This window comes from Haliotis cracherodii, unplaced genomic scaffold, assembly GCF_022045235.1.
Source record: "Haliotis cracherodii isolate W230 unplaced genomic scaffold, xgHalCrac1.p SCAF_3, whole genome shotgun sequence".
NCBI classification, from domain to species: domain Eukaryota; kingdom Metazoa; phylum Mollusca; class Gastropoda; order Lepetellida; family Haliotidae; genus Haliotis; species Haliotis cracherodii.
This window is the reverse complement of record NW_027266286.1, coordinates 9,549,274-9,612,652: the sequence shown is the minus strand read 5'-3', so window position 1 is coordinate 9,612,652 and position 63,379 is coordinate 9,549,274. Positions and strand designations below refer to the sequence as shown.

The window sequence follows — 63,379 nt, the reverse complement described above, 5'->3', positions numbered from 1 at the left end:
TCTGCATGCGGCGCACTGCACTACAGCATCCGGAATACCACTTAACAGGGTTCTGCATGCGGCGCACTGCACTACAGCATCCGGAATACCACTTAACAGGGTTCTGCATGCGGCGCACTGCACTGCGGCATCCGGAATACCACTTAACAGGGTTCTGCATGCGGCGCACTGCACTACAGCATCCGGAATACCACTTAACAGGGTTCTGCATGCGGCGCACTGCACTACAGCATCCGGAATACCACTTAACAGGGTTCTGCATCCGGCGCACTGCACTGCGGCATCCGGAATACCACTTAACAGGGTTCTGCATCCGGCGTAATGCACTACGGCAGCCGGAACACCACTTAACAGGGTTTTGCATCCGGCGTAATGCACTGCGGCATCCGGAACACCACATAACAGGGTTCTGCATCCGGCGTACTGCACTACGGCAGTCGGAACACCCTTTAACAGGGTTCTGCATCATGCGTACTGCTCTACGACATCCGGAATACCACTTAACAGGGTCCGGCGTACCAAAAGGGGATGGCACCCTCTATAATATGACTGGAATAATTCGGCGTTAAACCATACCAACTCGTTCGCTCGTTGAGTGTGGAACGGTATTCATGGAGTACGTATTCCTCTCTATTATTATATTTAGCTAGGTACTCTGTACAAGATGCTGACCCCTCGATCCAACGTGGTGGTTCTATCGCACGGTATTCTACATCGTAATAGACCCGTGAAGATTCCGGGGTAGAATAGGTCTTCAGCAACCCATGCTTGTTGTAAAAGGTGACTTGGTTGATGCATGTCACCGATCCCAATTGTGTGGATCGATGCTCATGATATCAATCACTGGATGGTCTGGTCCAGACTCGATTATTTACAGACCGCCGTCATATAGCTGGCATATTGCTGAGTGCGGCGTTAAACAACAAACCAACCAACCAACTACATCGTAATAACACTATCGGGATCGAGTTATCCTCCTTCGTCGGGCAGTAATGGAAGACCTCGGGCTTCTGCAAATGATAATGCCCTGAAAAATAGCGTTACCGTTATTATAGCTAAAATGGATGGAATTTGTTATCAAATAAAAAGAAACAACAATGTCGATTTTGAAACATTTACTGCAATCAACACGAATGTCACTGGCCCACTTTTACAAATATGGAAACGTCATAGAACAAACCAGATGACGTCACTATTGAACGTTACGTCACCTATCCCTATCCTATGACGTCACCTAACAACGGGCGTGATAATGGCCCGTCGTCAAGTAATATGAGGGCATTATCAAGTTACAGTGGCCCGCTCATTTCTGATAACATGCGGGCGTTTTAATGATAATTCTATCCATTTTAGCTATAAATCGTAATAACACTATCGGGATCGAGTTCAAGCATTGATGCCAGGGCTTATGTTATCATCAAGCTGTGCCTTGTGAATTCTCTCTGTGACTTAAAATAAATTTGGCAAAGTTGAATATGTATTGCAAAGTTCGAACGTACCTTCTGAAATGCAAAAACTAGGGAATCACGAAAACGATTTTACGGCCGCTTTACCAAGTTTTGACATCATGTTGCATTCCAACTCATTTGTAGACAAGCTATGACATTTATTTATTTATTTTTTTTTAACACCGAGCTCAGCAATGTTCCAGATATAGACGGCGGTCTGCAAATGAAAAGTGTCTTAATGACTGTAATTATGTGTATTGTTTTCCTCGGGGAGAAACCGAATGGATGCTTTTCTGCATTGAACTAACTATTTCTGTCAATGAATCAAACACAAATGCTATCTGTGAATATTTTAATCTCACTTTTCAGTTGTATAACTAGTATGCTGATCACAGGTACAATATTGCGTAACGTGAAAGTATTATGAATTTGTGTCACCATTTACACCTCTCTCTCTCTCTCTCTCTCGGGAATCTTATGAGAACTCGTTGCTCATCAAACACCCCAGTGAGACCAGCTCGTGCTGAATAAGGGGTAAGTGAGTCGGCTTGATGCCGCTTGGGAGGACACCCGAAGTGATTATTTGTATTTTAACCTCTTTGTGAAACCTACGATCATTGGTATGGTGCTGACAGACCACGGGTCATGATCGAGTCGAGTCCGGATTCGAACACACGATCAGCGGATCTTGTATCCTAAGGGAACCAACAGTTCACAGCTGCGCAGGAGGCCAATGGTTCACCGGTGTCCATTCCTTAGTGAGGTAATGCACAGCATATCCGAGTTTGTAACGCCGCTTTAAACAGTATTCCAGTCATATCACGACGCGTCAGCTTGATGTGGGACAGAAACTCTTATTGATCTAAACAGGTCTAAACAGTTCAATCTTTCCCCACGAGCACAGGTAAGACGACTCTGGGATCAGCACCGACAAGGTTTAGTTTTTGGACCCTCTAAGGGATACAACTCTGCAAAGCAAATTGCAAGACCGTAGACGACCAGATTGCCGGTGTCCCTCTGTGAGTGAAATTGACCACGAGATCTCCGAAAACATATGCATATAATTTTGCATTACATAACATGGATTTTTACATATTTCGAACACAAAGAAAGTTGGATCATTTCGAATGGAGGCATGACTGACAACTATATTCATATTCAAATTTATATGAATGCCACACCTTCAGAGAAGATCAAGGACTAGCTTCATATGCATGATCTGGGCCCGTTGCAAAGAGCTGCATGTTAACGTGATAACCCACAAAAATGCACTGCATTGTCGGGATTCAAGCTCTGTCGCAAACGCACATGCGTTGAATAACAATTGTGCATGCGTAATTTTAAAGACTTCTCCTGGATTTAATATATAGAATCAATGTTTCCAGTGTATGTCAAGTACATCTGTGGTCAATTGCAGTTATTGTTAATGTATTGCTTAGATGATTGACAATCATAGAAGGTTGCGTCACAGCCATATTTATATTCACATCATTCCAATCATCACATCAGTATACTTACATCGTTTTATGAAACCAACGCAAAATAGCACTGAGAATCATATAGAACGGAACTCAAAGATTCGAAAATTAGGTAACATAAAAAGCAATTTATTGTCGGTACCATAACTGTTTTCACATTTATACCACTGCTATGCATTCTTTGCGACTGCCTTACGCTCTACATGTATAAACCCTTGAACCCAACATCTTTAAACCCTCACACTCTACATCTATAAACCCTTACACTCTACATCTATAAACCCTTACACTGTACATATATAAACCCTTACACTCTACTCATATATACCCTTACATTCTACATCTATAAACCCTTACACTCTACATCTATAAACCCTTACACTTTACATATATAAACCCTTACACTCTACTCATATATACCCTTACATTCTACATCTATAAACCCTTACACTCTACATATATAAACCCTTACACTCTACATCTATAAACCCTTACACTCTACGTCTATAAACCCTTACACTCCACATATATAAACGCCTACGCTCTACGTCTATAAACCCTTACATTCTACATCTATTAACCATCACACTCTACTTATATAAACCTTTACACTCTACATATATAAACCCTTACACTCTACATCTATAAACCCTTACACTCTACATCTATAAACCCTTACACTCTACATCTATAAACCCTTACACTCTACATCTATAAACCCTTACACTCTACATCTTTAAAACCTTACACCCAACATCTTTAAAACCATACACCTTACATATATAATCCTTTACATTCTACATCTATAAACCCTTACACTCTACATTTTTAAACCCTTACTCTCTACATCTATAAACCCTTACACTCTACATCTATAAACCCTTACACCTACATCTATAAACCCTTACACTCCACATCTTTACACCCTTAAACTCTACATCTATAAACCCTTACACCCTACATCTATAAACCCTTACACCCTACATCTATAAACCCTTACACCCTACATCTATAAACCCTTACACTCTACATCTTTAAAACCTTACACCCTACATATATAATCCTTACACCCTACATCTATGAACCCCTGCACTCTTTACCTATAACCTCGTATGCTCCACATCGAAAATATCCTTACACCTAATATCTAAAAACCCTTACGCTCTACATCAGTAAACCCGTACACCCTATGTTTATAAACCCTAACACCAAACGTCTGTAAACCCTTACACCCTACATATGTAGCCCTTGCTCTCGACATCTATAAACCCGTACACTCTACATCTATAAACACTTACACCCTACATAAATCAACCCTCATATATAAATATCAATAATTCACATAATATAAAACCCCTACATCCTATGTAAATACACGCTAACGCATGTTAAACCCTATCTTTACTAATATAACATATCCGCAAAATACTGAAACTATACATATTCTATTTTTTTTTATCTATGAACCCTTCTACCATACATGTATATCGAATATAAAACCCCTTACATCCTAACGTAAATAAAGAAAACCTCACACCCTACATATATTACTCTTACACTCCTACATGATTACTCAGTATATCACCCTTACTCTTTACATATATTACCATCACACCAAAATTATATTACACAGCACACCCTACATCTATAAACCCTTACATCCTACATATGCTACTCCTATTACCCTTAGATACGCATGTCACCCTTACACTTTACATATAATACCATCCCACCAAATATATATTACACAGCACATCCTACACTTTTCAACCCTTACATCCCACATATATTACTCCTTTTACCCTTAGATACTCATGTCACCCTTACTCTTTACATATAATACCATCCCACCAAATATATATTACACAGCACACCCTACAGCTATGAACCCTTACATCCCACATATATTACTCCTTTTACCCTTAGATACTCATGTCACCCTTACTCTTTACATATAATACCATCCCACCAAATATATATTACACAGCACACCCTACATCTATAAACCCTTACATCCCACATATATTACGCCTATTACCCTTAGATAAGCATGTCACCCTTATTCTTTACATATAATACCACCCCACCAAATATATATTACACAGCACACCCTACATCTATAAACCCTTACATCCCACATATATTACGCCTATTACCCTTAGATACGCATGTCACCCTTACTCTTTACATATAATACCATCCCACCAAATATATATTACACAGCACACCCTACAGCTATACACCCTTACATCCCACGTATATTACTCCTATTACCCCTAGATACTCATGTCACCCTTACTCTTTACATATAATATCATCACACCAAATATATATTACACAGCACACCCTACATCTATAAACCCTTACATCCCACATATATTACTCCTTTTACCCTTAGATACTCATGTCACCCTTACACTGTACATATAATACCATCCCACCAAATATATATTACACGGCACACCCTACAGCTATTAATCTTTATACTATACATATATTACTCCTATTACCCCTACATACGTATATTCCCATTTCGCTTTACATATATTACCATCACACCAAACATGATATATTACACGGAACACCCTGCATCTATAAACCCTTACATCCCACAAATATTACTCCTTTTACCCTTAGATACTCATGTCACCCTTACTCTTTACATATAATACCATCCCACCAAATATATATTACACAGCACACCCTACATCTATAAACCCTTACATCCTAAATATATTACTCCTATTACCCTTAGATACGCATGTCACCCTTACACTTTACATATAATACCATCCCACCAAATATATATTACACAGCACACCCTACAGCTATGAACCCTTACATCCCACATATATTACTCCTTTTACCCTTAGATACTCATGTCACCCTTACTCTTTACATATAATACCATCCCACCAAATATATATTACACAGCACACCCTACATCTATAAACCCTTACATCCCACATATATTACGCCTATTACCCTTAGATACGCATGTCTCCCTTACACTTTACATATAATACCACCCCACCAAATATATATTACACAGCACACCCTACAGCTATACACCCTTACATCCCACGTATATTACTCCTATTACCCCTAGATACTCATGTCACCCTTACACTTTACATATAATATCATCACACCAAATATATATTACACAGCACACCCTACAGCTATAAACCCTTACATCCCACATATATTACTCCTTTTACCCTTAGATACTCATGTCACCCTTACACTGTACATATAATACCATCCCACCAAATATATATTACACGGCACACCCTACATCTATAAACCCTTACATCCCACATATATTACTCCTTTTACCCTTAGATACTCATGTCACCCTTACACTGTACATATAATACCATCCCACCAAATATATATTACACGGCACACCCTACAGCTATTAATCTTTATACTCTACATATATTACTCCTATTACCCCTACACACGTATATTCCCATTTCGCTTTACATATATTACCATCACACCAAACATGATATATTACACGGAACACCCTGCATCTATGAACCCTTACATCCCACATATATTACTCCCATTATCCCTAGACACTCATGTCACCCTTACTCTTTACATATAATACCATCCCACCAAATATACATTACACAGCACACCCTACAGCTATGAACCCTTACATCCCACATATATTACTCCTTTTACCCCTAGATACTCATGTCACCCTTACTCTTTCCATATAATACCATCCCACCAAATATATATTACACAGCACACCCTACAGCTATGAACCCTTACATCCCACATATATTACTCCAATTACCCCTAGATACTCATGTCACCCTTACACTGTACATATGATACCATCCCACCAAATATGTATTACACAGCACACCCTACATCTATAAACCCTTACATCCCACATATATTACTCCTATTACCCCTACACACGTATATTCCCCTTTCACTTTACATATATTCCCATCACACCAAACATACTATATTACACAGCACACCCTGAAGCTATTAACCCTTATACCTTACATATATTACTCCTATACCACTACATACGTATATCACTCTTACTGGTATATTTATTACCATCACACCAAACATGATATATTAAACAGCACATCCTACATCTATTAACCCTTATGCCCTACATATATTACTCCTAGAACCCTAAATACGTATAGCACCCTTACACTTTACATATATTACCATAACACCAAACATGACATATTAAACAGCACACCCAACAGCTATTAACCCTTATACCCTACATATATTACTCCTATACCCCTAAATACGTATAGCACCCTAACACATTACATATATTAACATCACACCAAAAAAGATATATTACACAGCACACCCTACAGCTATTAACCCTTATACTCTACATATATTACTCCTATACCCCTAAATTCGTATAGCATCCTTACATTTTACATATATTAACATCACACCAAACATGATATATTACACAGCACATCCTACATCTATTAACCCTTATGCCCTACATATATTACTCCTAGACTCCTAAATACGTATAGCACCCTTACACATTACATATGTTAACATCACACTAAACATGATATATTAAATAGCACATCCTACAGCTATTAACCCTTATACCCTACATATATTACTCCTATACCCCTAAATTCGTATAGCATCCTTACACTTTACATATATTACCATCACACCAAACATATATTACACAGCACATCCTACAGCTATTAACCCTTATACCCTACATATATTACTCCTATACCCTACATACGTATATCACTCTTACACATTACATATGTTAACATCACACCAAACATGATATATTACATAGCACACCCTATAGCTATTAACCCTTATACTCTACATATACTACTCCTATTGTCCTAAATACGTATAGAACCCTTACACATTACATAATGAATGAATGAATGAATGATCTTTATTTCCTCCATTAATTTCGGAGAGTGATAAATACTCTACATATATTAATCATATTACCCCTGTTCAGCCTCTTTTAATCTACAAGCTGCAGCCTTAGTGTGTTTTTTCTCCCTGTGGTGTTTGAATGTACGATAAACAACGATCACGAGTCGTTTCTTTCATAAATATAAACCGTTACACCTTACGTTGATGAACCCTGTACCCTCTAGATATATATTTACCACAGCGGCATACAATCAATAATGAAATTGCGATAGGAATTGCCATATGGTTGCAGTTGTCAATTCTATGAATCAAATATGTCTGTGTGGCGGCCATATTGGATGGCAGACCAACGTCTGGGCTCACTTGCACAAACTGACGTTGGCGTTCGGACAGTTGTACCTCCGTTATGGACAACGAACCTACAATAGTCGATGTGCAACAATAGCTTTGTGCAAGTGGGCCCAGACAAAATCACAATCAGAGGGACGAACGGCCTTGACATAGATTCTCTCCAAAGCCCAGGCTTCACAAGTAGCTCCAAATCGTTCCGAAAAAAATCGAAAATATGAAATGATTAGGTTCGACGGCGGAGGAAGGACTACTTGTGACGTCATTCACATTCACAGCTGTTACACACACTGCTGTCAAACAGTGATCCCCACCCGTTCAGGTGAAATCTGACCCTCCCTTGTGTGAAAAAAAACCCCTTCCCCCTATCCCTCTTCTCTGTCTCTTTCACAACCACGGGGCATCCATCCGTCCCTTCATCTGACTGAGAGTGTTCGGCGGTCTGACAGTGCCACAGGCTGGTTGTCACAGAAGGAGTCCTGTCAACACACCAACAACGTGAATAGAGAAATGTAAAACATACAGACATTTTCCACAGGCTGATTGTCACAGACAGAACTCCGTCAACACACCAACAACGTGAATAGAGAAATGTAAAACATACACACATATTCCACAGGCTGATTGTCACAGACAGAACTCCGTCAACACACCAACAACGTGAATAGAGAAATGTAAAACATACAGACATATTCAACAGGCTGATTGTCACAGACAGAACTCAACACACCAAACAGAGAAATGTAAAATACAAATGTATACCGACAAAGCAAACCCTCCTTACGATGAATCACGAAACATATAATGCCATACTTTAGAGTGAGTGAGTGAGTTTGGTATAACAGTATTTCAGTTATATCACGGCGTGTCAGCTAACTGTGGGAGGAAATCCGAAGTGATGCAACTCTGAAACGTTTACCACCATTAACCATACTTTTAGAACTCGTGTCTATACCAGTACTTAATCATTTGATGTTGTGTTTTGTGTGTACATGTATATTGAAAGGACGTATTGACATACATTACAGTCATATAGCTCGAGGTTACTTTAACTTTATGTAACTTTTTACACTGGGACTGGCTGCAAAATGTTTTAGTCTCCCACTCAAGACTGATTAGTGAAGATAACTGTAGCAACGTGCGTAGCCCACATTCGGTCAATACAGGTCGCTATGATACAAAGGAATTAGCCGTTGATAAAATAAAATTAAAATCATAGATCATGTCATTCGTGACCACTCGTGTAATTCCGTGCTGGTAACGGAAACGGACGAGAGGTGACAAATGAGCCCATGAGAGACATAAAATAAAAAAGATCATAAACGATATGTAGGGCTCATAGGATACATGGGCTATGAACACTTATATTTTATGACCAGCTACGAATTCCTGTGTGTGGTATTTTCAACTTGGACAACATTAACACATCGGTGTATTACGTTATACAGTAAACTACGGTTATAACGAACTCAAAGGGACTACTATTTTTAGTTCGTTATAACCGTAGTTCGTTATAAGCATATATACAGCATAACTACAGCAAATAGTCGGGACTAAAAAGTTAGTTCGTTATATCCGTCAGTTCGTTATAAGCGTGTTCGTTATAACCATAGTTTACTGTACAACATATTAAGTGATAGTTGCCTCACTTGCCTCGTTGTAACCGGTTGTCCTAACTTCCAACTTGTTGAATGACCGGAATGACGCTCTGGTGGGACACGTACAACACCGGATGTCCTCTGAATGACTACGAGCTTCGGTGGTTGAACAAGCCAAGGTTACACTGCAAGAAGGACTAGCCAGATGGAATTAAATCAGATGATTTAATAACGTATTGCGGGTACCTAATAACATTCTAGCATGTCAAGGTTTGTTTCAAATTTCTTCATACTGTATTGGCACGAATAGATTGTTCTTTTAAACTGTCCTAAATATTCTCTTAAAAACGTGTAAAAATAATTTCCTATCAATACCAGTATTGATAAAATCTTAAAAATAATATATAGACTGCCATAATAGCATATAGACTGGCAGGAATGCAGTATACCGGACACCTTCCGCCATTGGTAAGAGATGTGCACGAGCTCATTCCTCAGTAACGTTGGTTTGGTTTGTTGTTTAACACCGCACTCAGCAATATTACAGCTATATGACGGCGGTCTGTAAATAATCGAGTCTAGACCAGAGAATCCAGTGATTAGTATCATGAGCATCGATCCACGCAATTGGGACCGATGACATGTATCAACCAAGTCAGCGAGCCTGACCACCCGATCCCGTTAGTCGCCTTTTACGACAAGCATAGTCGCCTTTTACGGCAAGCATGGGTTGCTGAAGACCTATTCTACCCCGGATCTTCACGGGTCCCCTCAGTTACGTAGTTACGTAGAAACATATTGAACGTTTAGAAAAAGAAAGTACATAAAATGAAAGATATTGAACCGTCTCGCACTTATACAGACTCACGTGTATGTACATGTATTCTTTTCTCTTCAACCATTACCCTGTACGAATGGAACCCCTCGCTAGTGTACGTTAAGGCACAAGACCTCTTCCCTTGGATATGGCTGCCAAACAGTCGGATGGACCAGGGTAGCTCTGCACACCTGGACAATGATAATATCAGGCATTACTGGTAGTTTTAGCTATGTCGGCGACTGGCCGTAAGTGGTCGTCCAACTCTGCTGTCTGGGCCACTACAGCAGTCACGAGGATGTATTTTCCAAGCGTTTTGATAAACATGACTTGGTAAATGTCACAAGTTAAATAATGACATTTTTGTCTTCACAAACCCTTAGAAACAATAAAAAATATGACAAAGGACCTGTGATACATCACTGCTAATATTCCCGTATTCATCTGGTTCTGTGTGTAAATTTCAGTTATTTCGTGAAACTCTGAATTTTGGACACAGTGCGCGCATACATGCACGCACGCATGCATGCACACTTTACCATTTAAATGATAATCTTTTTTTGGTTTTCTTTTAACCATTACTATGTATAAGCTCTATAATACATATACGATAACACTGAAATATCATAGGTTTTAAGATATAATCAATATCTTTACCCTTGAGCTCAACATTCCAACTGTACGAGTAACAATAGAAAGCGGAGTAATATTTAAGTGCATTGAGAGTTACCCCCCTTTTCACTGACCTCGAGGGTCAACCGTGGCGAGTCTTGCTTACATTCCTAAAATATTCGGGGTGTATATATCTGGTATTGATTTCTCATACCTTTATTGGGTGGCCACTTTTGCGTGATGTTGGGCTCTCGGAGCCTAAGAGCCCCTGAAAGAAAGGTGGGTTACGCATGAGATCTACATACATGTAAACCTATAGATATTATGTTACTACGAATATTCAGCGACTTTTCGTAAGTAATCGAACTTCCATGACACGAAGATATTAGTCTAATCCGACAATTTCGTAATCGTAGTCCATAATAGGCCCCATGATGCCTAATTGAGAATAATAAAAAGTGCTAATCTCTAAAAATTGTAATAGGTGTCTCCATTTTTCGGGTAGATCTATCAAATTACTTAATTTGGTGGAATTAAAGATCTACTTCACACATAAAATATTTATATTATTTGGATAAAGTGGCTTAATACAATTATTCGCACAAGGCTAAACATGTTACTCTAAGAATGTTGCTATTTTGACGAGGAACAAATCATTAGAATGTTCAAGTCCAAAATTTACCTTGCGCTTGCAGCTCCCACCAAGCCCAGAGTATCTTTTGATGACGTCACTGATTTCAGTTGTAATGCAGGATGACGTTTTAATCACGTGCTTATGATGTTCCATAATACGACAGATTGGATTCGAAACTGGACGTGTCTTCCTTTGAGCACATTTTTAGATTCGTTTCCACTCTCCTACCCAGAGTTCCATGCGGCCGACAGCCAGCCAGCATAGTACATGCTTATCCGTCGCAAGAGCTGACTGAAATAAGGATCACGTGGCTAACATGTGTGACATATAGCCTAAAGCTGGACTGGTTGCTCATGCTATTGACCAGCGGTTTGGGGAGCCCAAGTTATAGATGGAGAAATCATAACTGTGTCATGAACAATATTCACTCACTCACTCGTGTGAAACCATGTTGTCATAGGTCACAGTTAAGTGTCATGAATCAATCGTATGCTGTGTTTTGTTTGGTTAATATAACATTAACAATCGTCATGAATCGTATAGTCGGTTTAGTTTTGTTAATATATCATTACTAGGGTTAAAGAAAAACATAATGACGTCTTGAATTAATTTTAAATTGCAACAAAGCAATATATCTTCTACTAACTATGCTCAATTTCTCTCCCAAATATTACGAAACTAAAACAAATATCACTTTTTTTATCACTTATATCATACGAAAAAATATGTCTCATACACGAAATGTGAAAACGATAAATTAATGACCTTCTGGTCGTCATGCCGCAACGTTTTTGCATAATCATGCTGAATTGACAAATTTGCCTAATCTATTATACATGTATTAATATGTATCACAAAAGATTAACTTCATATACTAATATTGACCAACGTAATGCAATTTTGTATTGGAATAACATGTTCTATCTGTACCAGGGAAGTGATAAAAAAATAATATAACATTGTCATTCAGATGTGCTGTGTAATTTATGCTTCTACGCGTTTTCGGTTCCAGCCGCTCGTTGCTTGGGCTGATCAGAACATCGGAAGCATTCGGGTGGTTTTCCAACCACAGTCGGCTATTTCACGGACACATGCGGAGATCGGCGATCACTCTGTTGTCTGCTCCGAAGTTGTTGGTGTTTAGAAAGGCACATCTGTCAAACTTTGCGAAAATGAGCTCAGGTGGAAGTGGCAACAACGGGACTGGCTCGTGGAAGTCGTCAATAAGCGAGAAGGGAGCTTTTGTCAGGAAACAGTCTGCTTTCAGGAATGCTGTAACCGGTGAGACAAACTGCATGTCATTGTTGTGCCTAGACTTGCCGCGGCGTCATTCATTAGAAATAATCTTGAGCGTTACGTTTGATGTTCATCGACTTTATTACATCGTTTTAGCGACGGATTTGAAATAACTCTTACACACCTAGAAACATGACTCTATCTAACTTAGTATATATTACATTCACCCGTGAAGATACGGTTTAGATTTGTTTAGAAAGAGGCGACTAATCTGATCTGGTACGTGGTCACGGCTGCTGACTTCAGAGGTTGCACAGGACCACATAACTAAAATTCTATATTAAAGGGCAAGTTCACACGGAAATAAACAATTTTTTCTTGTACTTTTTCCACATTAAAAGTGTTAACCTAGAAGTGTCATAGACAAAAATATAAAAATATCACTAATAATTGACATATTTTTTGCATTAAAATGATTTACATTTTTCACATTTACCAAGTGTTCTATTTCCATAACAAAAACACCATGGCTTATGCTCCTTACAATATGACGTCATTGGTGCCAATTGATAAACATTATGAAGTCATCATGCTTTGTTAGAGCCGCTTCACGTGGTGTAGGTACAGGTGTGTGATTCTAGCGTCTCAGATGCCAGCCAGCATAGTGTTATGCTGAGTCACCACTGCGCCGGAGTGTGTCGTAGGCCATGTTGTTTTACCACAAACTGGTACTTGATATCTTTTGCGTTGAGAATAGACAGGGACCCAGCTGAACTGGCACCAAGTACGTCATAATCTAAGGGGGATAACTCAGGCCTGTTTAGCTAAAAAAACGAAGGCCTTATAACGGCATATCATTTTTACACTATTGTGAGCTTCCTACTTTCACTGTGAAAAAAATGAGTATATTTTCAAACACAGATACTAACTAATTCTAAAATTGCATTTTGTTTAGAAAAAGATAGAAAGTGATTTTTGTGTGTACACTTCCCCTTTAACAAAGTCCATGCCCAAATATCACACGAGGCATTTCGTGAGATTTCGGCATTGAGTTCAGTATTATAGATTTGTATTTACCTGGTCTTTTGCACAGGAACTCGATATTGCTCTATGTAAAAATATATGCCCCCTATGTAGTATAGAGGGCGTATATTTGTACATAGAGCAATATCTAGTTCCTGTGGTCCTGTGATAAGTGTCATAGTATCGGAATTGCATTGATCGATGCTGTTAATGTTAATCACTAGATTGTCAGGTCCAGACTCGATTATTTACATTCTGCCGTCATCTGGATGTAGTGCAGGTTTAACAACACACAATCAATATTTTATAGAATATTACTGACATGGACCTCTGATTACATTAAAGTTACAGGGAAAGCAAGTAGCATCAATATTATGAAAGCATTTTATATGGTCTGTGATGTATCTAAAGTTGATTAAAACATGTATTACAAAGGGAATATCTCATCTTTTTAGACTGCTGTATTCAGCGTACTTCTAGTTTGACATATTCAGGGCACATCCATTAAACATTGTGGCAGTACCAGACAAGCATAAAACAGATACCATTATGACAATGACAACTGTGTTGCTAACTAAACATTTCTGATAATATTAACAACGCATGTCGGTCTGACGTTGATTAATGAACAATTTGCATACTCGTATATGCAAGGGACCGACGTATGGTTCTCAGTAGGAAGTGTAAACTTGGAGACGATGGCTTGTGGTATATACAGTTCTACTTTATACATGTTGATATATACATACAAAAGACACTATGTGCCTGGTCAGCACATAGTGGTAGTGGTTGTTGTCTAGGTGCCCCGGAGCACCCAGTCTAACCCTAGCTAGGCTAAGGGTAAGACCTTTCTTTTCTCCTTCTCTCCTCCTCTCTGGACCAAGGCTTATATAGCCAAGGTAACCTGACATTTAGTGAGTAACAAATATAAATGTAAACAGTAAATCATCAGTGACATACTTGCACATCCTGTTCAGGATGGCAGACGGTCGATGTACACAAAAATGGGGATTAACAAATAGGATTAGCATCTAATAAATAACAACAATTAAGTGTTTCAAGGCATATAGATGTCATGGCTCCAGGGTAATGAGCCTTTGCAATCAAATGTTCTTCAGACAATGGATGTCGTAAATCAGTCGCTATGACAATATTGCCATAGTTGTACTGGTTGTTATCCCACCCCACACCACACTAACAATATACACCGCAGTAGCATACACCACTCCACACCACACTAACAACATACACCACCCCACACCACACTAGCATACACCACTCCACACCACACTAGCATACACCACTCCACACCACCCCACACCACACTAGCATACACCACCCAACACCACACTAGCATACACCACCCCACACCACACTAGCATACACCACCCCACACCACACTAGCATACACCACCCCACACCACACTAGCATACACCACTCCACACCTCACTAGCATACACCACTCCACACCTCACTAGCATACACCACCCCACACCACACTAGCAACATACACCACCCCACACCACACTATCATACACCACCCCACACCACACTAGCATACACCACCCCACACCACACTAGCATACACCACACTAGCATACACCACCCCACACCACACTAACAACATACACCACCCACACCACACTAGCAACATACACCACTCCACACCACACTAGCATACACCACTCACACCACACTAGCAACATACACCACACTAGCATACACCACTCCACACCACACTAGCAACATACACCACCCCACACCACACTAACATACACCACTCACACCACACTAGCAACATACACCACTCCACACCACACTAGCAACATACACCACTCCACACCACACTAGCATACACCACTCACACCACACTAGCAACATACACCACACTAACATACACCACCCACACCACACTAGCAACATACACCACACTAGTAACATACACCACCCCACATCACACAACATACACCACACCAGCATACACCACCCCATAATACACCAGCATACACCACTCCACACTAACAATATACACCACCCGACACCTTCCACCCTACCAACATCACCCAAACCATCTCTTTCCACCCCACCCTATTCCACACCATACCAAACCATTTCATTCAATCCGATACCACCTCATTCCATCCCACCCCATGCCAAACCACCTCATTCCATCCCACCCCGTACCAAACCACCTTATTCCATCCCACCCCATACCAAACCATCTCATTCCATCCCACACTATTCCTCCCCATACCAAACCATCTCATTCCACCCCATACCAAACCATCTCATTCCACCCCATACCACACCATCTCATTCCACCCCATACCAAACCATCTCATTCCACCCCACACTATTCCACCCCATACCAAACCATCTCATTCCATCCCACACTATTCCTCCCCATACCAAACCATCTCATTCCACCCCATACCAAACCATCTCATTCGACCCCACCCTATACCACCCCATACCAAACCATCTCATTCCACCCCATACCAAACCATCTCATTCGACCCCACACTATTCCACCCCATACCAAACCATCTCATTCCACCCCATACCAAACCATCTCATTCCATCCCACACTATTCCTCCCCATACCAAACCATCTCATTCCACCCCATACCAAACCATCTCATTCGACCCCACACTATTCCTCCCCATACCAAACCATCTCATTCCACCCCATACCAAACCATCTCATTCCATCCCACACTATTCCTCCCCATACCAAACCATCTCATTCCACCCCATACCAAACCATCTCATTCCATCCCACACTATTCCTCCCCATACCAAACCATCTCATTCCACCCCATACCAAACCATCTCATTCGACCCCACACTATTCCTCCCCATACCAAACCATCTCATTCCACCCCATACCAAACCATCTCATTCGACCCCACACTATTCCTCCCCATACCAAACCATCTCATTCCACCCCATACCAAACCATCTCATTCGACCCCACACTATTCCTCCCCATACCAAACCATCTCATTCCACCCCATACCAAACCATCTCATTCCATCCCACACTATTCCTCCCCATACCAAACCATCTCATTCCACCCCATACCAAACCATCTCATTCGACCCCACACTATTCCTCCCCATACCAAACCATCTCATTCCACCCCATACCAAACCATCTCATTCGACCCCACACTATTCCTCCCCATACCAAACCATCTCATTCCACCCCATACCAAACCATTTCATTCCATCCCACACTATTCCACCCCATACAAAACCATCTCATTCCACCCCATACAAAACCATCTCATTTGACCCCACCCTATTCCACCCCATACCAAACCATTTCATTCCACCCCACACTATTCCACCCCATACCAAACCATCTCATTCCACCCCATACCAAACCATCTCATTCGACCCCACACTATTCCTCCCCATACCAAACCATCTCATTCCACCCCATACCAAACCATCTCATTCGACCCCACACTATTCCTCCCCATACCAAACCATCTCATTCCACCCCATACCAAACCATCTCATTCGACCCCACACTATTCCTCCCCGTACCAAACCATCTCATTCCACCCCATACCAAACCATTTCATTCCATCCCACACTATTCCACCCCATACAAAACCATCTCATTCCACCCCATACCAAACCATCTCATTTGACCCCACCCTATTCCACCCCATACCAAACCATCTCATTCCACCCCATACCAAACCATCTCATTCGACCCCACACTATTCCTCCCCATACCAAACCATCTCATTCCACCCCATACCAAACCATCTCATTCCATCCCACACTATTCCTCCCCATACCAAACCATCTCATTCCACCCCATACCAAACCATCTCATTCGACCCCACACTATTCCTCCCCATACCAAACCATCTCATTCCACCCCATACCAAACCATCTCATTCGACCCCACACTATTCCTCCCCATACCAAACCATCTCATTCCACCCCATACCAAACCATTTCATTCCATCCCACACTATTCCACCCCATACAAAACCATCTCATTCCACCCCATACCAAACCATCTCATTCCACCCCACCCTATTCCACCCCATACCAAACCATCTCATTCCACCCCACACTATTCCTCCTCATACCAAACCATCTCATTCCACCCCATACCAAACCATCTCATTTGACCCCACCCTATACCACCCCATACCAAACCATCTCATTCCATCCCACACTATTCCACCCCATACCAAACCATCTCATTCCACCCCACACTGTTCCACCCCATACCAAACCATCTCATTCCACCCCATACCAAACCATCTCATTCCACCCCACACTATTCCACCCCATACCAAACCATCTCATTCCACCCCATACCAAACCATCTCATTCCACCCCACCCTATTCCACCCAATACCAAACCATCTCATTCCACCCCACCCTATTCCACCACATACCAAACCATCTCATTCCACCCCACCCTATTCCTACTCATACCAAACCATCTCATTCCATCCCACACTATTCCACACCACCTGCCCATTCCACCCAAGATAACAAACTGAAACCACACCTTCCAATGCCACCCTTTTAGTCTATTTCCTTATACCACTGACAGACCAGTGTTCAGTTCAGAACCTAATGAGAGTTATCTCCCTTACATCACATTGCTTTTTCTGTGCTCCTCCAGCTGATGGATCAAGTGGATTCAAAGCAGAGGCCAAACGCTACCATCTGTACGTCTCCCTGGCGTGTCCGTGGGCCCACCGTGCCCTCATACTTCGAGCACTGAAGGGGTTGGACGATGTCATCTCCTGTACTGTCGTGGATTGGATGTTGGGAGAGGGGGGATGGAAGTTCACGGATCAGGTGAGCTTTGAAAATTTACACTTCCATGATATCTGTAAAAATATTTTGATGTCTTTATTTGTGTTGTTTGACAAGAACATCTAATTGCAACATAAATACAAATACCTTTGGTCATTCGGGATCCTCAACATAGGTTGCAATACAGACAATTTGCAAGTGCACAGGTGGACATAGAAACAATAATAGCACACTGCAGATGCAGCATGATGTTTGTTTGCTTGTTGTTTAAAGCCGCACTCAGCAATATTCCAGGAAATAATCGAGTCTGGACCAGACAATCGAGTGATTGACATCATGAGCATCAATCCACGCAATTGGGATATGATGACATGCATCAACCAAGACAGTGAGCCTGACCACCTGATCCTGTTAGTTGCCTCTTACAACAAGTAACTCCCAGATGAGGCTGCCTTGTAACTAATAATAAGAAACAAACACACAGATGAGGCCGCCTTGTGACTAATAATAAGAAACAAACTCGCAGACGAGGCCGCCTTGTAACTAATAATAAGAAACAAACTCACAGATGAGGCCGCCTTGTAACTAATAATAAGAAACAAACTCACAGATGAGGCTGCCTTGTGACTAATAATAAGAAACAAACTCACAGATGAGGCCACATGTAACTAATAATAAGAAACAAACTCACAGATGAGGCCGCCTTGTAACTAATAATAAGAAACAAACTTACAGATGAGGCCGCCTTGTAACTAATAATAAGAAACAAACTCACAGATGAGGCCACATGTAACTAATAATAAGAAACAAACTCACAGATGAGGCCGCCTTGTGACTAATAATAAGAAACAAACTCACAGATGAGGCCGCCTTGTAACTAATAATAAGAAACAAACTCACAGATGAGGCTGCCTTGTAACTAATAATAAGAAACAAACTCACAGATGAGGCTGCCTTGTAACTAATAATAAGAAACAAACTCACAGGCGAGGCCGCCTTGTAACTAATAATAAGAAACAAACTCACAGATGAGGCCGCCTTGTAACTAATAATAAGAAACAAACTCGCAGATGAGGCTGCCTTGTGGCTAATAATAAGAAACAAACTCACAGACGAGGCCGCCTTGTAACTAATAATAAGAAACAAACTCGCAGACGAGGCCGCCTTGTAACTAATAATAAGAAACAAACTCACAGATGAGGCTGCCTTGTGACTAATAATAAGAAACAAACTCACAGACGAGGCCGCCTTGTGGCTAATAATAAGAAACAAACTTACAGATGAGGCCGCCTTGTGGCTAATAATAAGAAACAAACTTACAGATGAGGCCGCCTTGTAACTAATAATAAGAAACAAACTCGCAGATGAGGCTGCCTTGTGACTAATAATAAGAAACAAACTCACAGACGAGGCCGCCTTGTGGCTAATAATAAGAAACAAACTCACAGATGAGGCCGCCTTGTGGCTAATAATAAGAAACAAACTTACAGATGAGGCTGCCTTGTAACTAATAATAAGAAACAAACTCACAGATGAGGCCACATGTAACTAATAATAAGAAACAAACTCACAGATGAGGCCGCCTTGTGACTAATAATAAGAAACAAACTCACAGATGAGGCCGCCTTGTAACTAATAATAAGAAACAAACTCACAGATGAGGCCGCCTTGTAACTAATAATAAGAAACAAACTCACAGATGAGGCCGCCTTGTAACTAATAATAAGAAACAAACTCACAGATGAGGCCGCCTTGTAACTAATAATAAGAAACAAACTCACAGATGAGGCTGCCTTGTAACTAATAATAAGAAACAAACTCACAGATGAGGCCGCCTTGTAACTAATAATAAGAAACAAACTCACAGATGAGGCTGCCTTGTGACTAATAATAAGAAACAAACTCACAGACGAGGCCGCCTTGTGGCTAATAATAAGAAACAAACTTACAGATGAGGCCGCCTTGTAACTAATAATAAGAAACAAACTCGCAGATGAGGCCACATGTAACTAATAATAAGAAACAAACTCACAGATGAGGCCGCCTTGTGACTAATAATAAGAAACAAACTCACAGATGAGACCGCCTTGTAACTAATAATAAGAAACAAACTCACAGATGAGGCCGCCTTGTAACTAATAATAAGAAACAAACTCACAGATGAGGCTGCCTTGTGACTAATAATAAGAAACAAACTCACAGACAGACGAGGCCGCTTTGTGGCTAATAATAAGAAACAAACTCACAGACGAGGCCGCCTTGTAACTAATAATAAGAAACAAACTCGCAGATGAGGCTGCCTTGTAACTAATAATAAGAAACAAACTCACAGATGAGGCCGCCTTGTAACTATTAATAAGAAAAAAACTCACAGATGAGGCCGCCTTGTAACTAATAATAAGAAACAAACTCACAGATGAGGCCGCCTTGTGACTAATAATAAGAAACAAACTCACAGATGAGACCGCCTTGTGACTAATAATAAGAAACAAACTCACAGATGAGGCCGCCTTGTAACTAATAATAAGAAACAAACTCACAGATGAGGCTGCCTTGTGACTAATAATAAGAAACAAACTCACAGACGAGGCCGCCTTGTGGCTAATAATAAGAAACAAACTCACAGACGAGGCCGCCTTGTAACTAATAATAAGAAACAAACTCGCAGATGAGGCTGCCTTGTAACTTATAATAAGAAACAAACTCACAGATGAGGCCGCCTTGTAACTAATAATAAGAAACAAACTCACAGACGAGGCCGCCTTGTGACTAATAATAAGAAACAAACTCACAGATGAGGCTGCCTTGTGACTAATAATAAGAAACAAACTCACAGACGACGCCGCCTTGTGGCTAATAATAAGAAACAAACTCACAGATGAGGCCGCCTTGTAACTAATAATAAGAAACAAACTCGCAGATGAGGCCGCCTTGTAACTAATAATAAGAAACAAACTCACAGATGAGGCTGCCTTGTAACTAATAATAAGAAACAAACTTGCAGACGAGGCCGCCTTGTAACTAATAATAAGAAACAAACTCACAGATGAGGCCGCCTTGTAACTAATAATAAGAAACAAACTCACAGATGAGGCCGCCTTGTAACTAATAATAAGAAACAAACTCACAGATGAGGCCGCCTTGTAACTAATAATAAGAAACAAACTCACAGACGAGGCCGCCTTGTAACTAATAATAAGAAACAAACTCACAGATGAGGCCGCCTTGTAACTAATAATAAGAAACAAACTCACAGATGAGGCCGCCTTGTAACTAATGATAAGAAACAAACTCACAGATGAGGCCGCCTTGTAACTAATAATAAGAAACAAACTCACAGATGAGGCCGCCTTGTAACTAATAATAAGAAACAAACTCACAGATGAGGCCGCCTTGTAACTAATAATAAGAAACAAACTCACAGATGAGGCCGCCTTGTAACTAATAATAAGAAACAAACTCACAGATGAGGCCGCCTTGTAACTAATAATAAGAAACAAACTCACAGATGAGGCCGCCTTGTAACTAATAATAAGAAACAAACTCACAGATGAGGCCGCCTTGTAACTAATAATAAGAAACAAACTCACAGATGAGGCCACATGTAACTAATAATAAGAAACAAACTCACAGATGAGGCCGCCTTGTGACTAATAATAAGAAACAAACTCACAGATGAGGCCGCCTTGTAACTAATAATAAGAAACAAACTCACAGATGAGGCCGCCTTGTAACTAATAATAAGAAACAAACTCACAGATGAGGCCGCCTTGTAACTAATAATAAGAAACAAACTCACAGATGAGGCCGCCTTGTAACTAATAATAAGAAACAAACTCACAGATGAGGCCGCCTTGTAACTAATAATAAGAAACAAACTCACAGATGAGGCCGCCTTGTAACTAATAATAAGAAACAAACTCACAGATGAGGCCGCCTTGTAACTAATAATAAGAAACAAACTCACAGATGAGGCTGCCTTGTGACTAATAATAAGAAACAAACTCACAGACGAGGCCGCCTTGTGGCTAATAATAAGAAACAAACTTACAGATGAGGCCGCCTTGTAACTAATAATAAGAAACAAACTCGCAGATGAGGCCACATGTAACTAATAATAAGAAACAAACTCACAGATGAGGCCGCCTTGTGACTAATAATAAGAAACAAACTCACAGATGAGGCCGCCTTGTAACTAATAATAAGAAACAAACTCGCAGATGAGGCCGCCTTGTAACTAATAATAAGAAAAAAACTCACAGATGAGGCTGCCTTGTAACTAATAATAAGAAACAAACTCGCAGACGAGGCCGCCTTGTGACTAATAATAAGAAACAAACTCACAGATGAGGCTGCCTTGTAACTAATAATAAGAAACAAACTCGCAGACGAGGCCGCCTTGTGAGTTTGGTTGTTATCATTATTAGTTACATGGTCCTGTGAAAAGACCTAATATAACCCAGTTCAAAAAACTGTTTTTCACAATCATGATGCACACTCTGCCCCACCAGCCAACACTGCCACATCTGTCTTATGATGATTATTATCGTGAACATGTCACATGACCTCAGCATCACCACGTCTGTTTACAGAAGCCTAAATGTACACTTGACTCCCTGAACGGTGCCAGCTACCTGAAGGAAATCTACATGAAAGCTGACCCAGGTAATTTGCATGTTGTCTGAATTTGTCAAATAATGAATTTATTAAAAAAAATGGGATTTCTATTTGCAGATATTTACTTGGTATACAACAAAATTTGCATCAGGATTTGTTTACATCCTTAGGGGTGTGTTTGGTGTATATCTTGATGAAAAAGTATTTTTCATGTAGTAAGACATAACGAATGATTCTTTAGCCAGCTTTCTAAAATGGTTATTCTTCATCTTTATCACCTTGATCTGGAGATTTCAATTTAAACAAAAGAAAACCACACAGAATAAACATTCCCTTGACAGTTCAGTTTTATGATGCTGATTGGCTGATAAGTAAGATCACCTGATGCGAGCTCCAAGGAGAATTTATCTGATCTTCACGCAGAGAGCTACCATATCGGAGTGAAAGATCTGGTTTTAATGAGATTGGACTTGGTTGACAATTTACAATGTGGAGTCAGCTCCTGTGTCAGAAGCTTCCATAAAATGCCTCATGTACAAATCATGTTTGGCAAATCTGCAATTTTCATTTACAACAGAGACCATATACCGATATGATATATATATCAATTATATATATTAATTATATATATATGGTTGATGACAAAATGCAGAAGACCATGTGCTAATAATAGAACAGGAGTATCGTAAATTGCCAGAATGGGGATGACAGTAGTCACATGGTCCCTGTTTTTGTTCACCAGACAGTTCGACTCTAGTTCCGAAGAAAGTGATTAAATGTTTTTCACCTGACACTCTTCCTCGTGTTACCAGCCACGTGTGCATGCAGGTTGACAGTTGGGTGGGAGATCATGGAACAATTTGTTTCAAATTTGTAGTCATTTGTATCAAGTCGCGTTGCTTCCATATTTAAACACATACAAAATACCAACAATGTAATATCTAGGATGGAGGCTGGATGGCTTCAGATTAGGTTTATTAAATGAGTTACATGAGGCGGCCATGTTCTTTTCTAGAGACCATCTTGATCATGACATCATCACTCTTTTAGTGATGTCATCAGTCCATGAGCACTATGATGACTGTTGATACCACAAACAACACCATATTTCTGCTATGAATCAGCTAGGGCTAGGGATGGGACATCTAAAACTCTAATGTTACAAGTCACTATAATGTTCGCATTTCTTTCTGACTATGCACCCATTCCTTTTGACCTTTATTGGTTTGAATAAAGATAAAACTTCAGTCAACTTCAGTCAACTTCAGTGTATGCATGACCAGATCGTTTTATACGTGTATCTAAATACATTTTACCAGGGCTACAGTCATACTATTCCCAATCGGACATTTTACACCCAAGTCTTGAGACATATAGCGGGTATCCGGGTAGGGTCGGGAAATAGCGTGGTGGGTACCCGGGTTGTAAATTTGGACTCGTCCCAGCCCACTGACCTGAACTGATATGTCATGGTATTTTCCAGTATTTATCATCTTCCCGAAGCAAGGGAGGTAACCAACTGTAAAAGGCCAATTTCCACACTTGTTGAAATGTTCCACACTAGGCTGACATTTCTGGGCTTGATCATAGTGCCGCCAGTGGCTAATACGAGTTATGTGCCTTCTATGTCCCTCCCATTGACCAATCAGATTCCACTTCTCATATCACTTGCACTTGCGATAAACTGGTCTTACTTTGCTAAGTGCATCAAATCATGTATGCACCTTGATTAGAAACATGAAAATATTTGGAACCAAATTATTTCAGAATACAAAAGCAACATCACAGTACCTGTTCTGTGGGACAAGCAATTGAAGACAATCGTCAACAATGAGTCCAGCGAGATTATCAGGATGCTAAACACGGAGTTCAATGCATTCTGTAAAACATCGGAACAGCGGGAGCTGAACTTCTACCCGGCAGACCTGCAGGCGGTCATTGATGGCATCAATGAATGGGTGTACCCGTGAGTGAAACATTTCTCTCGTGTTACCATGGTTACTCAAACAAACTTAGGGGCGCCTGTGTCCAAATGGTCTGAGATTTTGAAATTAGCTATGCTGAGTTGTGTCCCTTGATTGAGGTACTTTTTAACATTGAACCAGCCCTGTTTCAGCCATATGTTGATGAGAACAAAGTTCTCATTCATAAAAAAAAGGCAAAGCAAGGTGAATATGGTTTCAATATAAAACAGACTAGATGGCTAAAAGTTACAAACAAATAATTATTTGAACTAAACTAAACATGGTAAAAGTTAACATTCAGTCTCAAAACTAAATGACACACAGTGTCTTCATGAAAATCCGGATTAGAATAGGTCTTCAGCAACCCATACTAGTTATCCCCCCAACCTAACTAAGTTAGCGGGGTGGGCGTGCGTGCGTACGTGCGTACGTGCCCAAATCGTTTCTGGAAACTCAGAAACCGTTAAATATTTCTCTACGAAGTTTGCGTGTCTATCAGACTCATGCTGAACTGGTGCCTTTTTCTTTTTAGGAATTTCAAAAATTTATATTTTTTACGTTTCAATGGCAACAGTTTTGACTTAGATTCTATAAAGGGGGTGTTCATTTCTGGAGCGTAACTCAAAATCTGGTAAATACTTTCTTACAAAACGTTGCATGTCTACCAGGTACATACTGAACAGGTGCCTTTTGCTATTTTGGAATTTTATAAATTTTTAATTTTTTTTGTTTCCATGGCAACAAGTTGGATTAAAGTTTTAATGTAGGGTGGGTTCACTAATAGAGAATAACAAATAAACTGTTAAAGATTTCCTTGCAAAACATTGCATGTCTATATATAAAGCACATCCATTGCAGCTATTTTGACTGGTGCTAAGAGAACTGTTGGGTCAGTTACCTGGTTTGGACCATAATGTGTTCAAATGGGCGATGGATATAGATGACCTAGTCGACTATACCCTTGTTGTAAGAAGCAACTATGCTTGTCGTATGAGGCGACTAACAGGATCAGGTGGTCAGGCTCGCTGACGTGGTTGATGCATCACATCACATCCCAATTGTGTGGAATGATGCTCATGATGTCAATCACTGGATTGTCTGGTTCAGACTTGAAGTTAAATTTGAAAAGGGATGGGTTTTCTTTAAACTCATCCATCTTTCTGGTCTGCATTTGTCTGTCCATCTGTCAAGTTTTCAATAACACACCAGCATGTCTCATCTTTCATGTAATGGTTTTAGATTGTGTATACTTATGCCATTCAATTAGGAATCAAACATACTATGTAATCAATGGAGAGCTATAATACCTCAGTTCGATCCCTAGCCACGTCACACCAAGATACGTTAAAAGATGGTACTTGTTGTTACCCTGTCTGGCGCTCGGCATCAAGGGTCTAAAACAAGGTCTGGTCGGCTCGGCCCCCTGTATACTGTGTCTGAATGGGGTATTCATGTGAAACTGCAGCATGGTATCTCAGTGGGCTAGCACTATAAATTGGCATCAGTCCGGACTAGTACAAACAGCCACACACACGCACGCACGCATGCATGCACGACGCTATGTAAGTGCAATAATCTTGGTCCAATGTTTTTGATAGGTTCCTGATTTGAATTAAAGAAACATGAAAAATTCCCTTTAAATATACAATATATAGCTGTCAATGTTAGTTTTTTATATCAGTATACTTTCCACGCATGTGCAAGAGGCCTGGGAGGTGTGCGGCAAGCTTTCTGTACAAACATTTAGTGGATGTCTTACAGTGGATGCTCATTTGTGTTCAAAATCACCCGCACATTATAGGTATTGAATCTCACATCTTAAATAAAAGTGTGTACTGAAAAAATCCATTTAGTAAAACACGGACCTAACCATAATGTGAATATTTAAATTGAAAATATGCTACCAGGGACCTCTAAATCCTGGTTAAAAAGGTGGAAATTGAATTTGTGTAACTGGTATGTAATACCAGTAATCATATCATCCCTGACTTTCATATGAGTTAAGTAGAAAACAAAAGATTGACATAACCACAGTAATGACAGCTGTTATTCTTAAACTGTTAAGAAGGGTCCACTGAGTGATAGGGGACAGAAATTTGAAGAAGCCTTAAGGTTAAAGTACTTGAGGATTGGTCCATTGTTGGAAGAAACCATTCTCCAAGGTATGCCAGGTATGAATGTAGATGTAGGTGAAGTGACTTGTCAGAAAGAAGTCACCTAGTTCTCAAGCTTTTGGCTGTCAACAGAATGGAACAGTCCACTCACTCGGCCATTATCCTACCAGGATATGAATTATTGATTAAAGTGGACTCTTCCTTGTGATAAACATGGTATTGGCCACACATCTAGGATCTTAGCTATAACTTTCATACACTCCCCAACTGGTTCAATAGTTTCAGATCCAGAAAGGGGGAACCTCCGCCTCATTTATGAATTTCTGTCAAAATCTCTTCTGTGTTGATGTTAATAATCACAATAATATGTTAATAGTCATGTTCCTGATATTCCCATGTTGGCTAATGATGGTGATGACAATCAGGAAACAGTACCCCAGCTGGCCCAGCATAGCTGTCAACCCCAGGATGTCTAAATGAGTGAGAAGCCAGGCCGTGCAGGGGGAGGGGGGGATGGCGAAGCCCCCCCCCCCCGGCGAAAACTGGTTTTGAATGATTCTTCCTGCCATGTTGGTTGCAATCGCAATAAATTGAAAGAGAAAAGGGTTTCAAAATATTTTTATCTACATTTTATATGAATGCGTGAGAATTTCTCAACCTTGCCCCAGTATGTTGATGTTACAATGGTGATACTGGGGTTATATGATTATACCATGGTGATGTTGTGATTTATATACTAGTATTATACCATGGTGATGTTGTGATTATATACTAGTATTATACCATGGTGATGTTGTGATTATATACTAGTATTATACCATGGTGATGTTGTGATTATATACTAGTATTATACCATGGTGATGTTCATTATATAACACCATTATACCATTGTGTTACTGATTTTATTATATACAATGGTAATATTGATTATATACTCATATTATACCATGGTGATGTTGTATTACCGTATTCAACGTAATATGCGCCCACGGCAATATTTGCTAATATATTGGCTAGTGAACAATCCCAATTAGCACCCTTTCCAATTGATCAATGTACACAAGACTTATTTATTTGTGTATAATACGCACTCATGTGTTATATGCACCCTTAATTATGGGCAATTAAATTCTGGAAAATATATCTGTGTGTATATAATACACACAGACTTTTCTTTTGTATCATTTCAGGCTGTCAGCATAAATCATGAAATTTTGCGATCTTTCTTTCTTTTCAATCTTGCCGTTTGTTTTCACCAAAATTTTATTCTAATAAGAGCCCCCAATTTCTAATTTTGAGAGCGCTCTGGGTGCTTATTGTGTCGAATACGGTATATACAATGGGGGTGCTGCCATATTGATATTGCTTAAGACTTTGTGTGAGTGAGTGAGTTAAAAGTGAGTTACAATCTTAAACCGCCACTTTTTCCTCCAGGAGGGAACGGAAGGCCTGTCATCTTTGAGACACAGCACAAGTCACACATTTGACCTCGTAGGGGCAATTACACACTTTATGTAAACAAAACACAATCACTTGTCTGATAAGGATACTGTATTGCCATAGTTAGCTACATGATGCCAAGAGTTTCTTTACTGTTTTATGCTTTACAGAATTTTAATTTTCCCTAAAGAAATTAATTGCAGTTTTAGAAAGAATATAAATGTTCACACATATATATATATATACAAAGAGAAAAATAATAATGTCAGTTCACCACCACTTGTGTCCCATATATGGCTCATTTATCCTATTTGGATATTTTGTTCGCACAAGTGTCAACACACATTCCGGCATTATTTGTCTGTGATGGAAGACAACATGCTCCCCATCACCCAGTCTGATCTTCTTTTGAACATATGCTGGTATTCTCCACCCGTTACAGTTGTCAATTATTTTCCAGAATTTATAGTAGAGAGCCTTTCTGATGGTGCAGTTATTAGGGCTTGGAGGGCGCCCTTGTCCCATCCATCTGGCTGTTCCGTTGTGGGTGGCTACACAGGGTTTAATAAAACAGTAGGGGCATGTGTCCTCCTCCATTCGATTGTCACCCTCGGGATCTGGCTGATTTGTAATGTACTGTCCCTCGGGAATAGGGGAGTCCACTTGAATTTGGTTAGAACTCTCTTGCACCTCCTCACATTCTATAATCAATAAAACATGCCTGACTAACAAGTGCTTATAATGGATTAGGTATAGATTAAGTATGAATAATTATGTGAATTATACTCTTCCAGACATTTGGTCATGAATTTAAAACCATTTAAGGTATATGTTTTATGTTACTTGAAACAATAAGGGATGCTACGCTTACCTTGCATACAGATTTCTATATTCATTTGGCGCATGAATTCTTCCATGGCTTCTTTGTCCTCTTCATTGATGATTAGAGATAACTTATATTTTTTTCCACTCATGGTGTCCTGACAGTTGAATATGGTGTTTGTATAACAATTTCGTCAACCAGAGTTTGGCAATATTACCTTCAGCAGTTTTTGGCGGCATAATCTTCAAATTTGTTCTGGGTCAAGCCTCTTACCAGGTTGCTGCTGATTGGTCACATAATGAGTCATAAGTGAATCACTCGCCCGAACCCATCTCTCATTGGTTGTTTCAGTTTATCTGGCAAATTTGAAGTAGATTCCATTCTGAGCACATGTCTTATTTCCATTACATAGTTGTCTGTTAATGAAAGTTCAGCTATCAAATTTATCATGGAAGCGCTGACCGACATCACTAATACTCAGACTGGAAAAAGCAAGAAGAGGCTTAGTGATGGCAGTGTGAAAATATATGAGTACAAGAGAAAGGCAAGGAAGAGCTTTGACGTGGCATTTGACACAGAAGTAGAAAAACTTTCATTTGAGACAAAGTTGCAACAAGTCAAGAAAATATTTCCTGGTAAAGGTATGGCATTTGTGATGAATACTTTGCTTGATAACTATTTGTCACAAGAAACCATGAAGAAACAAGAAAAAGATCATTCAACAGTGGCAGACAAATGTGAAGATAAAGAACTGTTCGTGTGTACCAAAACACAGTTGTTTGAATTAGTTCGTTTATCACAAGTTCATGGACCACTGGAACCAACTGAATTCGAGCGAGTTGGACATACAGGGAGGCTTATTCTTCAACCAGTTTTAAAATCATCTCATGCTTTCCTGTTTTGGCATTCTTCACCTACGCTAGCTCATGACTATTGGCTGAACTATCATCTCATCCATGCATATATGTGCAGTGGCATGCTCCCTGTACAATATGAACGGTTCTGCCAATTTGCCAATATCGGATCTCCAGCAAAACGATTAATGGCAAGGAGCGTTCCTGTGTATGAAGAAACTGTTGAACAACTTCGAGATGAGAAGATAAAACAGGCCCTTGATGAAGAAACAGTTATCATTAATGGTGAAAAAAAAGTTGATATAATGACTGATGCACGGCATGGCTGTCGTCGAAACAGCTACCACTGTGACGTGACAGCCATAGGTCCGAAAACACACAAGGTAGTCAGTTACAAGCATGTAACTAAAGAGCAGGAAATATGCCCTCAGAAACATGAAGTGTATGGGACCAGGGCAATATATGAAGATCTGGAATCAAAGAATGTAAAAGTTAACATCCATGCCCATGACAGAAATGCATCCGTCAGCAAGTATGTTGCAGATAACCATGCAGGTGTCATAGACTCCTATGATACCTGGCATGCGTCAAAGGAAGTGGGCAGTGCCATGAAGAAAATAACTTCAGGTACCAAGAAAACCCTAGGTCAAAAATGGCACCCCGAGTTATCTGACAAACTTTCAGGTGTAAAAACCTCTGTCTACTGGGGTATGAAAAACTGTGGTGGATCTGCTGCGAAATTAAAAGATCATATGGACAATATTGTCAACCACTATCAAAACCAGCATGATCACTGTGACAGCACATCAAGGTGCAAAACCCAGGTCAACTACATTTCTACGAGGAAAGTTATCAGAGATGACACTGCTCTCAATATTCTAAAGAAAACAATAAAATCCTTCTACATCTACAAACATCCTGAAAAATATATTCACTGTACGGACACTCATTTCGTTGAATGTTTCCACAATACCATCCTGGCATATGTTGATAAACGTGTCCACTTTCGGAACTCAATGTACACAATAAAAACAGGAATCGCTATTTTGGACTGGAACGAGCATGTCAACCGACCCTATTCCTCTATAAAGACAAGAAGATCTACAAAAAATCCCACAAAGGAGTATCAGAGAAAGGTCCTCAAGTGCAAATCATATGACTTTGTGGATGAGTTGTGGAAACGATTCTATCGAAAACTAAAGCGTGGACAATAGTACGGCACCGCAGGATTTTCCATTTATGTGAATTAGACTAAATGCAGTTTCAACAGACGATAGAACAAGTGTATTCCATCGTGGATGTATTTCTTGTTTCCTGGAAAACGTTTGAACGTTTGTATTGTGGTAAAAACAAATTCACCCACTGACTTCTGTTCAATGACATGTGTATATGCTTATGTTTTGTAAATACATTTTATTGTTATTGTATATATGATACATGTTACTATTCTATAAACTGACATGGTTACAAGGAACATTATATCGTGATTAATGTATATAAGTTATTTGATTAGGATATGCAGGTTGACTGAATATAATCGTATTATGCAGTTATGCAGTTTCATTATTATCAAATTTGTAGCCCACAGATCTGTTGTACTTCGATGTTCCGTAGCAACCATATGTACAATATGCAGCAATAACACATATTCACCACTAATTAACTGCAATATGGTACACAAGTAGTTTGTAGTCAGCTTCTAAACATATTTGTTTGATTTTTATTGTGATATTTGGCCGTGAAATCTATCTACCTATCTATCTATCTATCTATCTATCTAACATATTTGTATGATTTTTATTGTGATATTTGGCACTGATATCTATCTATCTATCTATCTATCTATCTATCTATCTATCTATCTATCTATCTACCTACTGATTTCGTATTGCCTGCTAACACTGACTTTTTTGAGCCGGGGCATAATTTCCTTTTGATACACATTTGTTTATGTGCCATTGGTTTTGCTGAAGAAACTGTTTTTATCATTTGTCATCATACACCATAATGTAAATAATACATACACATAATTTAGAAGTGAGATCTGTTTTGTTATATTTCAGTTGTTTCCATACGTACACTTGTTATAGTGATACATTTACTCAAGCCAACAAACAGAAAGAAAGAATTGTGTATTTAGGAGATTTCATTATGTTATGCTATAATGGACCTGAGAATTGTCCGCAGTCCCCAGCTGAGAGGCAGAGGGCCACACGACCTCTTATCCATAATTGTATGTGGCAGAGGAATGTAATGTTTAGAACATAAAGTGTGAAGCCGATTTGGGTGCTGAAAGGCTGTAACTGGCGGTTTAAGCTATGATGATGACAATGGGGATATATTATGACGATGTCCCGATAAATTAGAGAGGATGATATCGGTCATTCCACGATGATTATAATAATATGAAAATCATGGGTAACAGCTATAATGACACATGGGATGTGATGTGTTGAAGACATATTGTGGGCGCAGATGAACTTTACAGCAGGGTGGAATTACTGTTTTATAAATATCAAAACCATTTTTAAAAAAGAAAAGACATGGTTAATGTTTAGTTTTAGTTTCCCACTTTTTGAAGTGTACAGGCAGGCCAATATTCCTACAGTGTCTGTGGGTGCTCGTCATGGGTAAACCGAGATTAGCACCTTACTAGCTTCTTAACCAATCATATCATTCGTGACCAACTCGTGTTATTCCAGGACAAGCAGAATAGCGACTCGTGCCCCTCTCATGGCCATTTTTGCGACCGGGTGCCGTCTTTACGCAAACGGGCATACCCAAAACAATTGTCAACTCGTTGCGTAATGGTTCATATATTATTTCCCCATGGATTATATATAGTTCAGATGCAATTTAAAGCACAATGGGACGTGTGGAATTATACAGTATGATTGAAAACATTTAACTGTGTCTTTGATATATTTTGGATGTAAAATCAAAAATTGTTTCTGAGGGATTCTTTGATGAAGAACTTAAAATCATATGCGCATTCTGATTGGTTTGTCGTATTTTCGCACATAACATTCATCGATAGGGGGACGAGTCTTCTTGTAGGTTACGGAAAGGGGCGAGTGGTGACGAATGCAATCATATAGTATATTTTACCAATCTTAACCAATCATATAACTAGTCATGAGCTATGTATGAGCATGATAATGACCCTAGTCGTTAGTTGGAGAGGTTCAATAATAAGGAAACCATGGCAACATTATGACCTTTGACTGTTCCATGTTGCAGCCAGATCAACAATGGCGTCTACCGCTGTGGGTTTGCACGGAGCCAGGAGGCGTACGACAGCGCTGTTGCTGAAGTGTTTCAGGGACTTGACCGTGTAAGATTTAGCAACACTTTCTTTATCAGGCCTTTTCATGTAATTGCTTGTTTTACTCCCTCGTTCGGGAGTCCCAGTTAGAAAGTCCCCAAGCAGCCATGTCTGTGTACAAGGCAACCATTGGATCGGGTGGTCAGGCTCTGCGACTTGGTTTATTGTGTGTCGTCAGTAATTTACTTTGATTGAGTGAATCGTTGCTCATAATATCAGTCACAAAGTTTTTTTAACCAGATTTGATTATTTACAGACCAGCGTTATCTGTATGTTATATTGTGAGCATGTTTTACAGATCAGGCCATCACTTTATATCCATTCAAGAAACAAAAATATAAAATTGTGTTATGTGAATGTCTAAGAACCTTTTGTTTCAAAAGTAATATAGTTTTTTTTAGGGGATAAAAATAAGTAAATCTGAAATTAATTTTGATCTTACTTTCATAATGATGCCAACGGAAAATTTCACAAATGTGGAATGCAAGTAAACCCTTACAAAAAAAAAACCCAGAAAAGATGTACCCGAGACCGCCCCGAGACCGTCCCGATGCATCTTTTGTGGGATTTTAGCCAATTTTTATGGTCTCGGCTAGCCGAGACTTTGCGGAGACCCATCGAAGACTATTCTGGGGAATAATCAAGTACTTCCCCACAAAGGCATTAACCTACCGTGACGTTTCTAGTGCATCTCCACTAGCAGGGGATGTCTTAGGAGATCTCTTAAGATGTCTCCGATACATCTTCGCTAGCGAAGACCTTCAAAACAACTTTGCAAAGACTATTCGGAGACTTCCTCAGAAGGGCCATAAAGTAGCTGAAGGTTTGCAAAGATGTATCAGTGCATCCTCGCTAGCGAAGACCCTACAAAGACTTTGTGAGGACTATTCGGAGACTTCCTCATAAGGCAATAAAATAGCTGACTGTTTGCAAGGATGTATTGAGTGCATTCTCACTAACGAAGACCCCACAAAAACATTTGTGGGGACTTTTCGGAGACTTCTTTACAAATAAACAAAATTGAAAAGATACTGTGGAGTCTTCTTTGCTTGTGGAAATCTTCAAAAGAACTTTGCAAAGACTATTCAGAGACTTCCTCACAAGGCAACTTGATAACCGGTTTGCAATGATGATGTGAATGCATCCTCACTAGCCAAAACTATATTGTAAGTATATATCTTTCAAAGACTTCCTTTCAATTGATACAGATCAATACATTGAGCTTTAGTCAAGATCTCGGAAAACTAGGTCCCTTGCTTGGAAGAGATGACATGATCATTATTATTTATTTTGAATTTTCTTTAAGGATAATACTAAAGCTCTTTATCTAAACACATTCACATGCAATGAATTAGAAATCCTATATATGTCAGCAAGGACATTAATAATTAAATACCCAACACAATTAATGCTTCGAGGTATATTTCTATTAAATACAGTTAAAACAAATGCAGGAATTATCAGTATGCAATAATCAGAAAAAAGAAAGAAATGTACAATATATTCATAAATTCCAATCAGAAAGTAACAGTGTCCGTGTGCCATATAACAGTCTCCTCAGAAAAAGGTATATAAGAAAAGGCAACATAAAGTAACATTACTTGTAGACATAGTGGCTGATTTGTGGCTCAAGATATACATAACAGGGATCGAAATTAAATTTATTTCAAGTTTGCCAATGGGCACAATTATGCCAAATTGAGTGTGCCATTACATTTTTAGGGGTGCCAGGAAATACATGATTGGCTGTTTTAATGGTTATAATCATAATTCAAATACAAGTCAAGTGACTGTCAAAGTGTCTATTCAAGTTAAATTATACTTAGAATGAATGATCAATCAGAAAATTCAAACACATCACTCAAGTTACTCATTGTCTTTCTACCTTAGTAAGTACTGCAATACCAGTTATAATAGTCTCAGGATTTATGAGCTTCTGTCCACAACTGGTATATTTTAATTGTAGCTGTTCTGTGTCCATTGGGTGTGGTCCCTCTTCACCAACCCCCCCCCCCACACACACACACACACCCACCCACACACCCCAATCCCCCCACCCCCTACCAAATGAAAGTTATGTTTATCACATTATTTAAATGATGCATTTACAACTAAATTAAGTGTGTTGTAAATAAAATAATCCAAGCTAACACATTCATAACGTCCAGAATAAGGACAGAGGAAACAAAAATTTGACGATTTTCAGAACTTAGATCTACCAAAGACGTATATATACGTCCGTGGATCTACCTATTTATTGTTGTTGTTGTTTTTCATATTTATTGTATACGTAGATCTAGACTCTAATCGGAAAATTATTTTCAAAAGAATTATTAATAATATCTGTCATCATTTTCCCGATGACAGTGGCTGTCCACTCTGTAGCATGAAGAAATATCTCCGTTTTCGAAGCTTCGCATGAATAACACGTACCATGTGACACACCATTATCTTCAACGTTTATTTTGTCATCTACACGATAGTCAACTCGCCTTGAGTATTTACATTACTATAACATGCTATTTTATTGGTTTCTGGTGACGCTTCCTTGCCGAAATCTGCTATAAGATTCGTGATTGGTCAAATTGAGCACGTGACCTTATTCAACCAATTACAGCAACGGTACTCGTGTATATCAGACTTTGACGAAAGGTTTTTGTTAAATCGTATTGTTCTGAACGTTATAAGCAGGAAATCGCGATCTATATTAAAAATATGAAACTTCGTGGATGTATCGTGCCAGGTTACGAGCTGAGACAAAGATTTTTCTTGCATATATTTGGCATTAAACATTGTGGAGAAATCGAGGCGATACAGCCGCGATGCCATTTGACTCGCATCACACGCGATCGCACGAAAAGATGGAAATGATAACTTATATCTTAGTTTGACAACTTTTAGACAGATAAATAATTTTGTTGATTTCATTTATTACTTTGTAAAATATAATCTAAAGATTTGATTGACACGTTTTTATTTTGCTCTTTGACTTGTTCGATGTGGACCCATTGTCAAAGTGTGTGTCGGAGAATTCTATTTTCAATAACATTGCGGGAAATAGATCTAGTGAATAATATTTTAATCTATCGATAAAAAATAATAATTTGAAAGAGAAGCAAAAACTGAAAAAGAAAGTCACCAAACCTTCATCGAAATAGAACCTACGCCGACTCTGAGTTCAGCAAGGATGACAACGTATGTTCCTGAACAAACGGTAGGTACACTTTAGATCTGTTTGTGTTACATAAATATATTTTTAAAATATAGCCCTCTATATTGTCTCCATAACAATTATGCTAAATAAATCCACCGAAACGACCCCCGATCCAAACCAATTCTCACTTAGATATTGAACTTAGTTTTAGCATTCGCTGAAAGAAAAATCTTTTTTCAAGCTCAATTTATAAATCGTAAATTTATGTTCTAATTTGGAACCTCAAACTGATCTAATTTGGGACTATTTATGAAAAATAATAGGCGCAGATGTAATTTTGTAATATTGCGCAGGCCTTTCAGATTTCATGTTTCGATCACATCGTGGTTCTCCGTAAAATTTACGGAGAGCACCGATGTGGGACTGAGATTAAAAAAAGGATTTCTTCAAAACAAATTATGTATCTGGTCATTGAAATGTGAAATATGATCGCAGACTGTAGTTATAAGTTTATAAAATTATTGAATTAATAGATAACAAATTATATATTTGTATTATGTTAAACTCTATTTATCTTAAGTTGTATTTGAAATTAAAACTTAGTTTTTTTTTACAAACAAATGTCCATTGTTGTATGGTAATTAGTACGGAAATCGCCGCCATTTTGTAACCTGCTGTTTTATAACGAGGATGTTGGTTGATATTTTTTTAAGAACTCGTAAGTAAGGGAAACTCATGTTTTGTAACGTTTGTTTGAAATAGATATATGTTCCCAGTAAATTTTGTGGACTTATCGTTTTCCCCGTCGACATGCTCCATCGCCATCGCGGTATAGATCCTTAATTACGTTTTGGACTGGCACCAGTTAGTTGAAATTTTGGCAAAGTTGCCTGTGTCAAAATTTGTTTTGTGACCAGCAATACCCGCCTTTTAGTTTTAGGTTATTAATGAATGCAACTTGATTTTTCAGCCCCCTTCCTTGTGGTGATTTTTTAAGACAAAAAAGGAACGATACTTCATAGGAAGACGTGAACTCCTGCTGATGTGCCTGTTTCATGAGAAGGGATCAAGGAAAAGAAGCCAGTTGCTGCCTGGTGGCCAGCAACTTGGTGTTTTTACGATGCTACCGACACCGATGTGGTACTCGAAGGTCAGTTTCTTTGTTAAGTGTCAGGTAAATTTCATTTCAGGTTAATGGAAATGTAACTAAATAAGTTATGAAACTAACTGGTACCTACAAAGTGCACACACAGACTTGTAAGGTAAAGGTTTAATTTTTATAATTTAATATCAGAATCATAGTAAGGAATCAATAGGTTTTACAATCTAAATATCCTTCCTGTGTTTAACTTTTGAGCCAATATAAGTACTTGTAAATGTCAAAACCATTTTTTACATTTTTCTAGAACACAATGACATTTAAATGTGTAATGCTTTGGTCAACTTACATGGACATATCAATATTAAGTGAATATCTAATCACAAGATGTTAACTAATTGACATCATTTAAAATCTAGTTTTGGTACAAGTGGTAAGTTTTGTAACTTTCAAGTCATCATACATTTGGACTGGAACCATTTCACCGGAGTGCAATTTTAATGCTCTTATCTTGTTTGCAATTTATTTTTACTGTATCGTGAATTATGAAGCTTTGATTTATCATCCAGTGTAACATGTTATTTTTTTCATCAGTTCTGAAAAAACAACTGGAACTTTGTGGTGAGCAAGAAGATCTGCACGCTTAGGAATGCCTTCAAGTGAATGAGCCATGGTTTGTTTCTTTGACCATAACATCAGTAATTTTGTAGCCCCCCAAAAGTAATTTTTGTAATAGTTTTTAATGAGTCTCCTTGACGTCTGGGGGCGGCCGGGAAGCCTAGTGGTTAAAGCGTCCGCTCGTCGCCGAAGACCCGGGTTCGATTCCCGACATGGGTACAATGTGTGAAGCTCATATCTGGTGTCCCCCGCCATGATATTGCTGGAATATTGCTAAAAGCTGCGTAAAACCATACTCACTCACTCACTCCTTGACGTCTGACATAAAGTAATTAGTTTATGGCACTGATTGGGGCTGTCCGGTAGCCTAGTGGTTAAAGATGGTTCGTCACGCCAAAGACCCGGGTTCAATTCCCGACATGGGTACATTGTGTGAAGCCCATTTCTGGTGTCCCCCGCCGTGATATTGCTGGAACATTGCGCAAAAGCGGCGTAAAACCATACTCACTCACTCATTATGTCACTGATATACAATAACATTTGATCCCATTTCAGCCTCTTGAAGGACAGCTTCCATGACGACCCCTGCCAGGACGAGGATGACTTCCACTTTCATATGATGACTTCCACTTTCATATGATGGCTACCATATAATGATATCTTCTGTTGATGATGTCCACCTCTGTCTACTTGTTATTGCTGTTATTACTCCAAATAAAGAGAATACCATACAACTTCGTTATCTCATTTTTGACAGTACAGGTTTGGCAAGGATGTTTCACTTGACACCTATGGGATGCTGTTGAAAGACTAGATTATGATGTAAGCACATCTTTTGTATTACTGAAAATGATGGAAAGGTAAAATGTCTCTGAAACATCTTTGTTATGGAGACTTCCTTAGAACTTTGCCGGGATGGTTTAAAGCATGTTAAATTACCCATGACAGGTTTGTGAAGACACTTCAGAGACTTCCTTGCAAGTGTTGCGGGGATGCTTCAGAAGCATCTTTGATTGCATAACACAAGTTTGTGGGGACTTACCAGGGACTTCCTCAGAAGGTTTCCCGGGATGGTTCAAAGCATATTTAATTACCCCTGATAGGTTAGCAAAAGATGCTTCGGAGACTTCCTGGCAAGTTTTGCTGGGATGCTTCAGAAACATCTTTGATTACCTAATAATAGTTTGTGGAGACTATTCGGGGACTTCCTAAGAAGGTTTCCCGGGATGGTTCAAAGCATATTTAATTACCCCTGACAGGTTTGCGAAGATGCTTCGGAGACTTCCTTGCAAGTTTTGCTGGGATGCTTCAGAAACATCTTTGATTACCTAATAATAGTTTGTGGAGACTATTCGGGGACTTCCTAAGAAGGTTTCCCGGGATGGTTCACAGCATATTTAATTACCCCTGATAGGTTTGTGAAGATGCTTCGGAGACTTCCTTGCAAGTTTTGCTGGGATGCTTCAGAAACATCTTTGATTACCTAATAATAGTTTGTGGAGACTATTCGGGGACTTCCTTAGAAGGTTTCCCGGGATGGTTCAAAGCATATTTAATTACCCCTGATAGGTTAGCGAAGACGCTTCGGAGACTTCCTTGCAAGTGTTGTGGGGATGCATTAGAAACATCTTTGATTATGTCACACACGTTTGTGGAGAATAATCAGGGACTTCCTAAGTGGGTTTGCCGAGATGGTTCAAAGCATATTTAATTAGCCATATAAGGTTAATTCTGAGGAAGTATCGGAGACTACTTCAGTAGGTACTGTGAGGAAGTCTTGGATACTTCTCAGCAAGCTGCAAGTTGGAGTAGTTTGCCGAGATGGTGTGGAGACATTTGCCGGGAATATCTACAGACTTCCTTAAGACCCTGCGGAGAAGGTAAAAATGTGCCTTGCGGGGAATGATTAAGGCGGTCTCGGATGCATCTTTTCTGGCCTTTTTTTTTTGTAAGGGAAGACATTGAGAACCATCTTTTTATCTTCCTGTCAGGTTTGTTGAAAGAAATATAAAGCAGATCAATGTGGGAAGGTAACCCATTGATAAATCATTAAAAATCTGGTGCATTTATTTGTGTTTTTTTTCTCCTGGGCAACATCACTTTAGAAATCAATTAAAAACAAGATGTACTTAACATGTTTTTCATATTTTGACAACTGACCCAACAGTTTTTTTATCATAAGTTGTTAAACCAAGTAGTTTTAAGGATGAGGTCTTACCATTTTCTAAAAGCTATTGATAGACAACAGAACTCGCTGCTTCAGGTCAAACGTTGTTATTTGTTAGACTTTCATTATCCAACTTACAAAACGATCATCTCCACACACACACAATCATTCCAAAACACTATGACAACACATAACACAATCAGGGTAACATTCCATACAACTGTCAACTTTACCAATACAAGTCACGCACTATCACCTGAACTTCTGGAATGAGAGCTATCTCCCTTACATCACTATACAAGAACAGCTCGCTCTTAAACATGAAGGCCATATCAGATTGTTTAGACAGAAATAAGATTCAAACGTAGTCTGTCATACAGACCCTGAAACAAATATATCCAATAAAGCACATGCAAGCATGTGATAATTGGCAAGTCCATATTACTGCAGTTTCTGGAAATGAAAAAAGTCTTATATTTCTTATATTTATATGTAACACTGCAAGCACTGGATAGTGTCACACTGAAAGTACTGGGTAGTGTCACACACTGCAAGCATTGGATAGTGTCACACTGCAAGTACTGGATAGTGTCACACACTGCAAGCACTGGGTAGTGTCACACTGAAAGTACTGGATAGTGTCACACTGAAAGTACTGGATAGTGTCACACTGAAAGTACTGGGTAGTGTCACACACTGCAAGCACTGGATAGTGTCACACTGCAAGCACGGGATAGTGTCACACACTGCAAGTACTGGATAGTGTCACACACTGCAAGTACTGGATAGTGTCACACACTGCAAGCACTGGGTAGTGTCACACTGCAAGTACTGGGTAGTGTCACACTTCCAGTACTTGATAGTGTCACACTGCAAGTACTGGGTAGTGTCACACACACTGCAAGCACTGGATAGTGTCACACTGCAAGTACTGGATAGTGTCACACTTCCAGTACTTGATAGTGTCACACTGCAAGTACTGGGTAGTGTCACACACACTGCAAGCACTGGATAGTGTCACACTGCAAGCACTGGGTAGTGTCACACTGCAAGCACTGGGTAGTATTACACTGCAAGTACTGGATAGTGTCACACACTGCAAGCACTGGATAGTGTCACACACTGCAAGCGCTGGGTAGTGTCACGCACTGCAAGCACTGGGTACTGTCACACACTGCAAGCACTGGATAATGTCACACTACAAGTACTGGATAGTGTCACACACTGAAAGCACTGGGTAGTGTCACACACTGCAAGCACTGGGTAGTGTCACACTGCAAGTACTGGATAGTGTCACACTTCTAGTACTTGATAGTGTCACACTGCAAGTACTGGGTAGTGTCACACATGCTGCAAGCACTGGATAGTGTCACACTGCAAGCACTGGGTAGTATTACACTGCAAGTACTGGGTAGTGTCACACTGCAAGTACTGGATAGTGTCACACACTGCAAGCACTGGATAGTGTCACACACTGCAAGCACTGGATAGTGTCACACACTGCAAGCACTGGGTAGTGTTACACTGCAAGCACTGGATAGTGTCACACAATGCAAGCACTGGATAGTGTCACTGCAAGCACTGGGTAGTATTACACTGCAAGTACTGGGTAGTGTTACACTGCAAGCACTGGGTAGTGTCATACACTGCAAGCACTGGGTAGTGTCACTGCAAGCACTGGGTAGTATTACACTGCAAGTACTGGGTAGTGTTACACTGCAAGCACTGGGTAGTGTCACACACTGCAAGCACTGGATGGTGTCACACTGCAAGCACTGGATAGTGTCACACTGCAAGCACTGTGTCAGGTGGAAGAGATCCTCTGTAACACTGGCTACAGGGGACTTGATCCCCCGTGGCTGTTGTGGCCCTGTGTTGATTATAGACTGACTGTCTAAGATGAATGTACTTTGTGTGTCAGGTGGAAGAGATCCTCTGTAACACTGGCTACAGGGGACTTGATCCCCCGTGGCTGTTGTGGCCCTGTGTTGATTATAGACTGACTGTCTAAGATGAATGTACTTTGTGTGTCAGGTGGAAGAGATCCTCTGTAACACTGGCTACAGGGGACTTGATCCCCCGTGGCTGTTGTGGCCCTGTGTTGATTATAGACTGACTGTCTAAGATGGATGTACTTTGTGTGTCAGGTGGAAGAGATCCTCTGTAACACTGGCTACAGAGGACTTGATCCCCCGTGGCTGTTGTGGCCCTGTGTTGATTATAGACTGACTGTCTAAGATGGATGTACTTTGTGTGTCAGGTGGAAGAGATCCTCAGTAAACAGCGCTACTTGACAGGGAGTCGGGTCACAGAGGCAGACATCAGGCTCTTCACAACCCTTGTCAGGTTCGACAACGTCTACCACACACACTTCAAGGTAAACATTTAGCTGCATGGTGAGTAAGTACGTATTAGTCTGTCTGAACCTGCTTCATACATTATTCAGTTAGATCTCATCATGTCAGCATCATGTGGGAAGAGAGCCAGTGGTGGCATTTATAACTTTGGTTACACCCACAAGCATAGGATGTAGTGCTGACAAAACGAGAGTAACAGTCAGGCAAGGCTGCGAGTCGCACCTGTGTTCAATGGATTCTGACAGGCCTTAGATACTCATCTTTGATGATCGTCACGATATGGCTGAAATATTGCCGATGTGACGTTAAGCATTAACTCACTCATCTCTGATGACCGGGCCACCAGTGCCCACATTGGATGCAGATCTGGGATGTAATGAGTGTACACCTGTATACCAAGGCACCTAACAATACTGAAACAAATGTAAATACATGTTATAATCTGAACATTACAGCATCAATCTCAGGAGTTTTCAGATTTCAAGGGGGTGTTATGGTAGAATAATGTTTTAAGAAGTTTGTGATGCCTTACAGCGGTAGAACTAGCTGTTTTAGTCCACTAGTCCTGAATAACATAGCAACACCATTTAAAAGGGCAACTTTCTGCTAGTCGTTAGGATACCTTAACTATTAAGCAGTTTGGCAAGGTCTATAGACTAGTGCCAGTTTCTAATGCTGCCTTCCAAGTTTATCTTACAAAAAGTTGAAATGAGAAGAAATTCTGTTGTTTTTATATTTTATTCCTTATAGATGCAGATTTGTAAACCATGTGATTAAAGCAAGACCTGTGACTTTGTTTCAGTGTAACCGACGTCAGATTCTGAACTACCCCAACCTGTGGGGATACACCCGAGACGTGTATCAACTCCCCGGGGTGTCGGCCACCGTCGACATGGAGCACATCATCAAACACTACTATGTGAGTACACCTGTAAGATATACCTGTAAGATATACCCATAGGATACCTGTAGACTACACCTATAAAATATACCCATAGGATACCTGTAGACTACACCTATAAAATATACCCATAGGATACCTGTAGAGCACAACTGTAAGATATACCCATAGGATACCTGTAGAGCACACCTGTAAGATATATACTCGGACCCCATGGTACCGCGGCATTCATCGTATCGCGGCATTTGTGATTTCCGATAGTTCACGCGGGACACGCCTCTTAGCGGCTGTCTATTAATGCAAATCAGTAGCCAGGAAGTGCTCACTTCGTAAACAATTTCAATTTCCTCGGAATGTTCCGTCTGCTGTAAGTAAGGAGTTATTAATCCGTTGATACATATTTCTGGCATCTGTTGTAATATTGCCTTACCCCCATCTATCAATGGCCAACGATATAACCCGCAGTTCCCCAAGTAAACTTTCTCTATCGTCCTGAACTAGATCATCTGCATATTCATGGCGACTAATGAGGTAACGGAAGTTACGTAGTCCGCACATTTTTTCCTGCTCTGTGCCCAGAATCTATTGGGAGATCATAAGGGCCATAATGCCAAACTTAGAAATACGCTCTTCACTAGTAACCACAAGATAAATACATACTTTGGGCATACTAGGAGTGCTTTTTATATATTTATTGTTGACTTTTAACATTTTTCCATTTTGTGACAAATTATTGTCATCCAATTATTTTTAAACAATCTTAAAATATCATTTCTGATATTTTGATGTTGACTTATAAAAATATTTTTCTCTTACTTTTCGGTAGATATGCATTGAATACTTATTGCTGATAACACATTTAGAATTTTACTTGTGCTGTCTTTGCACTTGTCTGGACAAATCACTGATGTCTGGCATGATCATACCAAGTGGTTGGTAGAATTATGTCCTCTTTTTGTCCAATTCGGACCTCCATACACAACTTTTCTCTGTACCGCGATACGATGGAGTTCTCTCCCTTGTCAGACAGAGCGCGAGCCACCGCTTTTACCCGGAGCTACTAATGTAAATAATGAACTTTTATCAGTAAAATATGCACTGTTTGATAACATGAATGATATCTGATACAGAGAACACGAATAAACATAAAGGTTAGTGAGTGCATTTTGTTCCGTTTAGCGTACACGACAAGTATCGCGATACCCCGAGGTTGCAGGCTACCCATAGGATACCTGTAGACTACACCTATAAAATATACCCATAGGATACCTGTAGAGCACAACTGTAAGATATACCCATAGGATACCTGTAGAGCACACCTATAAGATATACCCATAGGATACCTGTAGAGTACACCTGTAGAATACACCTGTAAGATATACCCATAGGATACCTGTAGAGCACAACTTTAAAATATACCCATAGGATACCTGTAGACTACACCTGTAAGATATACCCATAGGATACCTGTAGAATACACCTGTAAGATATACCCATAGGATACCTGTAGAGCACAACTTTAAAATATACCCATAGGATACCTGTAGACTACACCTGTAAGATATACCCATAGGATACCTGTAGAGCACAACTGTAAGATATACCCATAGGATACCTGTAGACTACACCTGTAAGATATACCCATAGGATACCTGTAGACTACACCTGTAAGATATACCCATAGGATACCTGTAGAGCACAACTGTAAGATATACCCATAGGATACCTGTAGAGCACACCTGTAAGATATACCCATAGGATACCTGTAGAGTACACCTGTAGAATAAACCTGTAAGATATCCCCATAGGATACACCTGTGGGATACATGTAGAGCTCACTTGCAGAGTACAACTGTAGAATTCACCTGTTAGATATTCTTGGATTAGTTAAATAAAGTTATCAATTGAAAAATGTTAGTATCCTACTATCCTACAGAGTTACCCTATTGCTCGTGTGTGGTAATGTTATCCACCTGTGACATCATGGACAATAGATAACATCATATATTGTGCTCGACAATGAATCAATCATGTGGACTCATATCACTTCAACTGACCAATCAGCATTGTGAAATGCAAAAACGTGCCAAATTATTTGTGATATATCCGAGTTGAAGACCATGACATGACACAAAGACATGCAAACAACCCACTTAAATGAAGTTTGAGTTAATGGGGTGTCTTGTAACCATAGTAACAGCAAGTTGTTTGTTGTTTATCGCAGCAATCAGTAATATTCTAGCTATATGACGGCGTCTGTAAGTAATCGAGTCTGGACCAGGCAATCCAGTGACTGACATCATGATCATCGATCTAAGCAACTGGGATACGATGACATGCATCAACCAAGTCAGTCTGACCACTCGATCACGTTAGTCACCTCTGCGTCAAGCAGAGTCACTTGTAACAGCAAGTAGAGTCGCCTGTAATAGCAAGTAGAGTCACTTGTAACAGCAAGTAGAGTCACTTGTAACAGCAAGTAGAGGCGCCTGTAACAGCAAGTAGAGTCACCTGTAATAGCAAGTAGAGTCGCATGTAACAGCAAGTAGTCGCCTGTAACAGCAAGTAGAGTCACCTGTAACAGCAAGTAGAGTCGCCTGTAATAGCAAGTAGAGTCGCCTGTAACAGCAAGTAGAGTCGCCTGTAACAGCAAGTAGAGTCACCTGTAACAGCAAGTAGAGTCACTTGTAACAGCAAGTAGAGTTGCCTGTAACAGTAAGTAGAGTCGCCTGTAACAGCAAGTAGAGTCGCCTGTAACAGCAAGTAGAGTCGCCTGTAACAGCAAATAGAGTCACCTTTTCTGATATCTGCTTTCAGGGAAGCCACAAGACTATCAACCCCTTCGGCATTATTCCTGTTTGTCCCCATCCAGACTTCACAGCCCCCCATGACAGAGCCAGACTATCAGCCTAGCCTTCTCAGATGTTTCACACAGGGATCACAGCGCTGCAATAGTCATGTTTGATAGTCGTGACACTAATATATTGATCTGACAGAGCCAGACTATCAGCCTAGCGATCTCAGATGTTTCACACAGGGATCACAGCACTGAAATAGTTATGTTTGACAGTCGTGACACTAAGATTGATTGACAGAGCCTTGACAGTCAGCCTAGCGTTCTCAGATGTTTCACACTGTGATCACAGCACTGCAATAGTTATGTTTGACAGTCGTTACACTAAGATTGATTGACAGAGCCTTGACAGTCAGCCTAGCGTTCTCAGATGTTTCACACTGTGATCACAGCACTGCAGTAGTTATGTTTGACAGTCGTGACACTAAGATTGATTTGAGAGAGCCTTGACAGTCAGCCGAGTGATCTCAGATGTTTCACACTGTGATCACAGCACTGCAATAGTCCACAGCTTATGTATGACAGTCGTGACACTAAGATTGATTGACAGAGCCTTGACGGTCAGCCGAGTGATCTCTGATGTTTCACACTGTGATCACAGCACTGCAATAGTCCACAGCTTATGTATGACAGTCGTGACACTAAGATTGATTGACAGAGCCTTGACAGTCAGCCGAGTGATCTCAGATGTTTCACACTGTGATCACAGCACTGCAATAGTCCACAGCTTATGTATGACAGTCGTGACACATCTGGATTGATTTGACAGAGCCAGACTGTCGGCCGAGTGATCTCAGATGTTTCACAAAGGGATCACAGCACTATCCCTCTAGCCGGGATTTGTCCAGGATTTTATACTAAAGGAACAAATTGTTAATTTGTTCAAAATTGGAAGTTTTTGGAACTGTTTTTACATTGTGTTTGGATATCGCATTCAATGCAATAATTTAAACCTATCCTTTAAAATAAACCTATCCATTAAATTAAATATATTATATGACTCCCAGCTAAGAAAGCAACATAAACATCCATATGGATTATACAGATTGTCCAACGACTGAAAAATATATCCACATTATGAATCCTTAAGAGACTTACTATATTTAACATGTTTAACATTGGTGTATTCTTAACTAAAACCTTTACAATGAAAAATGATAATACCCTTGTATGCAGGATATTTAAATATGTATATTGTTGTATTGTGGAAAGATGGCCTTTATTACTGAATAAATTTGTCTGTCTGTCCTATCTGTCTTAGTATATTGACCATCAATTCACGCAATTGGGATCGATGACATTCATCAACCAAGTTAGCGAGCCTAACCACTCGATCCCGTAAGTCGCCTCTTACGACAGCATAGTCGCCTTTTATGGCAAGTATGGGTTGCTGAAGACCTATTCTACCCCGGATCTTCACGGGTGTTATGTGAGGTGAGGTGAAATAGGGTTTAACCTGGCGTCCAAGATTATTGCACTTATATAGCGACATCACCGGTGTTATGAAGTGGTGCATCACAACTGCAGCTGAAAAACTAGAGAGCAAATCATTATATGAAGTGGCATGTCACAAACGGAGCTGAAACATAAGAGACCAACTCATTATACCAGGAAGTGGCGCTTCTCAAATTGATTTGAAACACTGAAAGACCAACTCATATAAAAACATTAAAAGACTAAATAATCGTTACTTGAGGTGATACATTTCAATATAGCCTATAGAGTCTTGTATTTTTATTTTCACAATGATCCTTTGGTAGTGATACACAAATTGTTATAAACCTCTACAAAAGTTACTTGACAGAACGGGTACACACCACAGAGGTCCATAACTCCAAACCTTTGCACTGACTGTTGTGCTAAATTAATGGTCAAACGGAGACAGCGTATACCTTCATTTGAACCTGAAGCTTAAAGCTTTTTAATATCTATCAGTAAATGTACTCTGGAGATCAGACCTCCAGGCGACCTCAGCTGACACTGCAACTGCCTTTCCACGGTAACTGGGATATCATTAGGTGTGGACAGCACCCGCAACTCATTCTTACACTTCACCATGAATGCGGAAGGTTATACTTTCCCTACTACTCGGAGCATTCGGACCAGCAAAATACACCCCTATATCTACTGACCACATTCTTAACAGAGAAAGTCTTAGAATGGAGCCCATATGACCACGGACATGGGTTGCAATGTGTGACCCATGTCCAGGCACCTTGGTCGTCGAGGTATAACGTACAATTGTAGAAGGATGTGCGTACATTCAGTAAAAGTCACCGCAACTATAGAAACTATATGAGTTTACACCATGAATTGAAAAAATGATTCTTTCTGGAAAAACGTGATGCGTTTCAACTGGACATACATAATTAAAACACCACCTCATAATATACTGAACAACAAAAGTTCCTGTGACACTGAATAAGATTTAATGCAAAGTTACGTTTTTTTACCAAATCTGAAACAATTTCTGTTTGCAACATATAAAATACTCCTGTAAGTGTTCTAATGGTTTAATTTGCCATACTGATTTCAGAAAATGCGTGATTTCAGAAAATACATGAACATGCCAAAATGTTAATAGCGTGTGTATCCACCTCTGGTTGCGATGCAAGCAACACATCTTCGTCTCATGGAATGGACCAGGCGTCGCACAAAGTCCTGTGGGATATCGTCGAAGGCCAGGGATGCTTGTTGCAGTCACTTTTGCTGTCTGGAATCGATTTCGTAGGTGTGTTGTTCGAATCCAGTAGTCTCGTCGATTATTGTTTATAAGTGCGGAGTTAAACAAAAAACAAACAAACAAATCTTAGGCGCCGCAATTCCCATTGGGCACGCTAGAAACCTATGATCGTGGGTTCAAATCTCGGTTCGCTCCGATTATGTTTCTTGGTTTGTCAGCTCCATACTCGAGGGCTTCACCAAAGTTGTAAACGTGAGCCCTGCAACGCTGGCGTGCCAAAGGGACGCTACTTTGCTCAGCGAATTGCGGCGTCTAGACGACTGGGCTACCCGTGCCCTGTCATGAAATAAAAGAAAATATATATCATGTGAATGATATACAATATATAGCAGCATATGGGAACAGTTTTTAGTTTAACTGTAAAGGTGTCACAAGATATCTTGTCTTCATGTCTTCATGATGGGAAGCAGCTTGTCTAACAACCCAGCAACAGCAGATGGCTTGCTACATTGTCTGGTGCAGCCGAGTCTATGAGATTCAGGGACTTCGGCCATTTGTAGTGTGCCGTCTCTCCGTTATTTCATGGAGGATATCTATATCGACTTTTATAATTCAAACATCATCATTTTGCCTTTAAATATAACCAAAGATCATCAAAAGATACACGTTTTAACTTTTCACGACAGCATGTTGCCAATATATTTATATAATCAGAAATATTAGAACGTGCTGCATGTTCGTCTGAATTTCAATTTTTACAGAGCTCTTATTTGTGAAAACTTGTCAGGAGTGTCGGTTATTCGAATATAATGTATTATCTAACGTGACGATGATGTGACAAACTTCGCTCGATGGCATCTGCCACATATTAAAGCTGGCGGCATATGGTTAGAGGCTGAAGTGGCTAGTCTTTGGCGATTATAACTTTATACTATGGGAGTCTATTTACGAAACATATCATGTATACTTTTTAAAGACGCCTCGAATTCCAGCATGCATACGAGACAGTTTGCGACATTAATGAAGGCGACATTATTTCCATCAACCCACTTCTTACAAGAAGTATTACGTACGCTTCAGTGACTATTGAGGAATTATAGGATAACCCACGAGGTACGAGTGATTACGGAAAATATGTCACTCGTGAAATTAATGTTTTAAATTCCGAGCTTTAGCTCAGCACCATACCCGTGCTCGTGGGTTTCAACGTCTGGTAAACGTCTGAGACCTGCATAACTTCGGGCTTTCCTCCCACATTAAGCTCTCAAAATTAGAAATAGGGGGCTCTTATTAGAATATTATTTTGGTGGAAAAAAAACAGTTGAAAGATAAATTTCGTGATTTATGCTGACAGCCTGAAAAGTTTCTATACAACAGATATATTTTTCCAGAATTTAATTGCCCATACTCAAGGGTGCATATAACACACGAGTGCGTATTATAAGCGAATAAATAAGTCTTGTGTACATTGATCAATCGGAAGGGGTGCTTATTGGGATTGTTAACCAGCCAATTTGTTAGCAATTATCGCCGTGGGCGCTCATTAGAACGGAGCGCTTATTACGTGGAATACGGTAACTGGAATACTGTTAAAAGCGGCGTTAAATCCAACTCACTCACTCCACCTTTTAAGACCGCCTCTCACACCAACCAACTGAACAGTGTAGTGTAGTGTAGTGTAGTGTAGTGTAGTGTAGTGTAGTGTAGTGTTTTGTTGTGTTGTGTAGTGTAGAACAAGAAGTGACATCATTCATGGTCATAATAAACTAATACTGATGCCAAGATCTGATGCAGCTAGGTTATTTCTCGTTTTCTCGGTCCAGGTTATTTATTTCGAAGATCATTTTTCTCATATATGTGATCACGAGGCCTCCTACGATGACGCAAACAGAATACTTAAGTCACTGAAATGTTTTATGATCAAAAATCGGCCAAATATAAGCAAATGAGCAAAATGTTTACCGTAGAAAGTTATGAAACATATCAAATGTGTTCAAACGAATGACAACTGGACTTGTTTTCAACACGAACAAACAAAAATGTAGAGTAGAGGCTCAAATTGTCAAAAGGGCTGATTGTAGGTGTTTTCAACAAGCATATATATATATTTGAACACAAGCTTAGATCCGAACTGATTTTCTTTCCGAGATAATTATACTACGCATGCGCATATTCGAGCAACGGTTGCAGTAAGCGGCTCGTTTCGTAGTTATCTCCCCTTCACTAAAGATGTCGTCTGGAGGTCATTTGGCGGGCGTCTGGCGTGCACAAGAGGACGCTAAGTTACAAACTACAACGTCAGCAGCGTGAGTGCATAGTATGGGACAATATGGCCACAGAATATGTAAATATTCCGTGAAATTAGTTTTCGTATGTTCATTGAGTTTTACTTCGAAATTTGCCTTTGTGGGTAAAATGCCAAACACAACGCTGTCGCTCGCTCCCAAAATTCTCGTTTTTTACAGAATGTAGAATCTGCTTAGCAAATATCAGTCATGTCTAGAAATTGAACATCACAACTTATCATGATCTAGTTAAACCTGTTTCAGTCTTCTCAAACTGTCCCTTGGTAAGATGAAGCAGAAATCACAAAGTTGTCAGTCAAAACAATATCCAAATAGATCTTGATCTAGGCCTATATTTGCTAAATTTAACTGATTTACTGTATCAGGAATGTGGCCACCCCAACTTGGCTACGTCAATGGAACCTAATGCTAAAGGGGAAGCGCATTTGGCCTTTAGAATTCAGTATTTTTTTAACTCATTCTCACAAAACTGGCTGCTTGTCACAGTGACCTACCGCCCGCGTGTTGTGGCGATGTATTCTGGGGGTGCCCACCTCTCATTTGATTTTACCGTATGTTTGATTGAACAAAAAATAAAGTTGTATTTGTTGACGTTCATCAGCTGATGAAGACGTGAGCAAATTCCATGATGCGCGAATTCAATCCGTATATTGACAGATACATAAATCATAACAAAACAATCCATAAACATCAAACTTTCATTATTCAAAGCGAACGATATCAACGCGGAGAGTCGTGACGTCATCCGCCCAAAACATCCTTCATTTAGAGTGACATCCCTTAGTTTTATAAACGACAGAAAATGGCGGCTACGCCAATGTCATTCACTTGAAATATAAGATTTGCACCCAGTAAAGTTCTGTGAACTTTGGGTGTGCGTTTGAGTCATACTACGGCTGCTGATGACGGGGATTACCCGAAGCAATATACATCATGCCATTGCCTCTAAATATATTTTGCTGTGTTTCGTGTGTAAGCAAGCATATTCAACACCGTTTTCGTCACTTTTAAATTCAAATGATGACATTGTAGGCTGATTGTGGAACTCTGAACCCCCACAAGACACAAAATGAATAGCAGTAGTGTACCAAACAGCCTGACGGACTTTGATAGGTGAACTTTCGGCATGACTGAAATAAACGGCAATTTCTTTGTAGATCAGCAATTTCATTAACCTCTTTGTGCCAAGTTGGTCGTGAGGCATCACTCTGCATCCTGTGCTTCAGCAAACCGTCTAAAGTCGGATTTGCTATTTTCAACTTGTTGAGAACAATGTCTATCTGTCCAAATATCAGATGTATGACGACTGATGGCAGCACAGAAGTTTTTCAGTGTATTTTTGTGATATTCTTCACATTGTGATGACCTTTTCTTGGAATCCTTAGTTTTAGCCTCAATAAAATGTTGCCATCTTCTCAACATGTGCCTCTGGGGGTACAGCTTCGATGTCGATCAGGATCACCTCATTCAAGGCGCTAATCTGAAATAAATGTAATGTTTTCATGTTTCGTTTTCATAAATCGAGCTGTAAATGTAACCTTTCTAACTCGGTAGGCGTCATGTGGTTGCAAATTCATTTCTCACCCCAGTCTTCATTGAACAATTACCCAGTCACAGACTACTTTTTACAAACTGTTACAGGAATGAATGATGGTTAAATAGACGTAATTAAATTTAATAACAGTTCTTTCAATTTTCAATAACATAAAAACAACAACTAGGCATACTTACTTTTGCATTTCAGTTATGTTCACCCTGTTAATTGCCACCTTAAAACAATAATCGTCAACATTAAGAAATATAATCACAGGTCAATATACCAACGTGCGCAACATACGCACTTATTTTTTTATCACATACGGTTCATCGTTGTACAACATTTCAGCAACGTTTTATTATCCATTATTTCTTCAATAGTCACTAAAGAATACGTAATATTTCTTGCGCGAAGTGGCTGTATGAAAATAACGCATCCCTTATTATTGTCGCGAAATGTCTCATATAAATACTGTAATTAAAGGTGTCTTTAAAAATTCAAGTAGATAAACATTCAACATAAATCGACAACAGTTCTACAACACATTTCACGTTAAACCAAAAGATAAAATTGAACAAACTGACAATGCATATCTCTCCCATTCAATTGTCCAGAAGTACCATAGTATAAATTTATCATCACCAAAGACTCAAGCCGCTTCAGTTCCTAACCATATACAGTTCCTCCTGGATATAATGCCATGTTTTTCTCAGAAGGAATTTCTACAGTCCAGATTCTCTGGTTATTATGCCACACTGTTTATAAGGCTAGTGCCAGTGTTTATCAGAACAAACATTCCAATTCCCTGGTTCCAACAGATTTGCGATGTGGTTAATCTTTGGAGACGATTCCCTCTTCTAAATCAACAAACTAATAGGATTGATCTCAGTTGCTTTCACAGCTAATCCTTGCACAGAGAATCAGTCACTTTCTTAAAATAACCTTCAATTAGTTTTATGTTAATCATATCCTTTTCTATAAGATTAAATATATTGGCATTTCCCTTTTCTATATATCATGTCAGTAAGGTCTGTTTTTCACATCCCTCGTTATAATGCCATATTTTTCCGCTGGACGACAAGTGGCATTATAGCCAGGGAGGGCTGTATATGCCACCAGCATCATTACGTAGCAGATGACATGGAACGTAATTTGTTACATCAAGGCGGTGTTAGATCACGGACCTAAATAACCGGTTATACGCCTGACAACAGTCCTTACAAATAAGAGCTGTGTAAAAACTGAAGTTCAAATTTAGGTTATCCATAGGCTTAATATGACGGAGGGGCAGCGATTTCTAACATTTTTGTTTTGATGAACTGAATAATTAGAAATACATGTATTTGTGGTTGGTTTTCGCTTTTACATATCCCTTGAATGATCTTGTTTAAATAGTGGAATAATATGTCCTTACTGTTTTCAGGACGGCTCTCTGATGCCATGAAAAAAGAGAGAGAAGACACACTGCATATGGCTGATGTGCCTGCTGCAGCAGACAGTCTACCTCCACTGCTCCCAGATGTTTGTTCCAGTCCATGCTGCAAGGTTACAGAAGTCCCTGCATCTCACAGACACGGCTGCACCAGACAGTCGAACTCGACTTCTCCCAGATGTTTGTTCGAGTGCCTGCTGCCGAGTACAGAAGTCCCTGCATCTGGCAGACTCGGCTGCACCATTGTCACAGGCCTTCTGCTGCCAGATGGTTGTTGAAGCAAGCCGCTTACCATCCAGCAGAGGATGGCACCATGAAGACGGTCCCCCATGTCACATGTCACGAGGACGGACAGGAACGACTGCACTGGCAACAATGGCGATGAATGTCACCCAGGTGCACTGTGCGCTGGAGTGTTTTGATGGCAAAGCAAAGTCACAAATGGAGTGGATGCCTTCGAGATTTGTACTGTGTACCAGAGTGTTTTGATGGGAAAGCCAAGTCACAAGTCTACTCTCTGGTGAACTGGCCCCATACGAAGATGGGAGTGGCGGTGTACAGCTCCTAAGATTAGGCCTTTGACCCTGTCAGAGAATACTGGGTTGGTCTAACTGCCATGTCACTGTAACAGGCCACCTCTTGACTTACAGAAGGACTGCTCAAAAGGGTAGGCCTTGGACCCTGTCAGCGAGTACTGAGTAGGTCTTACTGTCACTGTCATAGGCCACCACGTGACTCAGGGGGGAAACCTCAGAAGACTTGTCTTCCCATCAACGTCAGTGGCACCTAAAACATCCATGGCATGGCTGTCGACAACCATCCAGCCACAAGCAGGGTTCTGCAGCAAGGCCAAGCTTCTGCCATCAAGGGTAATAATGGCTTCCTGGCAGTCCTGGGCGTTGAACACCCTCCCCACGACGTCCCGAACTTTCTTTCATCTGAAAATATAGAGAATATAACAGAGACATGATGAATTGTTAAGAGAATACCTCAGCTTTACCTATATAATATTGAAAATCCTAATGTCATCTGTTATATATACTTTACTCTTGTTCTAATAAGCCTTATATAGCCCCAAGTTGTAAATGGCCAAGGTATTATTTTCGTGTAAATGGCCAATGCCAGTTTTTATCAGAACAAACGTTCCAATTCCCTGGGGATGCCATATTTAAAAAAAAAAATTAACAACAAATTTGCGATGTGGTTAATTTTTGGAGACTATTCCCTCTTCTAAACTAACAAACAAATAGGATTGATCTCAGTTGCTTTCACAGCTAATCCTTGCACAGAGAATCAATCACTTTCTTAAAATAACCTTCAATTAGTTTTATGTTAATCATATCCTTTTCTATAAGATTAAATAAATTGGCATTTCCCTTTTCTATATAATATCAGTAAGGTCCGTTTTTCACATCCCTCGTTATAATGCCATATTACGACGAAAAGTGGCATTATAACCAGGGGGGGGAACCTCAGAAGACTTGACTTTCCATCAACGTCAGTGGCACCTAAAACATCCTTGGCATGGCTGTCGACAACCATCCAGTCACCAGCAGGATTCTGCAGCAAGGCTGAACTTCTGCCATCAAGGGTTATAATGGCTCCCTGGCAGTCCTGGGCGTTGAACACCCTCCCCACGACGTCCCGAACTTTCTTTCATCTGAAAATATAGAGAATATAATTACTGTTAACAGAGACATGATGAATTGTTAAGAGAATACCTCAGCTTTACCTATATAATATTGAAAATCCTAATATAATATCATGATGTCATCTGTCATATATACTTTACTCTTGTTCTAATAAGCCTTATATAGCCCCAAGTCGTAAATGGGCAAGGTATTATTTGCGTGTAAATGGCCAATGCCAGTTTTTATCAGAACAAACGTTCCAATTCCCTGGGGATGCCATATTTAAAAAAAAAATTAACAACAAATTTGCGATGTGGTTAATTTTTGGAGACTATTCCCTCTTCTAAACTAACAAACAAATAGGATTGATCTCAGTTGCTTTCACAGCTAATCCTTGCACAGAGAATCAATCACTTTCTTAAAATAACCTTCAATTAGTTTTATGTTAATCATATCCTTTTCTATAAGATTAAATAAATTGGCATTTCCCTTTTCTATATAATATCAGTAAGGTCCGTTTTTCACATCCCTCGTTATAATGCCATATTACGACGAAAAGTGGCATTATAACCAGGGGGGGAACCTCAGAAGACTTGACTTTCCATCAACGTCAGTGGCACCTAAAACATCCATGGCATGGCTGTCGACAACCAGCCAGCCACCAGCAGGGTTCTGCAGCAAGGCCGAGCTTCTACCATCAAGGGTAATAATGGCTTCCTGGCAGTCCTGGGTGTTGAACACCCTCCCCACGAAGTCCCGAACTTTCTTTGATCTGAAAATATAGAGAACATAATAACTGCTAACAGAGAAACGATGAATTGTTCAGAGAATTTCTCAGCTTTACCTATATAATACTGAAAATCCTAATATAATATCATGATGTCATCTGTTATATATACTTTACTCTTGTTCTAATAAGCCTTTGATCGGAAAGTAATGTCACAAGTCTACTCTCTGGTAAACTGGCCCCATACGAAGTTGGGAGTGGCAGTGTACTGCTCGAAAGGTTAGGTCTTGGACCCTGTCAGCAAGTACTGGGTGTGTCTAACTGCCATGTCACTGTAACAGGCCACCTCTTGACTTCCAGAAGGACTGCTCGAAAGGTTAAGTCTTGGACCCCGTCAGTGAGTACTGGGTGTGTCTAACTGCCATGTCAATGTAATAAGCCACCACTTGACTCGGGGGAAGGAAACCTCAGAAGACTTGACTTCCCATCAACGTCAGCGGCGCCTAAAACATCATTGGCATGGCTGTCGACAACCATCCAGTCACCAGCAGGATTCTGCAGCAAGGCTGAACTTCTGCCATCAAGGGTTATAATGGCTCCCTGGCAGTCCTGGGCGTTGAACACCCTCCCCACGACGTCCCGAACTTTCTTTCATCTGATAATATAGAGAATATAATTACTGCTAACAGAGACATGATGAATTGTTAAGACAATACCTCAGCTTTACCTATATAATACTGAAAACCCTTATATATTATCATGATGTTATCCGTTATATATGCTTTACTTTTGTTCTAATAAGCCTTCTATATCATCTAGTCGTAAATTGGTGACGATGTTTCTATTATGCCAATCTTCCCTTCAATGGCCTTTCCTCTGCTGTCAGATGTCTGCTTCTGATTTATTTTCATTCTGGTCCCGTCGTGCCGAGGATGGCGTCCAGTTCACGGAGCAACGTATTTCCCAATGCCCATTAAATATAGAAATATGTAAAACCATAGATATAACATGTAATTCAGGGAATGTCAAATTGAAAGAGTGACTCGAAGGTTGAATACACATATCTACTCTTTGACACCTGCAACAGACTTATTTGCAAAAGGCTGTACGTGCATCGTAGCAGACCGTGTCTGTCTTTTCTGTATTCTTCAGCCCTAGAACACTTCGGTTTCCGTGACCTTGACAGATGGGGGGAAAACAATGGTGTAGCATTTTGTAATATGAATAATATATTGTAAACAATAATGTAGCATTATGTAATATCAATAATATAAACAAGTGTGTAGCATTATGTAATATCAATAATATTATTAAGATATAGTTATAGAAAACATTTCTACATAATAAGATATCCTCGGAGATTTAATGGGCAACGTCTTTTGTCCATGTGTATATCAGTCATTACTCCTAAGAATATTTTTCAGCGAAAGCTCACTACTTTTTCATGTGTGATAAGTTACAGTTTTCAACCACAGACGCTTACATATACACTCCATACAAAACGATGAGAAACGTTACATTTCTAGTATTTGCAGTTGCATGGGTTGTTCCAGGTAAAAGTGTCAGAAGATTGAGTGTCATATTTCTAAAAGGCCGGACTTATACTACATTAAGGGGGGGGGGGGGGGGGGGAGAGGATAGCTCTTATTCCGGAAGTACTTGTGTGATGAACGTCTGAATCTAAAATTCTATATTTAGTATTACTTACAACAGTGTACTTCAACCCGATACGATTAACATGCTATCATAACGTGTGATTATTTTGTGAATTTCTTGATATGTGTGCTGCTGTACACTAGTGAATTTTACCTCTTTATATAAATACTGAATTGAACATTGGCCTTTCTCATGAAATTTGCCACTTTGGACCTCTTGTTCTTACGCTTCCTCTGTTCACTAGTGGCAACATTTGCATGATTAGTGTCACTGTCAGCACGAAGATATCGTCCAAATCCAACATTACCAAATCCAAATTAGTTGACGTTTGTGCCTACTGGTACAGTTCATACTGAGTATATGCAACCTATTCAACTTGAACACTATAGCCAACAATTATTATGATGTAGAAACAGAATATTGCTTTTAATATGTATGTTAATAATGTGTTTTGTGCTTGATGTGACAATACTATTGACTTCCTCTATGATGTGCAGTTAATTATGTTCTTTGTGTAATTTAGAGTTTGTGGTCTTAATAAATATATATATCGTGTAATCATTGTTGATGGTAGTTAATTAATAACAAGAAGATATACACAGAATCAAGTCTTGGCCAGCTGCATTTCTACCAAGTTAATCAGTAAATTTAACCAGGTTCAACAAACAAACGCTTCGAAGTGTTAATATTGGCCTATGAATAATCTGAAATGAAAGTTGCTAATTTTAAAGCAGTTATCAAAATTAGCAATAGCAACTTGCCATGGTCAATAAAATGTGTAGGTTCATACTTTTAGAAACTTAATTCAAACTGATGATGTTATTATGACATTATCAGCGGTTCACGAAGTTCATGGTCTAAAATAAATTCATGGTTTCAAACGGTCGTGAAATAAATATACTGCTTTGAGGGTATGTCATGATAAATATGGAGGCAATTCATAATGTAGACTGGCGTAAAACAACATACACGCACAGCTAACACCATGTATAGTCTTCGTAAAACCCTGCTCCATCCTTGTAATAAACGAACAGATCAATGCAGGAGTTACTTGTTGAAATATCGGAATTCAAAACAAAACAGCAAATATACGAAGTGACATGGTGGTACTGTTGCGTGGATCGATGCTCATGATGTCAATCACCTGATTGTCTGGTCCAGACTCGATTATTTACAGACCGCCGTCATAGGCAAACAAATGTTTAAGATAAAGTCGAAAAGGCCCATTGAAGAAAGAAGTAATGACTGTAAGATGCGTGTGCGGCTGTGAACGTTTTCTCCAAAACTTCAAACGGCGTTTGTGTAGTATGTCACGGTAAGGAGCTTCGCTTCAACCAGAGTTACGTCCCTTGACCTTGTGAGTCTTTGGTCTTTCTTTCTCACGCGAGAAAATATGAAAATACTGACATTATTATGGCTCTTCCATGCCTTTCAGTTACTATTCATTATTTTCTACTAACAACTGTTCATAATCTGAGCATATTTCAATGCGAATGTGCCCACGGCTTTGTGCGAAGTTACGTGCTGTTACAGTTGTTCAGTTTTCGATCGACAGTTGTCGTCTACTAGTTTTGCCAATATCCTTACCTGGGCAATATGGCTATTGATTCCGTAGTCCCCAAACACACATTTGCGTGGGACAGACACCAGGCGATATTCCAGGATTTGGGAACACCAGGCCTGCGGTGTGTTGAGCATGTTTGGTCTTATAGAGATGCAAACCTTATTTATACTTGACGATTTGTTCAGGCCATATCATTATCAATGACGTCCTACTGGTGTGCAGGCTAAAACGGCACCTCAGCCAAACGTCACCTGATTTGGCGAAAACGGCTACCATTTGTCGGGCGAAAACGCCACCTCTTCTTTTTAATAACGATAAGGACGATTTATCACAGGCACCTGAAGTAGGATAGTGATGTTACTGAAACACCGGACCCATATTTGAATCGGGGGGCCTGTGCGATTTATGTAGTAGCCTGCAACCTCGGGGTATCGCGGTACTTGTCATGTACGCTAAACGGAACAAAATGCACTCACTAACCTTTATGTTTATTCGTGTTCTCTGTATCAGATATCATTCATGTTATCAAACAATGCATATTTTACTGATAAAAGTTCATTATTTACATCAGTAGCTACGAGTAAAAGCCGGGCCTCGCGCGCTGTTTGACAAGGGAGAGAACTCCATCGTATCGCGGTACAGAGAAAAGTTGTGTATGGAGGTCCGAATTGGACAAAAAGAGGACATAATTCTACCAACCACTTGATATGATCATGCCAGACATCAGTGATTTGTCCAGACAAGTGCAAAGACAGCACAAGTAAAATTCTAAATGTGTTATCAGCAATAGGTATTCAATGCATATTTACCGAAAAATAAGAGAAAAATATTTTTATAAGTCAACATCAAAATATCAGAAATGATATTTTAAGATTGTTTAAAAAAAATTGGATGACAATAATTTGTCACAAAATGGAAAAAAGTTAAAAGTCAACAATAAATATATAAAAAGCACTCCTAGTATGCCCAAAGTATGTATTTATCTTTTGGTTAATAGTGAAGAACGTATTTCTAAGTTTGGCATTATGGCCCTTATGATCTCCCAATAGATTCTGGGCACAGAGCGGGGAAAAATGTGCGGACTACGTAACTTCCGTTACCTCAATAGACGCCATGAATATGCAGATGGTCTAGTTCAGGTCGATAGAGAAAGTTTACTTGGGGAACTGCGGGTTATATAGTTGGCCATTGATAGATGGGGGTAAGGCAATATTACAACAGATGCCAGAAATATGTATCAACTGATTAATAACTCCTTACTTACAGCAGACGGAACATTCCGAGGAAATTGAAAATGTTTACGAAGTGAGAACTTCGTGGTTACTGATTTGCATTAAAAGACAGCCGCTAAGAGGCGTGTCCCGCGTGAACTATCGGAAATCACAAATGCCGCGATACGATGAATGCCGCGGTACCATGGGGTCCGAGTATATATGTGCTTTATTTACATGCTTTACTATGTTATGTGGTAGAATATATGATTTATTTACATTGCATTAATTGTCTTGTCTTCAGCAGTTATTCCCAGCTGTTCACAGTTGAATATTGTCTTAAATACAGTTTCAGCTTAACATTAAGTTAATTTGAGTATAAAGGTACTTAAAACTTCAAAGCATGTGATGTGTTCACAATAAGTTTAGTTACCCCTCCCAATCAAAGAATCAGTGAGTGAATTGGAGTAGAGGCTAGTTTCCAATGTAAACTTGTTTTAAAATTTCACAATTATTTGTGTTTGCAAGTGACCATGTGAGTTAAATTTAACTTATTTCAGTACTAAGATAAGAAAAAATAAGGTGATGTTTTCGCAAGGCGAGTTGCCGCCTCGCTTTGGGCGAGGGGCTGTTTTTGCTTGGTGACATTTTGCTGAGGTGCCGTTTTAGCTATAACCCTTCATACTGAACATAATCATGTGCTAAATGTTTTATCTTTATCAGCTTCTCTGTTAATTTATCTCAAAGTGGATATGAATATTTTCATCTAACAACATGTTGAATGTCCTTTAAAGTTTTTTAATGATATATGGTCACATCTGTAGATGCTGTGCATCATTAACATTGTCATCTTCTTCCACATTTGCAGGTTTTCTGCACTGACGTATGTACATGAAATGCAGCACAATGAATGCTGGGGATCCTCAGTCCAACGATGATCAGTCCCTCAAAGAGCTGCGCCAGAAGAATCACTACCTCCTGAACAGTGAACTGCAGAGCATGGCTAGAGAACTGCCCATGTGAGACATGCTTGAACCACAGGAATACATAGCTGTACACACAAACTTCCACTGTTATTGACCCATGTGAGACATGCTTGAACCACAGAAATATATAGCTGTACACACAAACTTCCACTTTTATTGACCCATGTGAGACATGCTTGAACCACAGGAATACATAGCTGTACACACAAACTTCCACTTTTATTGAGCCATGTGAGACATGCTTGAACCACAGGAATACATAGCTGTACACACAAACTTCCACTGTTATTGACCCATGTGAGACATGCTTGAACCACAGAAATATATAGCTGTACACACAAACTTCCACTGTTATTGACCCATGTGAGACATGCTTGAACCACAGGAATATATAGCTGTACACACAAACTTCCACTTTTATTGACCCATGTGA

General features: G+C 39.7%; 2 protein-coding genes and 1 long non-coding RNA gene across 4 annotated transcripts in view; all 3 read left to right on the top strand.

The window, feature by feature from the left end:
• Positions 1–9,948: 9,948 nt before the first annotated feature.
• On the top strand, positions 9,949–47,666 carry LOC139474519 (glutathionyl-hydroquinone reductase YqjG-like). Its single transcript, XM_071257569.1, has 9 exons — positions 9,949–10,074; positions 12,880–13,148; positions 18,790–18,968; positions 23,519–23,591; positions 25,311–25,509; positions 33,979–34,072; positions 43,362–43,478; positions 44,261–44,377; positions 47,177–47,666. Exons 1-9 carry the CDS (start codon positions 10,067–10,069, stop codon positions 47,270–47,272), a joined length of 1,152 nt encoding a protein of 383 aa, XP_071113670.1. The 5' UTR covers positions 9,949–10,066; the 3' UTR covers positions 47,273–47,666.
• On the top strand, positions 37,861–39,653 carry LOC139475052 (uncharacterized). The gene is made up of 4 exons (XR_011654007.1): positions 37,861–37,935; positions 38,188–38,367; positions 38,911–38,989; positions 39,490–39,653. It is a non-coding gene; the product is annotated as an uncharacterized lncRNA (long non-coding RNA).
• Positions 47,667–60,528: 12,862 nt separating the features above from the next.
• LOC139475089 (protein DGCR6-like) overlaps positions 60,529–63,379 on the top strand; it is an 8,393-nt gene continuing 5,542 nt past the window's right edge. Inside the window, exons 1-2 of one of the 2 annotated variants that reach the window (XM_071258334.1) lie at positions 60,529–60,542; positions 62,829–62,979. In XM_071258334.1, the coding sequence (XP_071114435.1) occupies positions 62,846–62,979 (134 nt within the window). In that variant the 5' untranslated portion in view covers positions 60,529–60,542; positions 62,829–62,845. Of the gene's footprint in view, positions 60,543–60,794; positions 60,871–62,828; positions 62,980–63,379 lie in introns of those variants that run through there. The other variant, XM_071258335.1, reaches the window with a different exon arrangement.

Bases quoted from the DNA above. Each gene is read 5' to 3' on its own strand.
- LOC139474519 (XM_071257569.1), top strand. The intron at 23,592-25,310 runs GTAATTTGCATG...AAATTATTTCAG, and splicing joins CTACATGAAAGCTGACCCAG to AATACAAAAGCAACATCACA. The intron at 43,479-44,260 runs GTAAACATTTAG...ACTTTGTTTCAG, and splicing joins TCTACCACACACACTTCAAG to TGTAACCGACGTCAGATTCT.